Source organism: Carya illinoinensis, chromosome 7 (assembly GCF_018687715.1).
Source record: "Carya illinoinensis cultivar Pawnee chromosome 7, C.illinoinensisPawnee_v1, whole genome shotgun sequence".
Lineage (NCBI taxonomy): Eukaryota > Viridiplantae > Streptophyta > Magnoliopsida > Fagales > Juglandaceae > Carya > Carya illinoinensis.
The window spans coordinates 12330992-12403080 of NC_056758.1; the positions used below are offsets into that span (position 1 = coordinate 12330992).

Below are 72089 nucleotides of genomic sequence, written 5' to 3' on the forward strand. Positions count from 1 at the left end.
GAAGTCGAATGTCGATATGTTTAGACCTTTCGTGATATACTGAATTCTTGGCAAGATGTATAGTGCTTTGGTTATCACACCTTTAAATATGCCTAACTCATGTGAAAAACCATTTAACCACATAGCCTCTTTTATTGCTTCTGTCATAGCAATATATTCAGCTTCAGTTGTTGATAAAGCAACTATAGATTGTAAATTAGCTTTCCAACTAATAGCCCCTCCAAATGCTATAAATACATACCCAGATAAAGACTTTCTGGTATCCAAATTAGCAGTATAGTCAGAATCCACAAATCCCTCTAACTCACTCCCCTGCTGCACATCCCCTCCAAACCTCAAACCTAGACACTGTGTTCCAATTAAGTACTGTAATACCCACTTTATAGCATGCCAATGTGGCTTCCCAGGGTTACTCATAAACCTACTTACCATGCTAACAACATAGGTTAAGTCAGGTCTAGAGCACACCATAGCATACATGATGCTTCCCACCATTCTTGCATAGGGTATACCTTGCATAAGTCTAATGTCTTCCTCAGTTTTAGGGGCTTGATTATGGACAGTTTTGAATGCTATCCTATTGGTGTGCTAACAGGTTTTAAATTAGACATATCAAACCTGTTGAGGATCTTGGTGATATAGTTTTTCTGAGATAGATAGAGAAGTCTTCTTTTCCTATCTCTAACTATTTCCATACCTAATATCATCTTAGCTAGCCCAAGTTCCTTCATCTCAAATTTTGTTTTCAATATACACTTGACTTCTTCAATTAGATCAGCATCCCTACATGCTATAAGCATGTCATCTACATACAAGAGTAGGTAGATAATGTGGTTCCCGGAATGCCTAAAATACACACAGCAATCATAATGACTCATTTTAAACCCATTGTCCAACATATGAGAGTCAAATCTTTTGTACCATTGCCTTGGGGACTGTTTAAGTCCATACAATGATTTTTTGAGTAAACATACACAATCAGTGTTGGACTTATTTACATAACCCTCAGGGGGTTGCATGTAAATAGTATTATCTAGTTCACCGTGCAAGAAAGCCGTTTTTACATCTAATTGCTCCAAGTGTAAATCTTCATAAACAGTATAGGATAGAATTAATCTTATTGAACTATGTTTAACAACATGTGAAAAAATTTCATTAAAATCTATCCATTCCCTTTGAGTGAATCCCTTTGCTACCAACCTAGCCTTATACCTAGGACCATCAACTCCAGGTATGCCCTCTTTCCTTTTGTAGATCCATTTAGACCCTACCAGCTTAGCCTTTTCAGGTTTAACAACCATTTCCCAAGTATGATTCTTTTTCAAAGAATCCATTTCCTCATCCATGGCCTGTACCCATTTCTGAGACTCAATACTTTCCATGGCTTCCTTGTAGGATCTAGGATCCATTTCTACAACTTCATCTGCTACGGTCAAAGCAAAAGCAGTCAGCTTAGCTTGACCATACCTGATGGGAGGTTTTATAACCCTCCTCTTTCTATCCCTGACCAAGTTGTATGAACTAACTCCACCTTGGTCCTCATCACCTAAAGTGGAAGTTTGAGTCTCAACATCCTGGCCTTCTAATTTCTTCAAATTATTCTCAGGTTGCACCATCTCAAGATGTATCTTCTCCGGGTTAGTATCCTGAGTGGGTTCAAGTCTTTTAGTTTTAACCCGAGACATTTCATGTTCATTAAAGACCACATCTCTACTAATGATACATTTTTGTATTCCTGGCTCATCAGTCCATAATTTGTACCCTTTTACTCTCTCAGGGTACCCTACAAAGATACATTTCATAGCTCTTGGTTCCAGTTTGTCAGTTCGGGTATGAGCATATGCAACACACCCAAACATCCTCAAGTAGTCATAGTTAGAAGGTTTTCCAGTCCACATTTCTTGGGGAGTCTTAAACTCTATGGCTGATGAAGGACTCCTATTAATTAAATGGACTGCAGTTGTCGCTGCTTCAGCCCAAAAAGACCTAGGGAGTCTCGAGTTTGACAGAAAGCATCTAACTCTCTCCAATATGGTCCTATTCATCCTTTTGGCTAGACCATTCTGTTGAGGGGTTTCCCTTACTGTTTTATGCCTAGCCATACCCTCCTTCTTACAGAACTGATCGAATTCACTTGAGAGATACTCAAGCCCATTATCAGTTCTTAATTTCTTAACCTTCCTTCCTACTTGAGTTTCTACCAATTTCTTCCATTCCTTGAATTTCTTAAAAGTGTCACTCTTATTTTTAAGAATGTACAGCCACATTTTTCTAGAATAGTCATCAATTATAGAGAGGATATAACTTCCCCCTCCATGTGAATTGACCCGTGCTGGACCCCAAAGGTCCGAGTGCACATAGTCCAGGGTTTGTTTTGTAGTGTGAGTGGCTGTTTTAAAGCTTACCCTTTTAACTTTCCCAAGGATGCAATCCTCACAAAAAGGTAAATTTTCCAGTTTTTTCTCACCTAACAACCCCTGTTTATGGAGTTCTAACAATCCCTTGTGACTCACGTGACCTAACCTTTTGTGCCATAGAATTACCCTATCCTCACCCTTCTCTAGGATAGAAGAAACCTCACCTATAACAGTTTTCCCAATGAGGGTATACAAGCCATTTTTAATGACTCTTTTCATCACAATAAGTGAACCCTTAGTAACCCTCAAAGATCCAAATTCAGATCTAAAAGTGTATCTAGATAGGTCTAACTCACCTAGTGAGATTAGGTTCCTTTTTAATTCAGGTATGTATCTAACCTCAGTTAAGAGTCTTTCAATACCATCATGAAGCTTTAGTCTCACCGACCCTATACCCTGGATTTTACAAGACTTATTGTTACCAAGCATCACAAACCCCCCATCTAAACTAGTGAAGGTTTCAAACCATGTTTTATTAGGACACATATGAAAAGAACATCCTGAATCAAGGATCCATTCTTTTCCTGAATCAACATCTGACACATTTAGAACCTCGGCACTCTCATACCCATCACTCACAACCGAGGCATCCCCCTCCTCCTTAGACCCATTTCCTTTGTTAGATCTCTCATCAGGGCAATCTCTTTTGAAATGCCCCTCTTTGTGACACAGGAAGCATTTTAATTGCTTCCCTTTAGACTTGGACCTACCCCTTACATTGTTTTTATTATTTTTTCCCTTTTGACCTCTTTTTTCAGCTCTCCCCCTCACAGTCAAGCCCTCCCCAGGTTCAGATTTTATTTCAGACATGGCTTGTAATTCTCTGGAGTGTAATACGACCTGAACCTCATCTAAGGTTAGTGTTTCCCTCCCATACATCATGGTCTCTTTCAAACTAGCATAAGTATTATCCAGAGAACTCAACAATAAAATTGCTTGATCTTCACCATTAATTTTAATATCAATATTAGTCAAATCTAAAATAATTTAATTAAAAGAATATAGATGGTCAGAAATCGATATACCTGCAGACATCTTGAATGTGTAGAGCTTTATTTTCTTATACAGTCAGTTGGCCAGAGATTTTGTCATGTAGAGGCTCTCTAATTTCAACCAAATTCTAGCAGCGGTGTCTTCGTTCGCTACCTCCCTCAGAACTTTGTCTCCGAGAAAAAGAATGAATGCGCTGTGAGCCTTTTTCAAGATTTCTTTCTTATCCTTCTCTTCAACAGTTTCCATTTTCTTTTCTCCAAGAAGAGCTTCTTGGAGACCCTGTTGAGTGAGAAGGGCTTTCATCTTGATCCTCCACAGCCCAAAGTCATTCTTTCCATCAAATTTTTCAATATCGAACCTTGCAGTCCCCATCGAACCAAGCTCTTGATACCACTTGTTATATTTTTAGCCCTCTCACAACAAATAACCAAATTAATGTAACTGGTTGTAATATGCAATCAATTTGAACAAAGGACAACCAAAATTCCAAGTAAATTAAATGATGAACGTGATCAGTTTAGTTTTCTATTTTAAACAAATTAGAAATCTGAAATCACAATATATATTCATGCAAGATCAAAAATAAATGCAAGAATAATAAAAGAAATGCAAAATCAACACAAGAAATTACGTGGTTCGACCCTAATGGTCTACATCCACGGCAGGAACAATCTAGGAGTCTTTATTATTAAAGAATGCTTCAAAATAGAGTTTACAATCACTTAACCATTTCTCATCACACAAAAATAGGAAGTGGCTTCCTCGTATTATTCTCTAACGAAACCACACCTTTCTTGCACTTGATCTTCACCTCAAGTGCTTATTTGATCTTGATGAAAAACTAGGGTTTCACACTCTGTTTCTCTCAGACGGTGGCTTCACGAAGAAGAAGAAAAGAAAAATTTGACTCTGCTTCTCCCGTAAGGCTCACATGCCTTTATATATAAAACTAAGTAATTACATAATTGCCATTTACCCAATATTACAAAGAATGCCATTAATGAAATACAAGGAAATGAGCAAACGGCAAGTCGTTGGAACCAAAAGCTTGGCATATCTTCAACACTATTAAAAAGGTTTTGTGATTAAGGAGTATGAAATTTAGTTAGGTATGATTGATGTAGAAGCTGGATTGCTTATTTTAAAGACGATTTGGATGTTGAATTTTATGGTTGGCCAGAGAAGAGAAGTAGTAGCAACCCTAGAATCTTCCTCATTCCCATCTTTCTCTCTTAACACATTTCTCAACGCAAAAAAGTTCAGCGAGAACTTTTGGTTAGTGCACATAGGTTTTTGGTATCTAGAGCCTCCATATCTTCTTTCAATGACTTTTCCCCTTATTTTTCCCCATTTTTCTCCTTGGAATGAACTATTTTTAAATGGTCCACATCAAACAATGGCTGCTTTTAGAGCATTTCCAACCGGTACCGCATACGATACTTTTCTCTATAATTTGATGGAAATTTTAGGGACATGCTTAAAATTATCTCTACATCCGAATTCCCATTTTGGGAAAAGTGTTTGTGAAATATACAGTGATTTTCCATATTTGGAAAACTACTGTACATTCCTAAATTATTTTTTATTAATATTTTATTCTAATCATTTACACTTTCTATTATATTTATTTACTTCCAATCATCTACAATTTTTTATCATATTCATATTTATTATAGTTTTAAATAATAATTTTAATAATTACGAAAATATAAAAAAATTAATTATAAAAATATTATCATACCCACAAAAAATAATTTAAATTTTTGTTTAAAATATTCACTAGAGTAATAATTCAAAACATAAGAAAAAATATTGAGTAATTAAATTTGTAAATAGAAGTGAAAGAAAAAAATAATAAAAAAGGAATAGAGAAATATTATTTTAATATAATAGAGAAATGATAGGGAATGAGACGTAGGAGATTTTTGAAAGAAGGGTAAAATTTAGAAAAAAATTTTAGGGAATGTCATTTTTAGCTAAATTATAGGAAATTTTATGGGGAATCTAATGTGAATGCTCTTAAATACGTCATCTTTTCTCCATAACATTTTGTCATGAAGAAAGGAAATTAAGTGAGATTATACGGCAAAACCAATTAGAAAAATAAAAAATAAAAATACCAATTATACAACAGATCTTATTATATTAGTGTCTATTATAAATTTCTTCTATGTAATACTAATCGATAGGGCCTCATTGGTGAGTGCTATAATATCTTGTTCATTGGAATCTATGGCTATAGATCCAAATCCATTAGTATGGAACATTTTCTTTTCCAAGTGAAATCTCCTAATATATAAAAGAATTAAAAGTGCTTTCGTTGTTGTGGAATAAGAAGCCTTCCTATCTTAATACATGTATTTAATTTATATTTACTTTATTCGGAGCTAGTAGAGTAGGATATGCTTTTTGGAGAATATGAGTCTAAGTAATAACAAGAATATTTCTAGTAAAACGTCTTTCACAATCCCACAATCTCCGGAGAGGTAGTTCAAAAATAGAACTTGCTCATTTGGTTTTTGGGGAAATCAAAGACCGCCTCTCCTTTACATGTGTCGACTCAGATGCAATCAACAAAACAAAAGAAAGTAAAATTCGAACGAAACATGATGGGTTGAACTGGATTGAAGAGTGCCACGGGTGCAATAGGCATTCTCTAATGGAAGTAGGTGGCGAGATTGGCAATGGAGGATCAATAGGGAGAATAAGTGAGGCCTTTGCTCTTCGATTTAACACAGATGAGTGGCACATATTGTTTTTATCCTCAACATCAGCCTCCTATTCGGTGGTGTATAGAACACTGTAGGCACTCTCTTCTGCTACCTACACACTATACCGTGTGACCACGTCAGTCGTAAAAAACCTTTCCCAACACAAGTATCGTTTATACCAACTAATGTGGTTGGCTTTCACATCAATACTGCATTAGGTGTGTCAGTAAATAAGCATGCAAATAGATTTTTTACAAAGCCAATCAATTTCAATGTGGTAGAGGAGGCTTATTCGAGATGATATGGACCGTGGATCATGGGTTTCCAAGGGCCTATTGGTTTTCCCACAATTGTAGACTGTAGTACCAAATGCTGTAAGTTGTCCTGGGTTGTCTTAGACGGGCTTGGCAGGCTGTTGATTTCACGAGCCTTTTAATTCATTATTGTCGGAGCCTTTTGATTCGGTTGGACTCTAACCAGTTAAAGAAGTCTTACAGTAAGGTTTTTGATGTTAAAGAACTGGCTGAAAAAATTGTGATTCTCAACCAAAACAGTGAACAATTCTCATTGATAAACTATTACAGCTGTTGTTTTTTCAGGATACAGTTTCCATATATGTCCGGTATGACCCCTACAGGTATTTATCCACACAAAACTCCAGTTTCTCTTTCCTGATTGGTACCATGAAACTTCCTCCCAGCTTCAACAGCTTCCCTGTGGACGTGGCAGGTACTCAGAGGATGTATTTGATTGATGAAATAAATTTTGCAGTCCCTCTTAAAGAGTAAGATGTCCCAAGTAAACGAAACTCTTCAACAATTAGCTCATTTCATGGATTTTACAATCAATAAAGAAAACAATAAACAATTTTTTTCTTTTTTTTCATTTCGTAATGTAGTCATCGGCATGCCAAAACCAAGGCCTAAGTAAATCCAGAGATGGTGGACGTGATTATTACCTGAAGGCAAGCACAAGTTCCTTATTTTCGGGGTCAAGCTGCACTCCCTCATAAAAAGAGTTGGCTGCTTCATCAAACCTCTGCAATAAGAGAAACAAATAACATCAGACCACAAAGACCAATTTGTTGTTTCAAATACCATGGACCAGAAGCGAACATGAAAACATGCCTGCAACAAGCGTAAAGCTGCACCTTCCCGGTAGCAAGCTTTCGGCCAATCTGGCCGTAATGCTCGGCAGGTCTTCGCATCATCTAAGGCATGCTCAGCTTGACCCAAGCGTATCCAACAAAGGCTCCGATTGGAAAACAAAGTACCATCAGTGGGGTCTAAATCGATTGCCTGAATATGCATCCCAAACAATTACAATCGAAGTGCTGAAAGCTCACATGTTCTAGATATGCATCTGTGAATAAGGAAACTAATTTTGCCACTGATATCTATAACACATAATTTTTCAAAGTAAAAGCTTCTTTGTTTCTATAAGGCCACGTCATTAATTCTTGTAGTAAATATAAATTGATTATTTAAATTTCAAATAATAGAATAGCCTACAGAAGATGGTGTATCTACTACCAATGGAGCACTAAAAATATCAATCGCCAGCTAGATTCTGTCAGAAGAATAGTCATGAGAAGTTTAATTAATTAAGTCTTATTCACCTATTTGGTAAGAAGAGGTTAATTAGTTTCTTTGAAAATGCATTAATATTTTTTTATTTTATTTTTTTGCACCGGATGTCCAAGAACAAAGTCTCGACTAATGCCGAAGGTGCGCATGCTTTCGGCAAGGAGTTTCCTGCAAGTGCACTTCAAGTAATTCAAGGAGAAGTTGCCTCCAGTCAAATGGCCCCTAGAAATTGTTTGTACCCAAGAAGATTTGAACCTTAGACATGGAAGGAGTATACCACCAAGACCAAGGCTCTTACCAGTTGAGCCACACCCCTAATGCACTAAATTATATTGGTGGCTGACCATGAAATATGCTTTCTAGTCAAACAATAAATTGATAAGTTACCCCAATAATGTTCTATACAGAGATGTGTTCTCTGCCATCAGCTGAAAATTAGCAGCATCAACGAAGAGCACGACCAAATACAGAGACATAGGGTTGCAGCCGAAAAGGAAAATTTTCAACAGTAAAAGGGAGAGAATATTGAATTAGTCAAAGGAGAGAAGTATGAACTTGTGTATAAGCATCTACAGCAGTATGATAATCTTTTCTTTTGAAAGCATCATCTGCTCTACATTTTGCTTCTGCAGCTTTCTTCTTTGCTTCTGGTGCCACCTGAAATGTTGAACATTCATCACATCGGCAAACACAACAGTAAAAGTATTCCAACAGAATACTTCAACTCAGAAAGTTTAATATTTATGACTTCAGACAAAAAGTTTAATATCTCCATAATTCAAAAGAAAAAAAAAAATACACAAAATAAATCCAAAGGAGAAAATTTGTAAAGCCCTAATGGAAGGCCTAAACCACATGGCCCAAACTCCACAAGGACTAGTCAATGATACACTTGGAGCCCCATTTAAACCTTATAAAGAGCAAGAACTTTTCTTTACCAAGCAATGTGAGATCCCATTCACCACCTACCCTTATCAAAAGGTGAAAGTAAGTCCAATCCCTTGTCAGTGGTAGGGGGAGAACCGTTTCCTTGCTCACAATGATTCCAATAATCACAAAGTGGCATCTTAAATTTCTTTTCATTAGCATTTCAATGCTTCTCCCACTGGAAGAAGTTTTCAATAAGAATTCCACTTCTTATAGAAAACTTTGTGCAGCATTATAAGAAATAAAACCAGGAATTGATTCACAGACGTCTTTGATTCAGTCTTTTGGTTGAACTGACATTATTTTTTATAGGTAATGGTTGAACTGGCGATCAGAGAGTAAAAACTAGAATATCGAATTTGAATTGAATTTATGATAGTAACTAGATTTGAATTAGATATATAATAGTCTCATCTACAGAACATCCAGTGTAATCTTACCAAGATCTTTTTCTTTTCTTTTTTATTTGGCACCGGGTGTCCGAGAATAGCATCCCGACTAATCCCAGGGAAGCCCTCAGCAAAGAGTTTCCTGCAAGTGCACCTTGGAAAATTTAAGGGAAAAATTCCCCAACCCGATGGACCCTAGAGATTGTTTGCACCCAAGAGGATTTGAATCTTAGACCCTAGTGGGAGATTACTACCAAGACCAAAGCCTTTACCACTTGAGCCAACCCATAGGGTATTATCAAGAAAAATTAAAAGCTAGAAAGCATCCAATTTCAGACAACAGACAATCCAGAAAAGAATCTGAGCCACGGTAAGTATAACAAACAGAAAATTACATTAGAGAGTAAAAAACTGATACCTCAGGGGGATCTTGCTTTAGTAGATTGGTTTCCTTCGGCATATTAACATTGCTTTGGTCCCCTGTTTCTTCCTGAAAATTTTCCCTTGAATGTTAATACAAGAATCTAAACTAGAACTGGGTTGGCATACAAAATGGAAAAATTGAGCTGTAACTTGGTTAGATTTGGTACCAAATAGAAACTGATAGAGACTGTATTTTCTAGTGACACCAGGTGTCTCTTCGTTATTTGTTGCAAGTAATTATGGAATTTTTGTTGTTGTCGGGGTTAGTCTTTTATTCTCATATTTCCTTCCATTCTTCAGTGGATTTTTTTTATTGGCACCTGGTGTCTAGGACAAAGTCTCTACTAATCCTGGAGGTTCACAACATCCTCTTTGATTGGCATCGGGAATCCAGAACGAAGTCTCGACTGATTCTGGGGGTGCACAGCATTCTTAAGTGGAAAAGTTTCCTCCTTTCACCCAGTAATACAATCTCCTTTCCAGGGAAAATTTGAGGTTCTTCTCATTATGTACCCAGAACTCCTTTCACAATGGCTTAAGAGCTCCAAATTCCTTTGAATGGAGGAAGAAACTCTTTTTTTTTTTTTCAAATGAAAAAGAGTAGACATCTAGTCACTGGCACACTGCTATGCTGCTCATCAGGCCAAGAAACAATTCTTTGTTTTTTGGTCAGAAAGCTAAGGAAACATAGAGGTATTTTAAAATATTTATTTCAAAATCAAAATGTCCCCACGAAGAGATTGCACAGTTAGTCTTTAGTTTAAGCAGATATGATGTTTTGAATACACACTATAGAGCCTATATAAATATGGGCTCATAGAAAAATTGGAAAGCTTCCTTTCTTTCTCACATATCCAAAATTTAGTGCCTCGATATTAATACCTGTTGTTTGCTAGTTTCAGACTGCATATGCTCAAGTATTTCATCAACAGTCCAATTTGAAATGGTCTGAACTTTTGAAGTCAAAGGAAAAAGAATCTCAACGGCTCCTTGATTGCCTCGTGCAGCTGCAACCTGGATCGGCTTCAGACCATCCTGGTATGGCAAGAACATTTCTTTTTAACAAGTACCAAGAACATCCAATATCTATACTCACGAAAGAAAACATCAAATATGGGTATGATTTCAATTAATATTACTGTGAAGGAAACAACCTAAAATGGACTCATACAAGCAATCAAACCAATTGGTCAATTGGTAATTATAAGGAGTCAAGGAGAGATGGTTAATAGGCTGTGTCATAGAACTTTACTAATGTTTTGGTAACCAGGTAGTCCACTTAGTACAGAATATAATCTGGATGATTTGGCTCTAGCTATGAATGGACTCAACCAAAACATTTTTCCTATAAGAGACCATTTACAACTTAACAAGATTAATTTGAAAAGGTCCAACTTGGAAAATTTTCCCATATTTGAAATACCTCCAAGTTGGAAGTGTTAGGAAAGAAGACCAACGTCATGCAGAAGATTGCAGCACTTTGTTTTATAGCATGTATTTGGAAGGAAAAGAAAAATATTTATTTTTTTCTTTGGTACTGAAGTGTTGCCTATTGAAATATGGGTTTCCCAACCTACACTGAAAAAAAAAAAAAAAAAAGCACCTGTTATAAATTCTTAATGCACACTGGAGTATTGAAACAAATAAAAATCGTTTATTAAAATAACCACAGGCAGACCAACCAAAGCATGCGAAAGTAAGATGGATCCCCTCCCTTCCCCCCTTCCCCCCAAAAAATATCAATGAATATTTAAATTAAGTATGGGTCCTAAAATTAAAGTGTAAATTAATAACAAGTTTAGTACACTGCACTTACATTTTTTGGTCATGGGAACAATTTAGCACACTGCACTAATGTTTTTGCGCATGGAAACAAAAGATTTACCCACTCTTAATCAAGGATTGTTCATCATATAAATGTCATTTTTTTCTCTCTTTCAAATTTTTTTTGAGATCATATATGTGTAATCTGTTTTAATGAATAAAATAGAATTGACTATAATTACCAATGCAATAGGAGCGGGTTGGACCCCAACAAACAACCCCAAATACATTTTACAGTGCAGGAAAAGGGAAACAATTGGGTAACGGAACCTACAATCCTGGTCCTATATTTTCCTGACATGTGATCGTGAGAAAGGCTGTTGTGAAGGTGATTTCATGGGCTGCAGAACCCAACGCATTCAGATGCACATTGGATCTGTTCGGGTTGTGGTGCTCGATCAGAATATTTTCTCCTACGTACTTGGATAGGGGAACTTTCAAAGGTAGCTCCCAACAAAAGCAGTTTCAGGAGGAGAATGAAACTCGCAAAATGAAACAGAAGATGATCAGCAGCAGAGGAGAGAGGTGGCACATGGTGGCCAGATCTGGTTAAAAGGCAGGGTTGTTGGTGGAGGTGGTGGAACAGACACTTGGAGGCCTTCGATGGAGCATGTAAGGTGAGGACTAGTGGAATAGCACATATCTAAGCTTGAAAATATACCTAAGCTTGAAAATCCTAAAGGAAAAGAAACACAAGAAAATATACGAAAGAAAAACCGAGAAAATAGGAGACCAAGGCCAGAAAGCCATTGGGCAGCTAAGCGCGCCGATGACAGCCCGTTACCAACCATTGATCCAAAAGCCCTATAACTGTTGGATACTAATTTGGTTAAATCTTTAACCCTTAGTATCATAACATTCCACCATGCTTCTGAATCCGACGTCCACAGCAGCCCACTCTATCGATACTGACTCGGTGGTAGGCCTTTCCCTTTTGGCGGCTGTACTCATCTATTAGTATTCAATGACTTAATACTATGTCCATATATAGTATCAAGGCATTTTAATCCAACTTATAGGTCGCCCCCTTCGTGACTTGAACTAATGATGTGATCCCTGCTCTGGTACCAATTGTTAAAGACCCAACCATTGATCCAAAAGCCCTAGAACTGCTAGATACCGTGGCAGCCACGTAGTGGAGAGATCTGATGTTCAGTGTGAGGCAATGGTCAAAGTTGAGGCGGTGCTTCCATCAGTGGTGGAGGTGTTGCGAGAAGATGGACCAAATGCCCTAGATCTAGCCTCTAATGAGTTGATGACATAAAAGGAAACAAAAAAGGAAAACTAGGAAAAATAAGGAGAAAAAAACAAGGGATAAGTGGGAGAGAGAAATTGGGAGGCTGGTTTGATGAGGGAAGCGGTTAAGGGGATAGAGAGGCTGTTGGGAGAGAGCCACTGTCATATAAATGTAATCACAAACAAAAAAAAGGGTAAACTGCATATGCACAGCACAAGCATATAATGTGAGAAAAGGAAAGCACATACTTTCGAGTTTTTATTACTTACAGAACTCTAAAAAGAAATAAAGATAGGGATGGTATTAGGAAGCGTGGCACATTCCAGCAATGTCTAGTATGCCTAAATTCCTTAACCTAAGACAATTTAAAAGGTTAGGAAAGCATTATGTCTGAGTTACTTAGAAAGGAAGATCAAATTGGAAGTATCATTTTCTTGCTAATGAGGACTATAGACACCAATAAAAAAAATGAATAAAAAGTGTTGAAAGGTATCATCTTTATTTTGTGGGGATCTCATTTTCGTACGAGTAATTTTCATAAGTAGAGGTTCAAATATTCACAAATCTTTTTATTTGGATTTTATTCTATTAAGTGTTTCAAAAATCAATTGAATTCTTGACCATATTATTTTCTTTTTTGGGTGAATGTTGTTGGTATATCAAATGCCCCTAGCGTTAATTCTATTAGTAGTACTTGTCAAAAACAAAAAATCTATTAGTAGCCTTCAACCCACACAATGCGCAGGAATAATTCAGGTAGAATAATTAAGAGGTAAGGAAGCCAAGTGGGTAACTAATGATGAGTCAATAGTCACAATATGATGAATAGTCTTTTTTATTGAAAAAGTAAAGAGTTAAGTGTGGGAAAGTCAAATGACTAGAAATGGAAAATCAATAGAGAAGTGTTAGGTCTATACATAAATGATAGGAGACCTTTCATCTCTTTATATATATATATATATATATTAATGTCAAAAAACCGAGTGGGTTATACTGGTAATAAAGAAAATACAATGAAATGTGTTTTTAGCTTGTGAAGCGTTAGGATAGGTCAAAGTAAAATGAAACATAGATTAAAATGATGAGATAGCTCAATATAATACAAAGATGATGCTTATCAAAAACAATTTTGATAAGCCTTTGTATCAAAGAGGATGCTTCAGGGATTATATAGGTAATATATTTCATAAATTCCAACGGTAATGTAAAGACACTAGCATGCAAAAAAAATGAGCATGCTGACTCAAGATATAACGGGTCAATTCGTGACTATATATTAACTAATGAACTTATAGAAAGATGACTGTCTGATAATAAGTATAGCTTCACCTCGTCAGTGACATTTGGATCAGCTCCAGCTTTCAGCAGACAGTTTATGATTTCTAAGCTCCCATTATCAGCAGCAATATGCAAAGGGGTTGCTCCACCAGCGCTAATATTTACTTTAGCACCTGCCTATACATAAGAAAATGCAAAAATTAGGGTTGCTGAAGAAAATAATGCATAAAATGGCACAGAATCTAATTATCAGATTTCTTTTGCGGATGCACATAAACAGAGTAGTAGTTATCAGAACATTGCAATGAAATCAAATAGGTTCAAACATCAAACAAATGCCCTTTCAAATAAGCCCGAGCTCTACTCTTTTATATATATATATATATATATATATAAGTAATACAAAATTCTGTAATTAAAAACTAAAAGGCATAGTCTGCTGGCACCCCTGCTGGCATAGGCAAAAGATAAAGGACATAAGTGGGAAGATTAGACAACATACTCTTTGTCAAAGTAATTCCTACCCCTTTGGACAAATAGATTTCTTGTATAAAAAGGGAGGATTTCTTGTAATAGATTTCAATGGCATGAACATCCACGAATTTCTTGGATCTAAACTTATTAGGATTGGGTCTTGGAATGATATTTTACCATTAAAAAAAAAACAATTAATAAAAGCACGCTTTTTTGCGCTTTAAGCTCACACAAAAAACCCTAAAAAGTGCACTTTTGTAAATGAGCTTTGCTTTTGATAAGCAAAGCGCTTTGGCCTTGGAGCTTTGTGCTTAAGCGAGCTTTTAACAACACTAGGACACACTAGTGGAACGGAAATAGAGGCAAGAAACATAGGCAAATTGTAAAGAGTATTCTTGATCAAGGTTATCCCACCACTTTAGACAAATACATCCTCTTCCAACCAGCCAAACTATGCTTAATCTTCTCGATCACACCAGTCCAAATAGAAATTGCCTTGAAAGAGGCACCCAAAAGGAGGCCAAGATATTTCATAGGCAAAAAGGATATCGTACACCATTATGCAGTCCAACCTCCCACTAGAAACATTATCCAAAGAGCATGCTCTGACCTGGCGCAATCCACTTTCAAGAAATAGCTTCAAAGCTTAAAAATGGCCCTCAGGGAGCATATGTGGCTTGGGCTTGCCCAACAAAATATTAAAGTATCATTTACAAACAACAGATTGATAATGTTCAGAACATCAAGATTTCCCGTCCTTCAGAAAAGAAAGGGCATGTTTGATTAGGAGAAATTTTGAGAATGAGAATTTATAATGAGTTCTTTTGAGATGTATTGCTTGTTGGGTTTTGTAAAAATAGACATGAAAATGAATAATTTTTTCTATATATGTTTTGTACTGGAGTTTGTAAAAGTAGGTAGAGTTGAAAAGTTGCACGAATATAATTTTTTTTATGGTAGTTTGTGAAAAAGTTGTCATTGTTTTTTAACTGACAAATCTAGGCAAATGATTAGTTAAAGAGTTGAAATAGAAAGTTTTTTAGAATTGAAAGATGTTTGGAATGAAGTTGAAAAAAAAAATTGAAAACTTTTAAAAACTTCAAAAAAAAAAAATGTTAACCAAACATGACCAGAACCTCCATCAACGGTAATGAAGACAACATTCTATTTTTTTTTTATATAGGTATGAAGATAACATTCTATTAAGAGCCTCCACGACAATAATGAGAAGTTACGAAGATGAAAGATCATCTATCTTCAACCACAAGCTACTAAAGAAACCAGCAGGAAAAGCCATTCACTAGAAGAGAGAAGAATGCCAAAAAATGGAATGCACTATCTATGGCCGCTATTTCTCCTCAAAGCCACATCTCCCAAGCAAATAATAGAAAAATTCCCAATTAACATGATTGTAGGCCTTTTCAATATCTAATTTACAAAGCACTCTTGACTCACCTAAATTAAACCTACGATTTAGACCTTCGTTGGCAATAAGCACCAAGTCTAAATTGTGTACCACTTACAAACACTTTATGTGGATTTGAAATAATATTCTCAACAACCCTACTTAACTGATAAGCAAAGACACTGACTACAAGTGTTAGTGAAAGTGCTAGGCATCTTAAGTACAAAAGCCACCTAGAGCCTAGATGAAAAGTTTTAAAATATAACGTATAAAATCACCGATCAAAAAAAAAAAATAATGTATAAAAAAATATGCATAAAATATCATAAAAAGTTTAAAAACGCATGATAGTAACACTTTCATCCTATTAAGTCAATTGTCTAATATTATTGAGCAACATTGCAATCAAGTGATCAACTAATTACATAAATTTAAACTAGGCATTGAATATAGTTCTCTTGTGCTTAATAAAATATGTACAATCCAGATATTTTTCAGCCACAATCAAAGTAAAGTGCGTGGCTAAATCAAAATACACCCAAAAGGAAATAACCAAATATGCAAAAGAATTGTAGGTATGACTTGTATGCGAAAATAAGGAATACAATGCCATCCTAAAGTATGTTATCATCCTCATCATTAATCATACAACCATCAACATAGTCATCCACACATTTGTAGCCCTCATCATCTTCCTCATTTAATTTATCTAAATTAAATTACTATAGATAAATCTGATATTTTACATTCTTTTCAAAAACTACAAAAGCATGCTTTTCACACTATAATCTGACTAAGAAAAGTACCAAAAAGTGCTTAAGGTAAATGTGCTTTGATTTCAGTAAGCAAAGGGCTCCAGGCTTTGGTGTTTTAAGCTTGAGTGTGCTTTTACCAATACTGTCCATAGCCCTGGCATTTTTAGGAGTGAGGGTTGTGAAGTGCAATTAAGGCTTTTCTCAAACTTCTTGTTGGCATGAGACCTTCATACCATCATCTTGAATTTCATCCCAACAAGCTTAAAGAAACTATGGTGAAACCACACAGACCCTGTGCTATGTCACTAACCTACTTTTACCACCTTGAAGATCTCTCTCTTCAACAGCCTCTCAAACCACGTTTCCATCCCTTCCTCAATGGACTTAGGTCCCGAAGCAAATCACTGAAAATATATGTATATAATACTGTACAAAATGGGTCACAATCAGTCTCATCAGAGAAGACTAATCATCAACCAAAAGCATCTCAATAGTGTTGCTTCTCCAATGTGAGTTAGCCACTTGACAGAAAAACATCCTTCTTTCTACTTAAATATAATATACATTATCCAATGATAAAGTCCAATTAAGGTATATAATATCATAGTTTAGCAATGAATGTAAGATGTCATTTATGAAAGTATAAAACTGTATGAAATAAATATAGGTCCATTTGATTACATACACGGCAAACTATTGGAAAATTCCTAACAAAACATCCAAACATTGGAACTGTGCACATTTTCTTTCCTTTAAAATATTAAATAAAGTCAATTTCTAAGTCAAATTGGTTCTTTTTTTTTTTTTTTGGGGGGGGGGGGGGGGGGGGGGTATTATACGACAGATTCTCTCACTCTTGAAGATTTGTTTCTTATTGAAACAGACCCCTGTTAAAGAGACAAAAGAGCATCTTGGGAGTTAGTCTACAGAAAACAGGCATCCAACATCCTCCTTTTCCCAATATCGCATCATATTTCTCGTTTTTTTCCCCCTTTGCAGATTAAAGAGTATGCTATATAAAAGAGGAAGAAGAATATGGTAATACTCTCCCTAATTCCAAATATGTATTATATCCATCTCAAGTCTTTGTATTTTCTTGAGATTTGTGTTAGATCTTTGTTAGATAAGTGGTGGAAATTGCGTGGCACTTCTTTTATAAGTAACCTTGTTACTTGTATGGTACTGTTGTTCAGAGTTTTTTGGTGGTTTGGAGGTTCACAAATGATTCTATTCCATCAAATGAATATCTTTCGTGTTTTTTGCACCCTACTGCCACAAAGAATGGCTACACCGTTGAAGGCCTTGAATCTCTGTTCTCTTTGAATTCTCTTACGAGTTACATTAGATACAAAATCTGGGTCACTAAATACCTCGGATGGCTAAAGTTGATAGTTTGGTGCACAGTCTCGTGTTGGATTGATCATTATGGATTTAGTCAGTACTCTTCTAAGTTGATTCCGCTGCTGCTGAGTTGATCCAGTAGGTAGCTGCTGATCTGGAGCTGGGAACTTGCTGTTTAAGTAATGATCTAAGTTTTGTTTTGTGTTGGTCAATCTGTCATTGTATTACCGTGCTGCAGATTGGTGCGTACAGATTCTATTTAGTATAATACTAATCAGTTACCCAAAGCAAAAGCCACAGAGCTATCTTCATAATGAAGACATAACAATGCTCATAATCAAATAACTTGAGTAAACAAGAACAGAATGCAATTGAAATAAACCATCAAAGCCTCCAAAAAGGAACTGAGTAATATTGACGGCATTTATATATCTCCAACTTGTAAAATAGATATGCAGAAAGCTCTGGCACAAAGTCCATTTGATATATTTGAGGATAAAGAAACACAGAAACCTGAATCAACAACTCTAAAGATGCCAGTGAACCAGCTGCCACCGATGACAATAGTGGAGTAATATCATCATCTGTTTCAATATTAGGCTGCACAACAATAGCAGGAAAATGAATCAAAATATAGAAAAGAATCTCACCTCACATAACAAAATATTTGGTTATAATATTACCACCAACAAAAATCTTAAGCAAATGACATAAGGAAAACTTAAAAAATGGTGTCTACAATTGCTAATAAAACATCCGTGTCATGCAAATGATATTAGCATTTTTAAAATGATTGAGTAGATCAGCACCCATTACTCATATTCCAATGCCATAATGTTTGTAGCTAATCATGCTTACACTTGAGAAGTAGTTATGTTTTTGGATTTCGAAAACCATTTTCAACCACTGGCAAAACAATATCTTTCTATCACTTAGATGATGAGATGTGGACCATGTGGTTGGATAATAACAGTTTAAAAAAGTCAGTTTCAATACATTTTTTAGGCCCGACTCAATTTGCATGCCACATGCAACATACTTTTTACCAATGTAAAGAGTTAGAAGAAAGGGAATTGTTGGGAGACACTCGGAGGAGGCCGTATTGAGGAAGAGTTCAATTGTGACTGAATTGGAGAGGGTGTTGTTGATGGGAGAGACGTCATGGCGACAAACATCCAAGGCCCTTTGGTTAAAAGAAGGCAATAAATGTACGAAGTTCTTCCATAAAGTGGCCAATTCACATAGATGCAACAAAGCTATCGAGACACTTTAGTCAAGTACTCAAGTGCTATCTTCCCATACTGATTTAGAAAATCATATAATGCATTATTATGAGAACCTCCTCACGGAATCGATCGGCTAGAGGCTGAAGCTTGATGGTTTGTTGTTTGAGACTATTGACTCGCATAGTGCGAGTTGGTTGGAACGACCGTTTGCTGAAGATGAGATTTATAAGGTAATTTGCAGCATGGCCAAGGATAAAGCTCCGGCTCCAAATGACTTTTCAATGGGATTCTTTCAAACTAGTTGGGATATTGTGAAAGGTGATGTTATGCAAGTTTTCTTGGAATTCCACTCATTCATGAAGTTCAAGAAAAGCCTCCATGCGACTTTCATTGCACTTATACCGAAGAAACATGAGGCTATAGCCGTTGAGAATTTTTGCCCCATAAGTCTTGTGAGCGGAGTATAGAAGATCATCGCGAAGGTTCTTGCTAACCGGCTTAGCCTAATTCTGGAACATATTATTTCTAAGCCAAAAAATGCATTTATTTGGGGGAGACAAATTCTTGACTCGGATTTTATTGCCAATGAATGCGTAGATCATCGGTTGCGGGAAGGAGTGCCAAGTATTCTTTGCAAGCTTGACATAGAAAAGGTTTATGACCATGTAAACTAAGATTTTCTCTTATACTTGCTTAGGAGGCATGGCTTTGAGTAGGGATGTCAAATCGTGTTGACGGGTCATGTTCGTGTCGTGTCAAAGCATGTATATTATACTATATAGCTCAACCCTAACCCGACCCATTAAGTTTATCGTGTCAAAATCTCAAACCCTGACACGACCCATTAACATAATGAGTCATGTCATGTCAACCCATTTTGACCCATTAGTGAATATTACAAAATAGGTAAACACGACCCAATACAACCCGTTTCAAACTTTTTATGTAAATGTGTTGAATAAGCCGGAAATTAACCATTTTGACCTGATTAAATTTACTATAATTTTATATAAATTTTAAAATCACAATATTTATAAAAATTATAAAGCTAACTACAAGTCCAAAATTACAATCCAAATAATAAAAATCTCAAAATTGAAATTTTAACACTTTTACTTTTAGGTATAAGGGTATAATTGTAACTTTAACTTTCTTAACGTGTCATAACGAGTTCTAACGTGTCATAACGGGTTGACCAGTCATCAATCCATTAAGCAATCGTATCTTAACGAGTCAACCCGTTTTTACCCAAACCCGTTAAAACTAAACCCTAACCCGCTATTATCGTGTCGTGTTCATGTTGGGTTAACGGGTCGTGTAAGATATTGTCACCCCTAGCTTTGAGAATAGGTGGATTTCCTAAATTCAACATTGTGTCTCTACCAACTGCTTTTCGGTGTTAGTAAATGGTACTCCTGCTAGTTTTTTTAATAGCACACGTGGTTCGAGACAAGGTGACCCTTTGTCTCCGCTTCTCTTTATTATTGTTATGGAAGCATTTGGGCAGTTGGTGAAGGCGGCTATTGGAGAAGGGTTCCTGTCTGGTTTCTCGGTGGGTAATGACACTAATGGATCTATCATGCTCTCACATCTCTTATTTGCATATGACACTCTCCTCTTCTACAAAGCAGACCATGGGCAAATTCAAGTGTTGCGAGCAATGTTGTTATGTTTTGAAGCGGTGCCGAGGCTTAAGGTGAACTTTGAAAAATATGAGATGGTGGCGGTGGGTGTGGTGCCTAATATTACTAGCTTGGCACGCCAACTGAATTGTAAAGTGTCTTCTTTGCCTATGAAATATTTGGGACTTCCTTTGGGGCTGACTTTTAAGGCTCGAGCTATTTGGGACGAGGTTGTGGAGAAAGTAGAGAAAAGGCTTACTGGTTGGAAACGGTTGTATTTATCAAGGGGGGGGGGGGGGGGGGGGGAGACTCACTTTGATTAAGAGCACATTTAACAAATCTTCCCACCTATTTTCTTTCTCCATTTCCATTGTCTGCAGGGGTGACGAATAGGATTAAAAAATTATATTGGGCTTTCTTGTGGGGAGGAAACAACAATTTCACCTTGTTAATTGGAGCAAAGTTTGTTCCCCAATTCCACATGGGGGCTTGGGTGTTTGCAATTTGAGGACTGTCAATAAAGTTTTGTTGGAAAAATGGTTATGGAGGTATCATTTAGAGGGAGACTCGCTTTGGAAGGAGATTATTAATGCTAGACATGGAAGTGCATGGGGTGGTTAATGTTCCAATGTAGTGAGGGGGGGATATGGTATGGGTTTATGGAAATTTAATCGGAGGGGATGGCAGAGTTTTGAAGATCAAATCCGGTTTGTGGTTGGAGAGGGGACACTAGTCAAGTTTTGGCATGATGTTTGGTGCGGTGATTGTGCTCTTCACATGGCATCTCCAGCATTGTATCATATTGCAACTAACCGTGAGGATTCAATGTCAAAGATGCGGGTTTTTTCGCATGGCTCTTACTAGTGGAATGTTCTCTTCAACAGGGACATTCACGACTGGGAACTACACATTGTATCAGAATTTCAGGTTGTTATACTCCCTGGGAAACATTACGCCGCAGGAGGATAAGATACAGTGGAGGGCCAATGGTAGAAGAAATTTATAGTTAGAGGATACTATAAGATCTTGACAGCACAAGACCATGTTTCATTCCCTTGGAAGAGGATCTGGAGGTCTCGTGTGCCCTCTAAGGTAGCTTTCTTTGTATGGACTGCTGCTCTTGGGAAGATTCTGATCACGGACAATCTGAGAAAAAAGGGACTCATCGTGATGGATTGGTGCTATTTGTGTAAAAAGCATGGAGAATCTGTGGATCATCTACTCTTGCATTGTGAGGTGACAAGGGGGCTATGGAATGAGATTTTTAGAAGGGTGGATGTTGCTTGGGTGATGCCATTGAGAGTAGTGGATTTATTGGCCTGTTGGAAGGAAATTCAAGGCTGTCCTCAAGTGGCGAAAGTGTGGAAGATGATCTCGTTTTCATGTGGTGTACGTGGTCGGAAAGAAATGAGCGATGCTTCGAAGATAGGGAACACACAATGGCAAAGCTTCAGAGTTTTTTTATGCACACTTTAATGCTTTGGTTTTCAGCCATTGTACTTGATGGAAACAATGCTCATGACTTTTTGTCTTAATTTAGAATGTATTTAAGTGTTCTTTTGTATACTTCCTGTGTACATGAAAACTATATGAAATACCAAAACATTTTTTTGATAAGTAAATGAAATAACAAAACATATTCACCAATCTATTACATTACCAACAAATCATATCCAATAAACTAATATTTATGATAGATCAAACAACTAAGACATGGCAAGAAGTCTACACGTATAAGGGCACCAAGCTCAAGGACCAGGATAAACCAAAACTTCACTTGAAACACCAGCAATCCCCACAAAAGAAACAAGATTAAACATGTCCTGATGACCTAAAAAGTGGGCAAAATCAATTCATGCAAAGTTCTACTACCCTTTGGACCAATGAGGCTTCGACAAAGCCAGAGGAATGACAATGGCAAGGAAACTCAAGAGGCCTCATAGGCAACTCAACAAGGTCTACCAACAAAAAGATGTATATATCCTAAGCCAATGTAATCATTCAGACATATCACATGACACAAGGGAAAACTTTAACCTTTGGAACCTCTTCACAAGCATAAGATGGTTGTAGAAGCAAGTTTTAATCATTAAAGTTTCACTCAAACACGTGAAAAGAGTCTTGGGAGAGGCTTTATCTCCCTAGGTCTTGAAACCACACAGGCACCACAAGAGGACAAGGGTCAAAAACTTCAACATATTAACCAAAAGATAACAATATAAGAAGAAATCAATCCAAGCATACATTAGCATGATGTTCCAATAGAACTTTGACAGCATCTTTTTGTCCATGACCAGCAGCCCAAATTAGAGGAGTACCAGCATCACTTTGTGAGTTAACATCAACACCCTTGGAAAGTAAAATCCTCATCAGCTCAATTTCTCCTGTGTGCAAGCACAAAATCTATTGAAAGTGGGATTTATTGGGAAAAACATGATGTTAAGAATATTAAATTCTATACATCTATCCACATCGTGGACATATACGATTTTCGCCATATAACCGTATGCCTATGGCAATAAGGGGAAGTATAGATGATCATCTAATTTTACAGCCTTCAAACAGTAATTTTTAGATGTAGTTTCTGGACTAAAATCGCGGTCAGATCAATAAAGAAAGAAAAGAACATAAATTATGAAACTACCAAAACATCTCTAGGATTAAGATAACAGAAACATATAATTCAATCATCCTTAAACGAGATCAATTAAAACAAAACAGAGCGATTATGTAAAACAGTAAATTTAGGAACTAGCTCTCCATGCACTAAAGATCCAAACAGGAAGAGAAGGGCTAAAAATTTAAGAACACACCTATTCCAGCAGAATGATGCAGGGCTGTGGCCCCTAAGTCACTAGGTATAGCAGGATTGGCACCGCACTCGAGAAGGTATTTGGCTGTACTGGTGTGCCCTTGCCGAACAGCATGAATAAGAGGAGTCTCACCTGTAGATAAATAACGAAAATCCATACCATGAAAAATCATAAAACCTTTAAAAATAATTTTTCTCTCTTCTGTTTCAGCTAATATTTTGAACGTTATACATTTTACAATCATGGAGTACAAAAACCATAGAATTATTTTGGATAGTATATGACTCCAAGGAGATTTTTGGTTAAAGGACAAGAAAGAATCTTAGTTAAAGGGATGCTTGGGGATTAAGATAAGATAAGATGATAATTTTGTGAATAGTAGTACAATGATTTGTAAATAGTAGTGAGATAGTTTGATTTAAGTATTTATTGAGTTTTCGGAAATGAGAGAAAAATTTGAAAAAAAATTATTATAAACTTAAAATATTGTTTAAATATTATTTTTTAATATTATTTTGTTTTTGGCTTTGAAAAGGTTGAATTGTCTTTTGATTTTAGTTTGAAATTTTACAAAAGTTGTAACGATTCGTTTGAAAAAGTTGTAATGATTAGTTTGAAAGTGTTTGAATTTGAATGATATTTGGGAAGAAGATAATATTAGATGCGATGAGATGGAAATTGTTTCCAAACATCTCCTAAATGTCACTTTTACAACATGCATGCTCCAGCCCAACTAATCACTCTCAACCAAATGGCAGAAACCGTCCCTACACATGTAGTTTCCTAACTTTTCATTTTGTTTCCTTGCACATAAATTACAAAGATAACTACTTCCTAATCTAGATTGCTCCATCAACATATTACTAAGCATTTATTGAGAGGGCATGTGATACCCCATATGATAAAGATAAGGGTAGATGGTGCATGGGATCCCACATTGCTTGGGAAATAAAAGTTTTTACTCTTTATATTAATGTTCCAATGGGGCTCTTATTGTATCATTGACTTGTCCTCTTGGAGTATAAGTCATGTGACTTGGGCCTTCTATTCGGACGTTATAAATGATATCAGAATCTATCCCAATCAAAAATGTGAGATTTGAGCCTTGTCACCTACGATGGACTGTCTCGATGAGGACATTGGGAGTCTAAGGAGTAGATTGTGATACCCCATATAAGAAGAATAAGTGTAGATGATGTATAGTATTTCACATTGCTTAAAAATGAAAGTTCTTGCTCATCATATTAATGTTCCAATTATTGACCAATCTTTTTGGAATATAGGCCATGTGACTCAGACCTTCCATTAATGCGTTGGACACAAAGAAAATAACATAAACCAACAATGTAAGAAATTTTATTTTTTTATGGACGCCCGATTTTTTTATTGACACCGGGCGTCCAGCATAAGAAATTAGGTGCATACCATCTTCATCTTTTGTATCAACATCGAGCTTCAATTCCTCTAACAAGTACTTGCAAACTTCTGTCTTCCCCTCCCTGGCCGCAAAGTGAAGTGCCCCTCGTTTGTTCGCATCCTTAATATCAGCCACCGTTCCAGTCAACCCCTTACCGTCGTCAAGCTGCCTCGCCAACTCTATCCCAACAAAATACCAGCCAAATAAATCATCAATATAAAGGCACACGAACACACACACGTATAAAACGTGAGCTTACTCTTCAAGAGATCAACATTGCCAGTACAGGCTGCATTCAGAAATTGTTGAACTTTCTGTCTCACTGCATTTGGCAACGGAGTGAGAGAATGAGAGAGATATAAAGTAATTATCGAACACTATGCTTCGATATGAATCAAATTGTACAAGCATCCACGCAGAGCGATGGAGAAAGAAAATCATTACACACTTCAAACGTTATCGGAAACTGTAACCCAAGTAATGAATCAAATTGCAAAAATGATCCATGTCATTATTGATTGTGTTGTATGCCGTTGGCTACACCAGAGAGAGAGAGAGAGAGAGAGCAGAGAGAACCTGCAAGGGCAGTAGAAGCATCGGCGGCCATAATAATTACACAACAAAACTGAAGTAGAAGCAGGACAAGGATCCTCGCTAAAACCCTAAGAGCGTTGTTTTTGGGTTTTAACTCTCAGAGTGAGAGAGCACAGGGAAGCTTAACACGGACACTTTCGTCTGTTTGGTTATGAAAATTTTGAAAATGATAAAACTTTTTAAAAATCATTAAGGACCAAGGCATGGAGCAATCACACTGGTTTTTTTTATCCTATTTTTTAAAATAGATGATCAAAATTTACTTTTTTTTATTTTATGTATTAACTTAATTAATTTATCATATATTAATTTATCTATTTTTTATATCATTTAAATAATATTTTTTTATTTTTTTTAAACATTTCCTTTCTACCAATAAATTTGTAATATTCATATATATTTTTTAATATTTACAATATATTATTATAGACAATGTAATATAATTTAGTTATATACACACAAAATAAAATTAAATAAGCTAAATAAAAATAAAAATTAAATCAAATATGAAAAAATTGGATAAATAATATTTCCAATGTATTTTTCAGAAAAAATAAAATAGAGGTGTTTTAAAGGATGAATAATAAAATGAATTTGTATTAAAATGTAAAAAAAAAAAAAAAGTAAAAGGAAATGAGGGAATGAATGAAGTATTAGTATTTAAAAAAAAAATCATTTGAATGATGAACAGTACTCGCTACATGCAGTGGGTTATTGTAGTAATTTATATTTTACAAATTCTTTTACATAATCGGATGGAATTCATTTTATGAACAATTCTTCAAATATTTTACATGTTTTGTATTATATATAAACCATTGAGAATGCTCTTAGTATGGATATAGCAATGGTTCATCTCATATCATTCATTGGTAAAATAAAAAATCTATAAATTTAATAAGTGTCTATCCCACATGAATAGTAATTTTATTATTTTTATTGTGTAGTTACATTTTTACCCCTTAATTATTTTACTTTTAAACCAATAAAAAAACTCTGCTTTATTATTTCTCTAATGAAAAATGCTATTGAGCCGCTCAACTTTACCACCTAACATGGATATACGTGTTAAGGTGTTTAAAAAAAAAAGAGACAAAAGACTACGACAAACCCTCTCTCCCTCTTCACCTCTTATTCTCATTTCCCAAATCATTCTCTCTCCAACAGACCCCTCCCCCTTGCCCAAATTGTCAGAGCTTTCACTCTCCCTGTCTCCCTCTCCAAATCAACAGAACTCCATGTGAAAGGAATTTGTTACAATTTAAGAATCTCATTAATTTAGTCAATCATGGACTAGCTAGGATGTAAGAGAAGAAGATTTTTTCTCTTCTTTTTTTTTTTTTCACAAATAATTTTTCCTGACTGAGTTTTTTTGTTTTCTATACCAAGTTTTTAATGGGCAAGGGGAAATATATCTGAGAAAAGAATATAGAAAAAAGTCTCCTTTGTTTAAAGGTTGAAAGGGGGGGGGGGGGGGGGAAACCATTTGTAAACCAACTTGGTTGCAATAGTATGGAGGTGGAGTGGTGGACGATATTCGACAGCTTTTTTGATTTTGGAAGGAGTTGGTTGGATAATGAGAGACGAAGGTTGAATAATGAGAAACGGAGGTTGGGTACTGTTATGGTACTGTTAGGGAGTGGCAAACATATGGTCGATTTTTTGCTTGGATTCAAAAGGAGTAGTGTATAGGGATCTAAGAAGTTCTCCGATTTCACAAGTTTGATTGCTTTTCATTATTAGGAAGTTTGATTGATTTCCTTGTAGGTACTGACATGATTACTTTTTATGATTTTTTGCTAGGATTTAGAAGGGGTAGTGCAAATGGATCTCAAAAGTAGTGCTTGAATTTGGAAGGGGTAGTGCGAAGGGATCTTAGAAGTAGTTTGGTTGCTTTCTCCTTGGATTGCTTTTCACTTTGCCAATGTGGCAGGCACGTCCCATGTCCACATTGAGCAGTACACTTCAGGGGTAATATCCAGGCAGCTCAGTAGCATTACTCATAAAAAGGATTTGCTAGCTAATGATATTACTAAAATAATTCTCATATCTCAAAAGAAAATTAAAAAGAGAAAAGAAAGGAAAAAGGAAAAAGCTACTCACATTAATAAACAATTTTCCTATTTTATAACATTTCATCTCTATATAATATCCATTTATATTTATAAAAAGAAAAAGAAAAAAGCAAACAATTGGGCCACAAAAAGAAGACGAGAAGAAAAAAAATAATCTAAGCGTACAGAATGCCTGCAGGTATATATATAACATTGAATATTTAATTTTCAACTAAAATATAATTTAATTACAGGCATAGATTTGCCATTGTGACATCCTATTAAAATATACTAATTGGAAGATATTATATTTCACTAGCTTATCATTATCTAAATATATTTCTTAAAATTTACTTTTTTTATGCATTAAATTATACATTAATTAATTTTTTTATTAAAAACCTTATCTCACCTAACTAGACAATTGTGTTTTGCATCCAACCTAATTTATTTTAAAGGGGCCAAGTTAAGCTAAACATATAACAAGATGTTTATTATTTTTTCTATACAATTTTTTCTAAGCTATAGAACAATCAGCTAGTAAGATCTAAAATAAAAATAAAATACGTTTAATACTACCTATGTATTAAAAAAGTATATCCTATGTCTAGAACAATATATCATTGAAATAACATAAAAACACTCATACAAATATATCAAACAAAAGAAACACAGCGTCTAAAACCAAAATTATCAAATATTGAATCTAAATCAAAATTCTTAGTTATTTCTCTTTAAATATAGAAAATTAAATTATTTGCTTGAAACTTATCTTCAATTTCATTGCCAAGTCTTATTTTAACAATCTTCATAGATGAAAATGCTTGTTCACTGCTCGCGATAGATACTGGAAGAGTTAAAACAAGACGAGTTAATCTATCAATAAGATAGTACGTTTTTTATTTTTCTATCTCTACCAAACTTTGACATAAACCTTCTGTCAAGCTCTTGCATTTGAAAGTCTGTAGTAATATTAAATATTTCAAAATGATAATGATGCTCCATCGTAATGTGATCTCGTTGATGAGGAACGAGACTTTGGATATAACGAGAGCTCAATTCTGAAATGTTAATATCAAATTTCTTAGAGAAAGAAACAACATTCTCAAGTAAATTTTTCCAACCTTCATTTCGCAACTCTTGGATGAGTCATTTTGTAGTAAAAATCATATTTATAGCATTCAAGATATCTTGAGATTTCTGCTGCAAAATTCAACAAAGAACATCAGTAATTCTCATGATTTTCTTCATTAAATACAAAATAAATATAAATTAGAATGATGTAATCATTTTATAAGCAGTATTTGCATCCTGACATTGAGAGTAAGTAGATCCTTCTTTTATTATGTTTTTTAAGCACCAAGCAAATAACTCCAAATATTTATAGTAGATTGCAAATAGAATAAAAATGAGAACACCAATGAGAATCACTGGCTTGTTTGATAGTGCCAATTTGATTAGTTCTTTTTCTACTTTCAAGTTCATCAATAGTTATCATATGTGCAATTTGTGTTGCCTAAGCAGCTTATAGTTCATCATGATGTTTACATGAAGCGTTTACCACATTGATAATGAAATTCAAATTTAAAAAGAACTCATGAACAGAAACTATATCTCTAGATGCAGCAACTAATGTTAATTATAATCAATGAGCAAAACAATGAACATAGTATGCATATAGGCAATATTTAAGAAATAATGTTTGCATTTCTTTCCATTCACCATGCATATTACTAGTACCATCATATCCTTACCCACGAATATTTTGAATATCAAGACAATGATGAGAAAGAACTGTAGATGTTTCATTCTTTAAAGTCAATGCCGATATATCTTTAACATGTACAAGATCAAAAAAAATTCTTGTATAAGACCATCATCGTCAACAAATCTCAAAATTATAGCCATTTGATTTCTCTTAGACTTATCTTATGCCTCATCAACAATAATGCAAAATTTAGATTTTCCAACATCTTTACAAATTTTATTTTGTAATTTCTTTGCAAGAACTTCCAAAATCTCTTTTAAAATTTGGGATAAAGTAAACTTTGAAGATTTAGGAGCATTTTTCATAACAAGTTTTCCAACATTATCATTATACGAAGCTAATAGTTTAAGCATCTTAAGGAAATTACCTCGATTTTTTGACTCAGTGATCTCATCATGGCCTCTAAAGGCACATCCTTGAAATGTAAGCTAACGAACAATATCAATAGATGTTTTTACTCAGAGACGATTTTTGAGAATTTGTTCAGAACTTTGTGCATTCATTACTTTATCAATATGCTGTGATTGTTTTAATAGATCCTCACAAGATTTCATAGCATTATTATGATAAGATCAAGGATCCTCCCTAATATGATTCAAAAAGGCACAATATTTTTTATTATTAATCTTCTTCCAACTTCTAAATCTCGTGACAATAAATACATCACATCCAAAATGTTTAGATGCTTTCATTGTAAAAAGATAATAAGGTAAGCAATATGCAGCATCCTTTGATGAAGAATATTCTAGCCAAGATGCAAATTGTACAAACTAAGAAGTTTGAAAGTGACGATGATGCTTTTCAGAACCAGAAAATAGATATTTCGAGAGACGTCTTTGATATAGACCTATTTTTAAATAAACTCTTCTTATTTCATCTCATTGATTGACTGGATAGTTTCACATAAGAGAACGTAATCCTAGATCTCATTGTAGAGAAGATATATCAACCTCTTTAGAATCAAGTGTTGAAAATGTAAAATGAATCTTTTTAGACTCTACAATTAGAGAGTTAAGATTAGAATTTTCCTCAAGTTCAACCCTTGAAATTTTAGAAGAATTTTCTGGAATAAACTTCTTTTCTTTTAAAGAATGAGTCGATAGTTTTTAATTTAGACATAATTCATTAACCTAAATTTAAAATCAAATTGAAACATATAAAATAAAGTTAGATATATATAAATTCAACTACTCATGAAACACGAATTTATAGTTAATTTTTAAGCACAAATAAATAGACATAATTATATATAAGCCAAACCAATTAGCAATCAATCTATTTCAGAAATAAAAAGAAAAATTCTAAAAAAATAACAACTGCATGATCAATATATGAAAGAAGGGGAAATGTAAGTAAAAAAAAAAAAAATCCAAATAACACTGTATCAATAGTTCAATACAATTATATATATATATATATATGAAAGAAGAAGAAAATTGATTAAAAAAAGAAAGAATGAAAAAAAAGAAAAGAAAAGTCAAACCTGGGCCTATGTAACTATTGGCCCGTAGTTTGTAGAAGAGCTGCATAATAGCAAACTATATAGACGACAGTTTTAAAATGTCTTTTAGGCCTTTTGGCAAATTGTAAGGAAAAGACTTTTCTTTTATCAGTAAAACTGCATGCAGATGGCAAATGAGAAGAAAAGAGGTGCCGTGCCTATTCGTAAAAACCATTCAACTTCTTTTTCTATTTTTATTAATAGTGAAAACGTGTCATCATGTTATTAGATAATTTTATTTTATATATAATGTATTTTATTTATTTTATTTTTAAATTAGATTAAAATTTTTTAAATTGGACTTATAAGTAATTAATCTATAAGATCAAAATAATTTTGTAAACGGGGCCAAGATAATTTTTTAGAGAGGAGGCCAACACAAGATGAGATTAATATCATCCCATTAAATCATAAAAAACTAATATAAATTATTTTTTTCAAACTTTTGGGGGGCCATGGCCCCCAGACCCTTCATAGTTCCGCCATTGATCTCATCATTATAATTTTTCTAAATTTTCATACAAAATATAATAAATAATTCAATTTTTACAAATCCAAAAACAATAATAATATTAACAAATAATGTTCTAACAATATTTTATTCAATTTTTAACTTTAATTTAAAATCATCTCATCTTATCTCACTATCCAAACCATACCTAAAATTTCAAATAGGTGATGTGTTTTTTCCCCCTTTACACCGGTCAATAGAATTTCAACATATATGAAATTTATGTGTGTTATGGTGTGTACAAGTTGAGTAAATTTTCACTTTCTCCATTTTTCCTATCTCCTCTTCCCTTTTCCATTTATCTCTCCTCTCCTCTCCTCTCCACAACGCAACTCTCCTCTCTTCTTTCTCCTCCCTTTCTCCTTTTTCTTCCATTTCCTTTTCCCTTTCTCTTTTCGTCCCATGTCTGTCAAAAGATTCCATAGAAAGTGATTTGGAATGAACCCATCTCCCTCCCTCAACTTGATCTGAAATTCACTCAATTTTAGCAAGTACCTGTAAGTTTTTTATTTGTCTATTCTATATATTAAGTTGGGTTGTGGTTTTTTTGCTTTGGGTTATGTTGGGTAGGATTTTTTTTTCCTTCCTTTTTTTGCAATTGGGTGTCATGATTTTGGATTCCAACTGTTTTGTAAAAAGCTTGTCAAGCTTTTTGGCATAAGAAAATTTGTGGTTCTACTCTTCCAGAAAGAGAATATTTGCATTGTGAATGATGGTTATCCTCAAGGCACTTCAAAACACACATATAGTCTTCTTGTTGTACCTATGGGAAACTTTTGGAAGATGAACTCAAGAAGGATGCTGTAAAGGATGAATTTGGGAGGTGCAACATGGATTTTTGGTTGTAAACTTTATGTTATTAATTTCATAAAATTGTGAATGATAGATTTTTCAAAAAATTGTAGATTTTTTGTTGTAAATTTTCTATTATTAAATTTTTTAGCACTGTTGTAAATTTTTGGAGATGCAATATTGCATTATGAATGATAGATTTTTGAGAGGGGGGAAGCAGACCGATGGGGGTGGGAGGAGGGGAGAGAGAGAGAGAGAGAGAGAGAGAGAGAGAGAGAGAGAGAGAGAGGGCTCGGACGTATCCCTTTCAAAAAAATAAAATAAAATGATTCATTGCATGCGAGTGTATTGTTTAGCTTGCTACAACTCATATGTGTCAGCCCCTCATTCATGAGTATAAAACAAAGTATCTCACCTGTCTGGCTGGTAGTGCCTCCCTAAGGAAAATTATAGTATGTCGCAAGAGTTTATCCACTTATTTTAATCTTTCATATATTTATTTATGTATTTGCTTAATGGTTAAGGAAGTGACTTTTAGTGTATTGGTGTATTTTTTATGTTTTAAAAATGTTTAAAGATGTTTTAAAAATGTGAAAAAGAAAAGAAAAGAAAATTAAAATGTGCAATTTGTACTAGTGGAGATGCCCAGTAGTCAAAGCTGAGTGACACACTAGTAGCACCCAATCATTAAATATGGTTTTATCAAGTTTTACGAAGATAGGTGAAATTTTTTTTATAAATTGGTTTAAAGAGTTAAATCCTAAGGGGATGTCTAGGGAATAAGATGATATAGAAATTTTGTGAATAGTAGTAAAATGGTTTATGAATTATAGTGAAATAGTTTATATGCAGTTTGGATAGTGAGTTGATATGAAAGTTAAAAGTTGAATAAAATATTATTAGAGTATTATTTTTTAATATTATTATTGTTTTAATATTTAAAAAAATTAAATTGTTTATTATTTTGTATAGGAATTTGAAAAATGTGTAATGATAAGATGAAATACTTATTGTATCCAAACAGGACCTGTTAAGTATTTTGGCTGATGTGGAAGATTTTGAAAAACTGGATATGGGTATGTAACAAATTTATTTTCTTTTATATCTTGTTATGATTTATTCATGTTGTAAATTTATATAATTTATTTTGTTTTATTTATATTTATATAACTTGTGGGGGAGGTTGAAAATTCCATGAAGGTCTCGAATACAATCTCTAAACCTATTGGAGATGATTGATGTGAGAATAATATGCTACTACATTAGTCATTTTGAATCTTTGGTTACATATTTAAGAAATAGAAATTTGAAACTAAGATATTTTTTGTTTGATTTTTATGTTTTTATAGTAAAATCGTTTGATTATGTATTGTGAATTGTGAAGAGTTAGAGACTTCGAGTTGTGACTTATTGACCCGTAAAAGAGTTGTACTTGTGGACTTGTTGAGACTTGTGGAGGATTGATGATTGTGGTCATGTAACGTTGTGTTGATTTCTTTTTGCTTATTTAGGTGGTGGTTAAATGCATTTTATCTCATTATAGTTGTGAAGTAATTTATAATATTGTTTTATAAGTACTAAGGAGGTTGTTTATGGCTAGATGGATTGTAATAATTTTTAAGTATATTTTATCCTTTTCTTTCTTGGTTTTCTTCTTTTATTTGGAATCTTGGTGTTTGGACATCATATTGCATTTTTTTTTTAAAAAATTATTTTGTTTTTGTTTGTAATTTTATTATGATGATTACTAACCTTCATGGATAGATATTGATAATTTATATATATATATATATATATATATTCATTTCCTTTTCAATTTGATTTTCTTATTATTTTTTTAAGTTTTTAACTTTATTGTGGAGAATGGATGGATATGTATAATTTTGATCATTTGAACAAGCTTTTTAGGCTATTTTTAAGTCAGAAATGTTTAAATAAAGTTAAATAGTTATATTATTCAAAATTATAAATATTGTAGTTTTTTTTTTCTTTTAATACTAATGGGCCAAAAATACACATTATGGGCTTTTTTGTATACTTCAGGAGAGATGGGCTTATATGTATGATTTGACCCCCATTTGAAACTAGCTCAAACTCGTATAGACCGACAGGACCAATCGCTAACGGTTTGGTCTAGTCCACTAGGGGTGATCGATCCGGTCTGATCTAGAAAAATGATGGACTAAATATTTTGATCCATCATCCCCACTAGACCGGACCAGACCATTTACACCCCTAACAATATTACACCTACTACATAGGCTCTATTCCTCATCGAGATGGAGAGCACTATCACTCCCTACATTGCTCATCGAGTAGTGAGTAATTGAACTTCATAATACTTGCTTACCACCCCAGCATTATCACTCTTATGTTTTCTCACATAATTGACAAGCATTATCCTTCCTTATGTTGCTCGTCAATTAGCGAGCACTTATATTCCGTATTGCATACCCAGTGGTGAGGATGTTGCATGAGTGGCTAATGGTTAAGAAAATTGTGTCTAATCAATAGGATGTACTAAACATAAAAAATGGTTGTTTCATACATGACAAAATAACCGAAAAAACAAAACAATACATTTTTAGACATAAGAGGGTTACATAGCAAAATTTTCCATTCTGGATGGTAGTTGAAACACACTTACCCTTCTTATGGATAAATTCCACTAAGATCCCTCACATTATGGGACAAATCCTCCATTGGAAAGTTTGGATACTCATTTCATGATAGAGGGGTGGCAATCACTATAGTGGGGCTACTCGGGGCTAACATTTGAGAACCTCGACAAGCACCCTAAAAGAACATAGTAGTTAGTGGCAATTTTAATCTTTAACTTATCTGGTAGACCTTTTACATTTAGAGTAGGGATGGTTGGGGCACATTTAAGTTAAAAACTTTCTATTTGGTATTAGGAGAGCATGATGTCTGGTATTAGATGAGCATTTTGTTCGTAACTTTCTGAGGAGATTTGTTACAATTGAGGGGTGGATGATCGAAACTCATTTAGGATAACACCATTCAAAGTATTGGGCCAATAAGGAGTAGAACAAGAGAAAGAGTGCCTCACAAGCGAGGTACCTAGTAAATGGAGAGTTGAATTGAGAAAAAGTACTAGATCGGGTGAGGAGTAAAATATTGGGCAACCAAGCATCAAGTGATTAATGTTCTAGCTGAATGAGAAGTTAGGCAACAATTTTCTCATGCAAGCAAAGTGTTAGCAGGCAAAACATGAGGCGAGCAATAGTCTTAGCTAGCAGGTATCAAAAGAGCAAGTATTGTGTGGGTAAAACAGTAGGCTGGCTGAGCAAGTAATGGGCGAGCAAGTGTTATATAGGTAAGCAACAAAGCAAGCAACTACGAGGTGAACAAAATATTAGACGGACATGAGGCAAGCAAGTATTGGATGAGCTAGATACTAGGCAGAAGAATCTAGGAAGCGAGCAAGGAAATAAACAAGGCAAACAAAGTTAGAGCAATTGAGTACAGGATGAATGAGTGAACAAGAGAAGAGTAAACCCAGCAAGCAAGCACCAAGTGAATAATGAGTTAGGTAAGAGTTTTGGATGAGCAAGGTAATAAGCGGGCAAGATGTTGGACGAGTAATGACCTTGATGAATAGAGTATTAGGCAAGCAAGGGGTTAGTAAGTGAATCTACATATCAGTATACTTTTTGGAAAATAAAATGATAAACGAGTAAACCATTTGGCGAGTAAGGCTTTAGGCAAACATAACATTGGGTGAGCAACATATTGGGTGAGAAAACATCGGGCGTGTAAAGGACTAGGTGAATAACGTACTGGATAAGTTTAACAACACCGGGTGAGTAGAGGACTAGGTGAGTAATGTACTTGACAAGTATGGTGTTAAACGGGTGATGTATTAGGGGAGCAAGGTGACAAGTGAATGAGTGTTAGTGAGTAAATTATTGGGTGAATAAAGTGTAGCTCTAGCAAATAGGGAATAAGTGAACAAATTACTAGGTGAATAGGGGTTACATGAGCAAAATCCAGGTGAGTATAGTAGTTTAGCTAAAAGATATTGCAACTCAAGGAATCTAGGCATCCAAAAATACACTCAAGACTAGCACATGACACACTTACCTTTGTGCTTCGAGTTTGGTTGGTGCCTAGTGTAAAGGACGTGTCCCACCACTGGGCATTATCGTTAACCTTCAAATCTTTAAATAGGTGGCACAGTGTGCCTGTGACATCTCCAATGCCTAAGTCAACAATAAGTGAAGGATAAAAACTCAAGAATGCTCAATCAAATTATTCAAATGTTACCTCTACATATAGGCATGGGGAATATTAGATGAGTACCATAAACTAATCAACTTTGCACAATGCTTAGCCATAGACACATTATCCCTGATGTATCAAAATTATCTAATCACCATGTCATCCATATTTATAAGCTGAAGGTTTATCCCTCCCAATAATCAGGGTGGCTAGGACCTATGTTAGACCACACAACTTCTTTGAGTAGTTATCATTTATGGATGATAGGCGTTGGGCCCTAGTTTGTGCCATACCAATATTAACTCCTCTAGTTACCCAGCCAATTCCTCTCTCATGTAAGCATGGGGAATTCACTAATGAAGGATTTGTAAATATCATGCTTTACTCAACAAAGGACATTTGTGACCCTAGACTACCCCGTTGGGGGTTTTAGACCTATGGACTACCCCACTAGCTGATTTATTACTTTGCTCATCGTTTCCACTTACCAAGAAGCAGGAACTTTAAACTTTGAGAAATGTGCATACGTTAACCAGTAATCATTGCCACGTTCTCTTTTAATCATGTCATTTAGTCCACTAATGATGATCTCCTGTTATCACCTACTCTTCATTTTCCTACTCATTCCCATTTTCCATTTTCTTCCCGATTTCTTCTTTACGTTCTTGAGACCCCACTATCTGGACTTCTTTATTTGCAACCCTAATCTCCCTTATCCTTTGCTTTTTCACTCTCTCATTTCCCCTTTCCCTCTGCTTCTTCATCGTCCTCATGACCCAACAAAACACACCACAAACCCCTACTGCCCCAGAGTCTTCTTTTGTTAAATACGTCCCATGCTTTTACGGTATTGGGTGATGTTCCACCTTCACTACCAGGGACTTGGCTAATCTACTCAATGCCTACCAAATCCCAAATTCAATACTCCTGGAACTCCCTCACCGTGGCTGTGTTGATGAATAAGGGTTTGCCGAAAAGGTTGCTCTTCCTATTTGCACCCTAACTCACAGTTTGCAATTTCCTTTATGTCGCCTAGTACGCAACATTCTTGATCTTCTTCAGCTAGCCCCTGCGCAACTTCATTCTCATGCATAATGGGTTCTTTTTTGTTCTTGTATCGTGCTTTGTATGGTTTTGTAATCGGCTAGGGAAGAATACCCAGATTTAACCGCCTGAGACTTCTTAATGTTTTATTCTTTAAAGAGCTTTCCAGGCAACATTTGTAGTTTTTGAATTAAGAATTATTGGCCTGTGCATTTAAATGCCAAGCAGTGGACGATGAGGTTTTTCTTGGTCTCTAGTGTAGGTTGGGAATTTCCCAATTCAAAGGTTATGCATCAGGAATTCCCTATTAGAGCCTCTTAGAGTAAAGTTCTCGACAAGAAAGGCCTGGTGGCCGCTTTGGAAGCTTTTTTTGAATGGGAGAATCCCGTGTCAACATGGTCGCCGCTTGGGCAGCTGATCATGAAGATGCCATATGGACTAAGGCCCTTTTGCCACCCACCAATATTGACTGTTTCTTGGTAATGCCTAATCACTCGAAGGTCAAGGTTCACCTTTTCTTAACCAAGTCTATGATGTAATCTTCCCCAATGAAACCTTTCTCTAGGTCTACTTCAAAGGCATCACAAAAGTGCTCTTACCATACTAGCATGTATACGCCTTCTCCTACGGTGAAGAGGGGTGCTTTGGGCATAGGTGTTGGTTCCTCCCCCATGGCTAATCAACCTCAGGGTACCTTGCTTTCTACCCCAAATCATTCGCCAATGCGAGTGCCTTCTCTAGGTCTTGAAAATGTCGAGGGCTTAATGGGTCAAGCTCTTTCTGACCTGGTGACTCCTTTGATTTTGATCTTCATTCTCAATAGCTTGATTCAGCATCTAGCTTGACCTTCGAATTCCCACCATTAGAAGATTCTGATTTGCCCAGGGAAAATGGTGAGTTCAAGGTGGATGTCGATGTTGCCTTTTCATTGAGTATCGCTGACTGGGCAGCCCATAAGGGAACTCCGGACAGTGAAGATGGTGCCCTAGGCGACCATGGTGTCCAAGGTGGAGAGAAGGGTGGCAAAACTCATATTATAGAAAAAGTTAAAGAAGAGAGTGAGGGAAAAAGTTCCACTCTCCACTTTTTGCCCTAGGGGTGGGCAGCGGGGCCCTTGAACCCGCTACTCCACCCTGTTCGCCCCGCCCCCGCATATGCGGGGCGGGGCATCCGCACCGCAAGGGCGGGATACGGGGGCCCCCACCCGTATGGGACGCCCCCAGCAGAGGTGGGGGATGGATACGCCGCGACCCCGGTCCGATTTTCTCCCGCCCCGCCCCGATTTACGTATATATGTATATAATATATTATATTATATATTTATATATAATAAATACAGTTTATAGATGAAACGACGTTGTTTTGTACATGACAAAACGGCGTTGTTTCATCCATAAACTGGTTTCATTGATTAACCCACTAAATGAAATGGCATCGTTTTGTCCATTATAAAATGGCGCCGTTTCATTTAGTTTTAACCCTAAAGGGTTAAACCCCCCCCCCCCCCCCCCAACGTCGCCCCCTCCCTTCTACAGTGACTTCTCAAAATCTCTCTCTCTCTCCTACCCCAGTACCCCATTCTCTCCTCCCTCTCGCAGTCTCGGTTGGAGAGTCCTTGGAGTCACTCTTGTTCTCTCCTCTCTCTCGCATGATGCACGACGCCGGACGCATGCCGCACGGTACACAGTAAGTTAGCTCGTTCTCTCCTCTCTCTCCTTTCTCCGTTGTTTTTTATTTATTTTATTTTTTAATAGTTTTGATCAGAGATTGGAGGAATGATGGATTGAATCGGAGATGGAGGATGGGATTTGTGACTTGTGCTGTGGATTTGTGATCATTGTGCATGTGTGTTCAGTGTTAGGGTTTTCTTGCTGTGATTGTTTCAGATTCCGTCTAAATTGATTGTTTCTTTTGTAAATTTCATTGTATTGAAAACCCCTAAATCAATTTAGGGGTTTCAATCAATGAAACCCCTGAATTGATTTAGGGTTCGGATTGGAACCCTAAATTAAATTAGGGTTCCAACCCTAATTTTTTTTGGGGTTTGATAATACAATTTATTGCCCAAACCCTAAATTAATTGAGAACAAAAAAATTAGATTCTTTTGTTAAAGTAAATTAGAGGAACATTTATTATAATCTAACGTATCTTATAAATTTATTTAAGTTTGTAAATTTTGTTAAAATACTTTTCTATATATAAACCATACTTAATTTCATTTGGATTGCATATGAACCTTTTCATATAATATACAATCACCTGTGTGCGTGTCTATAAGATGAAATGGTTACTATCAACCCTAATTTATTTATTTATTATTTTATATTTTATACTCTTTTATACATGATATTAAATACTTGAATGACATTATACATGATTTTTAATAATTTTATGCATGCATGTTAATTGAGGGGTTTCATTGATTGAAACCCCAAAAGCCCTTTTGATTGAAACCCCTAAAACAAAAAAATTAAAAAGATGTGTGGGTCTACTATTTGTATGCAGTTTTTGATGATTGTGTTGGATGGCACTTTGAATTTATTTTAGTTTATTTTATTTTATTTTATTTTTTATTTTTATTTTTGTGTTAGAGAATCAGGAATGGCTTCGGATTTCAGTGATAGCTCACCTGCCCCAGCCAATACTCCTATCCCTGAACCTAACCCTACTCCTACCTCTATAAGGAGTACACCTTGCCCTGCCCCAAAGCCCACACAGGGCAAGAAACCTGTATCCATAGTTTGGCAATACTTTACCAAACTAGAAGGTGGTGACCCCAACAACCCACAAGCTAAATGTAATCACTGTGGGAAAATGTATGGATATCACTATAGGAAACATGGTACATCCTAGCTGAAGGTCCATTTAGAGGAACAATGCAAGAAGAGTCCAATTTTAAAATTCTTAGTAGAGAAGGGTCAATCTAGACTAGATATTAAAATGACAAATGAGAGTAGTAGGGCCAGGGGGCCAACATTGAAGAGGTATACGAAGTATAATCCCGATGAGTATAGAAGGAAGTTAACTCGTATGATTGTCATGAACTAGCTGCCTTTTCAGTTTATGGAGGGTAAAGGGTTCCAAGAATTTGTCCAAGAGTTGGAACCGAGATTTGTATTTCCTTCTCATCACACTATGGCAAAGGATATTAAGAAGATGTACTTTCGTGATAAAGATGTTTTGAGGGGTCAATTGGCGGGTTTGGTAGTTTGTCTCACTACCGATACTTGGACTTCTATCCAAAATATGAATTACATGTCGTTGACTGTGTATTTTATTGATTCTGATTGGGTTTAGCACAAAAAGATTATTAAATTTTGTCAAATAACTGATCATAAGAATGAGACGATTGGGAAGGCCTTGGAGACCGCAATAAAGGAGTGGAGGTTGAAAAAGATTTTGTCTGTTTTAGTTGATAATGTGTCGTCTAATGATGTTGCCTTGGGATATCTAAAGAATTATCTTAAATATGCAAATAAGACATTCTTAAGTGGTGAATATTTGCATGTTAGATATATTGCACATATTTTGAATTTAATTGTGACTGAAGGGTTGAAAGATGTTGATGACACGATTGCACGAGTTAGAATGGCTGTGAAATTTGTGAGGTCTCCTCCTTCTATATTGGAGAAATTCAAAGTTGCTGCAAAGGCTGTGGGCATAATATCGAAGAAGGGTCTTTGTACTGATGTTCCTACTAGATGGAACTCAACCTTCTTGATGTTAGAGACGGCCCAAGAATATAAGGCAGCCTTTCATTTATTGGGTGATGAAGACATCCAATATGTCAAATACTTTGATGAGCACGGGGGATTACGAAAGCCTAATGATGATGATTGGGCGGTAGTTTTTACTTTCGTTGATTTTCTCGGATTATTTTGTGATGTCACATTGAATATATCTGGTTCTCTGTACCCTACATCCTATAAGTTTTCTCAACAAATATATAGGGTAAAAGAAGAATTAGAAGATATGCGTAGGGGTTCCAATAAAAGGATGAGGGGGATGACAGTGACCATGATGCTAAACTATAACAAGTATTGGAGAGATTTGACTAGAATGAATATTTTGTTATATGTGGTTGTTATTCTTGATCCCCGTCTGAAAGTTTCAGGTGTTATATGGGTTGGAACTTGTTGACTATCAGGTATGGACTGAACCTATTGGTGAATTGGCCCGAGATACCCTGAAAAAATTGTATGATGAGTTTAATGCAATTAAGGGTGGTACTACATCCAAGACACATACACCTACCCCAACGCCTTCTACAGACACCGTGACCGGGCCTCCTATAAAGAAGCCCAGAATGCCATAGACTAAGACCCTTGCACAGAATTCCACACTAGTCCATCAATCTATGGAGGTGGTTTTCGAGTTAGACAACTATTTATCAGCGGATATGGTCCAAGATGATGATAATAATTTCGATATATTAGGATGGTGGAAGAATGCCTCAAAGAAATATCCCATCATTTCTGAGATTGCCCGCTGTATTTTGGCCATCCCTATTAGTATTGTTGCCTCAGAGTCAGCTTTTAGTACCGGAGGTCGTATATTGGATCCTTTCCGTAGTTCATTGTCTCATACAACTGTAAAAGCATTGATATACACACATAGTTGGATAATAGGAAAGGATATTCATGTTTAAGATATTTTAGATTTTAAGGAGACCGATGAGGGTGGTGATCAGTTTTGATTTGGACCACCTGGTAATTGTTTTTTATTTTATTATTTTAATTTATTTATATTCATTTCGATTTCATCGTTATTAATTTTAATATTAATTTTTGTAGTAACACATGAGATGTCTAGCACGTTTGTAACATAAAAATGTGCTCAAACCCGGGCCGCCCCAAGTGTCACAGACTCATAGTCAAACACAAGCCATAGCTGACAAGCCTCTTTAGAATATTCAATTTTTAATTATTTGTTCATATTTTGTATTACATGATTTGTAATGTTGATACAATGTCCGTTGGATACTTTTATCTTTGTAATTGTTTAGCCTTTCAATTTTGTAATAGCTTAGTTATTATTATTAGTTTATTAGGTATTAGACTCTTAGACTAGTAACTTTTATTAGCCATAAAATCAATTACCATCCATAACACTTTTTTTTTTTTTTATTCTGGTTTTTAAATTTTTTTTTTCTTTTTACTTATAATTTTATGGGTTGAAAATGACCTACAAGCTTTTTTTGGGCAAAAAATACAAGCTTGTGGGTCATTCATTTTTGACCCAAAATTGCTTCTAAACCCAAGGCCCAGAAGGGGTGCGGGGGGCAAACGGATTGCCCCCCTAATCCGTACCCCGTCATGCGGGACGGGGTACCCCACCCTTGCACACCGAGGGCAGGGGACGGGGAAAAATTTCCCCATCCTCCCCATATGGGGGTGGGGGCGGGGGGGGGGGGGGGGTCCTACCCCGCACAGTATGGTGCGGGTAGCACCCCTACTTTGCCCACTACCATCTCAGGGGGAGAGACTCCTCCACTTGACCTGAGCATTGGTGGCAATCAGGTTTCTATCCCCTCTCCTTTTCCCTCCTCCTTTAGGGATGACGTTGAGTCATCTCCCCTAGAGGAGGGAGTTCCTCTAGATGGTCTCGCGAGTGAGGACATCGGTCTGAGGGATGTTGAACTTGCTCATAATGATGTTGTTCACCAGGTGGGAGATTTGGGTAAGGCCCTTGGGATTGGGGTGGGTTCAATGACGGCGTTTCCTGAGGCTTTCACCCTTGGTCCCCGCTATGGTCCTGAGGCAAGGGATGATGGGGAGGTACTTCTACCCCCTCTGGTCTTGCTAGGGATGAAGCCATGGGCATCATGGTTAATCGGCTAAGGAATTTCCTTTCTAAGGTACCTTTGACTCTTCTTCTCTTTTTATTTTTTATTTTTTTAACTTTCTTTGCTTTTTTGTTTGTAGGGTGTTGACGATTTGGCGGCTTAGATCCTGACAGATCGCATTGACTTGGAGGATGAAGTTCGCTATAGGTGTGTCTTTTCTTTCTACGCCAAGCGGGAATTTGAGAAATAGAAGGTTGAGAGGGTAGAGCTGGAGATCCTACGCAAGCAAGCGGATGGCTATGGGCACTCTCTAGTAGGTGACTTGGACATTCTTCATGACGAGGTTTTCCACCTTCGTGATGAACTTCATCGCATCAAGGAGGCAAAGGCATTGGAAAACGTTGCATTGGGATTCCTAGAATCAAAGGGTGACTCTGCTAGAGCTCAACTTTCCCTTGTTTGGGAGGAGTTAGAGTTAGAGCAGAGTCGTGCTCATTCTAAACTCTCTACCCTCCAAAAGGAGCTGAATTTCGTCGGCCAGGAGTTGTCTAGTTCCCAATGGCATTACTTTGAACTCAAGAAGGTGTTAGCGGCCTTAGAGGAAAACAAGCGGCAAGTTAACCTTGATCTCACTGAGGCACGTGACGCTCTAGAGGAGCTAACCAAATGGCACGATAATTACAAGAAAAGTCATGCCGATGTGGACGAACAGTAGAGGAAGATTCATTAATCACTTCTTCACAAGGATACCGACTGAAGGAAAAGACCCAGTAGGTTAAGACGTTGGAGTCTTACTTGGCGGCTGCAAGGGAGAAACTTTTTCAACTTCACCCTTATCTAGCGTCGATGCTTGGCATTAGGGATTGTGCTTTTGGTTATGGGAATGGGGCTAGCGTACTGTGGCTTAGATCGCACTTGTTGGCCAATCACTATATTAATTTGAGGCACTTAGATTTGGAGATGTTTAAACCTGACCTCACGTCAGTTTGTTGACGCCTTTGGTCAAGACACGACGCCTGATGCCTTTGACAGTCCTCGTCCACCTCCACATTATAATTGCTTTAGCATTTAGTCTTTTGTAATAGTTGTCTTCCACTGTTATGTTTGTAATAGCTTTCTGTAAATAATATGAACACTTTTGAAGTTGCCTATGGTACCTGTGCATGTTGGGAATATTTAGCCGATTTTGGCTTTTATAATGTTACACTTGCTTTGATTTCCCGAGGCTTTTTATTTTTACCCTACAAATGTCTTGTTTTTGTTCTTGTCATTGTTTTCTTCTGTGGCCTAGCCCTTTCCTTTGAACCGCAAGTCTTTGTACTTGACATTGGTGTTGAAAGGTTGCATGCTCTGTTGACCTCCGCGCCCTTTTTTCATGGTAACACGAGTCTTTGTACTCATCATTGGTGTTTAAGGGTCACTTGGTTTGTTAACATCTGTGCTCTTTTTCCTTGACACTGCCAGTCTTTGTAGCCTTTTTCCACCGCCAGTCTTTGCACTCATCATTGGTGTTTAAGGGTCATATGGTCTGTTAACCTAAGCATCATTTTTCCTTTGCACCACGAGTCTTTGGACTCGTCATTAGTGTTTAAGGATTGTATGATTTGTTGAGTTCCGCACCCTTTCTCCTTGGCACTGTGAGTCTTTGTACTCTTCATTGGTGTTTTAGGGTTGTGTGGCCCATTGACCTCCACACCCTTTTTCCTTGGTACTTTGTCATATGTGTTTAAGGGTCGTGTGGTTGTTAACCTCTATGCCCTTTTTCCTTGGCACTGCAAGTCTTTGGACTCGTCAATGGTGTTTAAGCGTCGCATGGTTTGTTGACTTCCACTCCCTTTTTCCTTGGCATCATGATTCTTTGTACTCGTCATTAGTGTTTAAGGGTCGTGTGGTCCATTGACCTTTGTGTCCTTTTTCCTTGGCAGTGTGAGTCTTTGGACTTGTCATTGGTATTTAAGGGTCGCGTGGTTTGTTGACCTTCGCACCATTTTTCCTTGGGGGAGTTGGCAGTTGCCTAGAACAAACACTTTTTTTTACTATGAAACATAACCAAGAATTCAATAGTGAAGTTCTAACAAATCAAGAAATTAACATATTCTAGGGTAGAATTTTTTTCAAGTGTTTCGCATTTTAGGGGTGTTGTAGCTCTTTGCCTTGGCTATCCTTCAAGTGGTACGACCCTAGCCTGTGGTTGGCCACTACCACGTAGGGTCCTTCCCATCGGGGTCCAAGTTTGCCCTTTTCTTTGGTGGTGACCCCGCTTTCTCTTTGCACCAGGTCTCCCCTCTTGAATATCCTGCGTTTGACTCTCTTGCTGAAATAATGTTCTGCCCTTTTCTTGTTGTGTATCATCCTGACTTCAACTGCCTCTCTCTCTTCCTCTAGAAGGTTGAAGTGTTCTTCCATAGCTTCAGTATTCTTGGGCATTGAAAAATGGCAAATTTGGAAACTTGGCAGATCGACCTCCTTCAGGGGTACTGCTACACTCCTGCATGCCAAGGTGAATGGGATCTACTCTGTGGGGGACTTTATTCAGGTCATGTAGGCCCACAAATACTCTTGGTAGTTCTTTTGTCCATTCCCCTTTCTTGTCCGTGAGTTTCTTCTTCAGAATTTCCAACAATGCTTTGTTCGTAGCCTTTGCCTGTCCATTCACTTGTGGATGTCCTAGAGATGAATATTTGACCTGTATCTTTAACTTGACACACCATTCCCGATAATGCTCTGAATCAAATTGCTGCCCATTGTTTGAGACTATGCTTTGTGAAATTCTATACCGACAGATGACATTTTTCCACAATAACTTCATCGCAGCTCTGGTTGTGATGGTCGTCGAAGGTTCTACTTCCGCCCACTTCATAAAGTAGTCCTCTGCTACCATCATGAACTTGACTCCACCTTTCTAATGCGGGAAGGGCCTAACTAGGTCAACTCCCCCTCCCCCCCCCCCCCCCCACCCCAATTGGGTGAATGGCCAAGGTGTGGTCATGGAAGTCAGCTCTTCTGGGGGGTCGTGTGATATCGGTACATGCATCTCACACTTGAGACACTTTTTTGCAAATTTTTTAACATCATTGTGTGTATTAGGCCAGTAGTATCTTGCCCTCACTGCTTTTATGGCCAATGCCTTTCCCCCAGAGTTGTTTCTGTATATCCCTTCATGTATTTTAGCTAGAATGTATTGTGCTTCTTGCAATAAGATGCATTGTAGTAGGGGGCGGCGAAACCCCTCTTGTAGAGGACCCCATTCACCTTTACAAATCTCGCCACCCTTCTTCTTATCTTTCTTGCCTCCTCTTTCCCCTCAGGGTGTTAGCTTGCATCAAGGTACTTGATGATGTCACCGGCCCACTCAAGGTCATTGCCGCCTACGATACAAACTTCTGGTCGTATCATCAGGACTTCTATTATTCTCTTCTCGATGTCCCAAGGGAGAAGGAAGTCCTCTATCCTTGAAGCTGTACGTGATAGCCTATCTGTCACTGCATTGTTTTCTCTAGGCACTTGAACTATGCTAAAATATGAAAATCGGTTACGCGCCTCCCAGACTTGAGTCAAGTATTTTTTTCTATTTTTCTCCCTTGGTGGCTTATGGTCCCAACACTTGTTTGACTATTGCCTATAAGTCCAACTTCACCTCTATCTCGGTCTCCCCCAATGCTTCAACCACCGAGAACCCTACTACAAGTGCTTCATATTCTGCTTCATTGTTGGTGGTTTTGAACATGAGCGTTGCCATGTAGCAATGCTCCTACCCTTTGTTGCTAATTATATGGATTCCTATCCCTCCACCAATATGACAAGAGGAATCATCTGCATAAAGGGTCCACAGTTTTGTTGTTGGGGTGGTGACCACTTCTAGTGGGAAACCTGACAACTCAGCAACAAAGTCTGCCAATGCCTATCCTTTCATGGCCTTTCTTGGCAAGTATGCAATGTCGAACTCGTTGAGTTCAACTAACCACCCAACTAATCTCCCCAAATTGTTTGGTTTCTACAACACCTTAGCCAGTGGGCATTCCTGTGAGTACTTTGATTTGGTAGGCCTATAAGTACGGGTGCAACCTCCTGGCTGCTGTCACCAAGGCAAACGCCAACATCTCCACTCATGGATATCTGACTTTTGCTCCTCTTAAGGCATAACTTATGTACTATACGGGCAGTTGTGCTGCCCATTCTTCCTTGATAAGGACAGTTGAAACGGCATGGGAGGATACCGCTAAATTTGTGTAAAGTATGTCTTCTTTTATAAGTTGCCTCAAGAGTAGTGGATTGGTAAAATGTTGCTTCAGCTTTTGGAAAGATTCATCACACTCCTCTTTTCAAGGGTGTACCTTTCGTAATACCCTAAAGAAGGGGAGGTATTTGTCTGTGGATGTAGATATGAACCTGTTCAAGGCTACTACTCTTCTCACCAGCCGTTGCATGTCGTTTAGGTTCCTTGGCGGCTTCTTGTTCAAGATTGCTTCAATTTATGGTGAGGCTTCAATTTCTCTTTTTGACATAATAAACCCCAGGAACTTACCTGAGCCTACTCCAAACGTACACGTTGATGGGTTCAGCTTCATCTTATACTGTCGTAGTATTGTGAAAGCCTCTTAAAGGTCGGGCAGATGTTGGGTGGGCTCTTTTTTTTTTTAACTAATAGATCATCCATGTAAACTTCCATGGTCAATCTTATTTTATTTTTAAACATCCAGTTGATTAGCCGTTGGTAGGTTACCCTTGCATTCTTCTGGCCAAACAACATGACTTGGTAGTAATACAACCCACGGTCTGTAATAAATGAGGTCTTCTCTTCGTTTGCTAGGTGCATTCGGATTTGGTTATAGCCTAAATAAGCGTCCATAAGACTCAACATCTTGTGCTTCGCAATGGCGTCCATGATGACATCAATTCGTGGATGCAACTACGAGGTACAAGATGTCATTTGGTTCAACATCTTAGAGCAATGTCATTTGCTTGAACATATAGCTTGCTATAGAGATATGGTTAAAGCAACATAATTTGTAAGTGCACTTTAATGAGTGATGAAAAAGGACAAAAGTTTGTCAATTTTAAACATTTTCAGTTATTAGAATAATTAGTAAACATATGTCATAATGAAAATAATTAAGCATCACAAAAAGAAATATTATTTCAACTATTAGTCATTAATCTAAAGTAAAATCAATAAGCAAATAGTCAGTCAGTTTCATAATATAATAATTAATAATAAATAAATAATTCACAAGCTTATTCATAGAACTGACAGAATTTCCAATTACGTCGATAAATCAATTTTAATAATTGTCGGAGTGTTTTTCCTCTTTTTTCTTTATTCTTTTTTCTTTCCCTTTGCCTCGCCTACTCTCACTGGTTCTTTCTACCTCTGCCTTTTGCTCGCTTCACACCTCGGCTTCTACTCTCTCACTAAAATACTCATAAGTTACCACCGTTCCCCCTATTTATATTGGGAAAAATATAGTTGCAAGCATAACTGTGCACTAATCTGTGTACCAATGTGATGTGATTGGTCAAAAAGTAGATTTTATTGAAAACAGTATTAATTTAAATTTTAAGTATGAATAAATCAGTATTGGTATACAGATTAGTGCGCGACTGCGCTTGTATGTAGCAAAACTCTTTATATTGGTATGAGTCTTACTGCAAGAGTAAGAGTAAAGTTAGAAAGCCTTATCTACTGTTACTCTAGTGCCTAGTCTGACAACCAAGGTTTAGGCAACATCTCGGTGCCACTTTTTCTATTATTCTCTCGGGACTCCCTCTGTCTTCATGTGGCCCACCATTCCTAACATGAGTTCAGCTCTCGAATTTAGCTTCTTCTTTTCTTCTTCTTTTTTTAACCGAATCCATTATTATTTTTTTAATTAATTTAATGATTCAGTGAATTGTTTTTAGTGAAATTGTGAATTTTTTATTTTTAAAAAATTATTTAAAAATATAAAAAAATGTATGGAAAAATTATTTAGCTTGATTCGGTGACAATTCAGGACAGATGTTTCAGTGACTGTAGCATCTAGAGTCCCTCTACACAACAACAATTTTCGTGTCGCTAATAACCTTCAGTTTCTAACTAAATTGTTCGATATTTCCAAGGAACCACACAAGTATACTTAGTATTTTTGAGCAAGTATGCTTGATAGTTTCAAGTGGTTATGCTTCATATTCCCGAGACAGAATGCTCGATATTTCTAGTAAGTATACTCAATGTTTTCCAGCAAATATGCTCGATATTTTTGGGCTTGGCATCTTTGAGCAAGTATGCTCAGCATTTTCACTCCAGAATGCTTGGTCTTTCCGTGCCAGTATACTCAGTATATATTTTTGAGCTTGGCATCCTTCGAGCAAGTATGCTCAAGCTATTATGTAGAACTAGTATGTTTGGCATTTTTGAGCCATTATGCTAAGAATTTCTAACCACATCCCAAGTCCGAGAATTTGTCTAGAAGGAGTGTTGCAAACTTTTCTCAAGCCCTGGTTATCAAGTAATTAATTTTTTTTTTGGAAAATCATTTAAATTATGTGATGATTTCATAAGGTATATATAACTTGACTATGTTAATTTTTCATGTAGCACTTGAGTTCTATCAATGCATAGATCAGATTAATTTGACGATCTACCATCGGGTGGGTTAAAGGTTATCCCAACTTCTTGCATTGAAAATAGAAATTAGTTATTATATCTTTTTGTGGGTTAGTTTATGAATTAAGTGCTAATATGTTTTTACAAAGATGGTTTAATTAGAAGCATGAGGATTCATACAATTTCTCCCCCATTTAGGTATATGCTATGACCCATTCTGATGCCAACAACAAGTGGATTGATCTTGTAGCCAAAGAAAATTAAATAATTCAAATTCAATTTTTGAAATATCAGACTCATTATTAATCACTTTGTTTTTTTTTTCTCTTACTAATTACTCCGGACATTCTTGTAGAAGGAAATGATTGAGTTGCAGTCTACTTTTGAAGAATCCTCTCCTAGTGACATTAACATATTTACCTAGGTTCTCAAGACCAAGTCTGGTTATGTGAGAGGAATGGAATGTTCTTTCAAGCATCTCGGTTCAACATCCACGACCTCAAGTTCAAGTGCGAATAATCTTATAAAAGATTTGAACGCTACATGCCTAGAGATTAAGCAAATGAAGGCAAGAAAACAAGAGTTTGAGGATAAACTGTTAGAGCTGTAAATGAGTTTGCAGAAGCAGGATGAAAGAAGACGTATGTAATTGTAAGAACAAATTTAGAGAGAGATGATGATGCAGATGAAATGCGTAATGTCCCTACAGCAGAATTGCAAAGCTTGAAAGAATAAGAAAAAATGATGTTGAGTATTTTTATTTTCTACCATAAGCTTTTAAAACAATTTTATGTTTTGTCTATGTGTTTAAGCATGATACAATTTGGATAATTTTGAATATATAATATATTTTACATATTTCTTATATATTTTATGTTTGAATGTAAACATGCAATGTTCAAACTTAACCTTAACGTTCGAAATGAACTTCGAACAGAATTCAGTTAGAATATACAATTGCAAATGTTCAAACGCATAAACCTTCGAACAAAAGAAACCACGCTCGAAGATATTGCATACAAGGTGCAAACGTAGGCTTGTACATGATTGTTACTAACTCAATGTTCAAACGAGTTATAAACTGATGTTGAAACTAACCACATTGTAGCATTCTAATGTCACATAACCAATGTTCGAACGACAATTATGTTTGAACATGTTTTACTTACCGTTCAAATGTTAGAAGAACACATTCAAATGTGAGTTTGCAATGACAGTTGACTAAAATGTATGAACGTTTCATCATATGTTTGTAGTATATTTGAATGATAGAAATGAACCATCACAAGTTGGGTATCAGATTTGAACAATAGAAATAATCTGTCACAAAAAATATATTTTGTGATGGTTAAAAAGTAAAAAGACACAACATCTATTTGGTGATGCAATTCTTTTGTTAATTGGGTGGCAGTTGTTTTTTGTCATGTAAAAGGTTTAGTGTCGGTATTTTTTTTTCGAGTGATAGTTTCATCCATCACAAAAGCTATGATATGTTGTTGTGAGATTTTACTCCTTATTGATATTAAAAAAAATTTAAAAAGTTAATGTGCAGAAAAAAAATTAGTAAACTATATTTGTAATGGCTTAGAAAAAATAGCTTGTCACATTGGTAATGTAACCCTAAAAAAATCAATCAATTTGAAGCTTTTAGAGAATCATTTGAAGTCCAATTTTACTAAGAATCATTTAAAGTTCAATTTCTCTAACTTATCCCTCTAGTTGAGTTATTCCTTCTCTTGTGGTGACATTGGGATGTTACAAACATCCTATCACTACAACATAATTTTTTTAGTGTTGGAAAATTGTGATAGTCCTCAAACCGTCACTAAAATCACTAAAAAGCATTTTCTGTAACGGTTTCTTAGAACTGTCACTAAAGAAAAATGAGATTTTTTTGACGTTCAAATAGATGAAAAAAATTTACATTTGAACAGAGATATTTGAACATTGAGGCTATTTAAGTATGAACGTGAAATGTTTTGATGCCAACGTTTGAATGTTAGTCATTATGTTCAAATGTTAATTATAAATTTAAATGTTGTAAATATGACTCTAATTGAAAAATTATGTCATTTTTAAATTTTATGGTACATGATTTGTGAAAAGTCTAAAAAATTGTAATATATATTTATATATACACAATTTGTAAAATATAAATAATATATATTTATGTTTATATATATTTGAAGTGCAGTGATTTAACATTAAAGTTGAAAAATCTAACATTAAAGAAAATTAAGAATTGAAATTAGAAAAGAATAAGATATATTAAATAATATTGTTCATTACATATATTAAAAGCAAAATACAAAATATGATAGAATTTCATAAACAACAGTCAGATCAACGCGTTGCTCACGAAATTTGTACTCAGTATCTCCTTAGACAAGGTCTCAGCCTTCTCATTGAGGATATGATATCTACACGATGGACTATCTCGGTGATAGACTTCTCTAAAATCGAGATTTGTAGATCAATATGCGTAGTCAGTTGTGAGATTACTAAATCAACCCAAGTAGGGCACACATCTCCTGCAGATGTACTTGTTGGCTACTGACTACTGCTCACCACACTTGGCTCAGACTGGTTCAAAGGAACTAGATCCACTAAAGGGGGTGGCTGACGTCGAGCATGCCCCCTCCCCTGTCTAATGCTATGTCGATGTGTGCTCATGTCGAGGGGGCTTATATGATCTGTGACCCTCTCAGCCGGCTATTACTCTCTAAACAAGTAATAGCTAGCTGATGATGACATCATAGGGGAGGTTGTTCGCGAAGATTATGCTCGCTTCATAACGGATCCTCTCAAAGATGCACCAAGGCAAACCAATGGGATCTTCACATCCCACTCATATAAAATGCTGTGCCCAAATTTGACTGAATGTGGTCTTATGTGCCACAGGATCTAGGTTTGTTGTAACAATAAGTTGCAACATGCAAAAGAAAGGTAGTAGATGTATTTGGTTGAAGGCGTTCTTTCTCTCGATCTACATACGGTCAGTACCCTCGACCTCCAATCGGTTTGCATCTCTGGCTGATGATGGCTCAATTGGGCCAGTAGATAATACAAAAGTGCCTACATATGCATCCGGTGTGCTGTATGCAGATGTGGATGTGTGAACCACGGCCGCATCACCAGTCTGAGAGTCAACTGTAGTCAATGTCTCAAGTACTCGACCGATCCTAAGGAGCTCGACGATGACATCCACTAAAATCTTGAATGAAACACCGTGTACAGTCACGATGTGAGAGGATGCGTCTTGAGGCATGGATCACATCCCCATAGAACTCCCGAACCATTAAAGGGTATACCTTCTTCCTCAATGTACAGATATTTCCTCGCCTCTATTGATGAAGAGCTCTCTAAGGCTTTTCTACTCCCATCTTAGCCTGCCGAACTCGTTTATCAAGACCTCTCACTCTGCCATAATTGTATGCGCCATGATCTGAGCAGTGTCTTGAGTGGCTTATTCCCTCCCCCACTTCCTGGTATGCAAAGGATGAGCCATATTTGGAAAATAGAAAAAAAAATATTAGTATTGTAATTTATGCATCTTTCGTATTAATTTTAAAATATTTTGCACTAATGTTCGAACATAATATAGCATGTGTGTTTAATGTTCAAACATAACAATTAATGTTTGAATGTACAATGTACACGTTCGAATGTAAAAGGCATAACGGCTAAGAGATTGAAGTGTAGTACGTTCAAATGTTTGAATGTAAGTGTTTAATGTTCAGACATAAAAATTAACGTTTGAACATACAATATCGATGTTCGAATGTGAAAGGCATAACGACGAAGAAATTGAAAAGTAATACATTCGAACTTTCATGAAAAACGTTTGAACATATATGTTTAACATTCAACATAAAAATTAATGTTCAAGCATACAATATAAGCGCTCAAACATGGAAGACATAACGGCTAAGTATTTGAAATGTTGTATGTTTGAATGTTCAAATAGAATGTTCAAACAAAATGTTCAAACGTTAAGGCACAGAATGGCTAAGTCATTCTCGAAATTGCAAATCACAACCTAAGTGGCCAAATGCTATCATAGAAATGAATAAACACTTCAAGAAGCTTTTCTATGGTGGCCATTTGGCCAATGGCAACCTGTGGTGGCCGAAAAATGTAGTTGAAAATCCGGCCACATCTTGGTTTCTGTTTATACACATTTTGAACTAAAATTTGTAAAAAAACATGGAAAATGACAAATGAGGGATGCCTACCTTCTTGTGACAATTGTGGCTAGGTTTGATAGTGGTGGCATGCGACAATTAATTTTTATGAGTAACAATAAAACACGTGAAAATGACGTTTTCAATTTCAGTTTTGGGCTTCTATACATGAAATGTTTGAACGTTAGTATGAGTAATGTTCAAACATGAGCAAAATTGCATTCGAACGTTTCTAATTGAATTTCCACAAATACATTATATTATATTATTAATATATGTAATATATTATAATATAATTGACGTGGCAAGCTGGAAGACTAAAGTATTGTCCCAAGTTGGGAAAAAAATTCTATTGAAATCTGTATTGCAGTCAATTCCCACTTATAGTATGGGCATCTTTAAACTCCCTAAATCAGTCCTCAGGAGTCTCAACAAGTTTCTGCAATCATTTTCGTGGGGTCAAATAGAAAACAAGTCTAAAATTCATTGGCTGAGTTGGCAGACAATGGGACAACCCAAGGACCCAAGGGGTTTGGGGTTTAGAGACTTTGAGTTCTTTAACTTAGCCTTGCTAGCTAAACAAGGATGGACGATCTGTAAGAGTTTTATTTAAACTCTATGTCCCACACACCCATCCTAATAGAATTTGAAATAGTTCAAATCTATCGATTAAAGATGAGTGATAACGGGATAAGAGAAATCCTAAGAGATAAGATTAAAACTCTATCTCTAGTTATAGTCAGATACAAACTCTTAGATTTCTTGATGGTCAGAAATCTATAAATAGCACTGAGGGATTAAAGGGTTCTCACCTACAACATTAGAGTGCCTTTTGCCATCGTGAGACACTTGTGAGGCGAAGTTGCTAGGGTGATCCTTCTCTCATAGCCAGATTTAATTCTTCATCAAACTGATGGAGAAAGGTACACATTTATTTATTACTGTTTATTATTGTGGATCATATGAAATCGAAGATCCGTTTATTAATGTTCATGTTAAAATATTTAACATGTGGTATCAGAGCATTAGGTTATAGATTTTTTATGATCTCGATATAATATTACAGATGCCGTATATCTCTTTAATATTTCTTTCGGTCGTGAAAGATAAAAATATATACTGCTTGTACCGATATTATGCATCAACGCAACACATGCATGAATTTATAATTTTGATTCTGTGTAATATTATCACAGTGATATTCATAATCTGTATATGAAATATATATATAGATATATATGTGAAATTGCATATGTGAATTTCTGTATATTTATGCATATGAAATTGTTTCAATTTTAGAAATTCTAAACTGTTCTGTGATTAAACCGAATGATATTGTTTTCGGGTTTAATTAATATATATATATATATATAGAACACAAATCTGGCCGCTGGGTCTAGTTTTACCACCGTGTGTGTGGTGGCCATGGCTCCATAGCCCACTGCCGAGGTGTTTTCATGCTTATATATAAAAAAAAAAAAAAAAAAAAAAAAAAAGGAGAGAAGGATGGTGCGGCGAGGAGGCTGAGAAACTCCTCGCCGGCGTTCCTGTAACGGCGGTAGAGGGCTCAAAAGCCCACTGCCGCAGAGGTTCTAGATTTAAAAAAAAAAAAAAAAATTTGAAATTGGAGAGGAGGTGGACCTCGACGGCGGATGGAGGCTGGGGATGCCTTGCCGTTCTCCTCCTCGCCGGTGAAGACCACCATGAGTTGCCGTGACCCTTGAAGTGCCGCGTGCTTGTTAAGGGAAGATCGGTTGAAGTGCTGTGTGCTTGTTGAAGTGCGGCGCTGGTTCTTTCCTGAGGAAGAAGAACAGTTTTATTACTTAGGTTTTCATTTAGTGTGTAAACGGGTTTGGGCTGTGGTCCGTGGGCCTTGGCTCAGTCCAATTGTTTTAATTTGTTATGAATCCAGAAGGGTAAAGTGCTTGAGCTGGAATTCTGGTCCAGCCCGATAGCATAGTAACGGGCCTATGGGCCACTGATGTGGCCCAGCCCAAGAAAAGAACAAAAAAAAAAAATGGAGAGCAATCGGGCCTGTACAGTAGGTCCGGCCGAGTCAACACATCCAGTTGACTTGGTTGCGGTCCAGTTTGCTGAACCGGTCCGGTTCAGACCCGGACCGGACCGGTCAGATTAAAATATTAAAATATTATTATTTTAATATTAAAAAAAAATTTTCCGAATTTTATTTATTTATTTATACATGTTATTATTGTTATTTACATGTATGAAAAGTTTGATTAAATGTTATATGCATGTTATTATTGTTACATACATGCATTAAATTTTATTAAATGTTATATGCATGTTATTATTGTTAAGTACATGTATTAATTTTTTTTTTTTAAATGTCATGTGCATGTTATTATTACATACATAAAATACATGTATGAATTGGCTCTTTTTTATCATGCTATATAATTATTTATCCAATATGGATAAGTGATTTTCATCAAAATTAAAGAAAAACTTGGTTGCCCAAAGGTACAAGATTTTCTTCAATTTAGGTGAACAATCATTAAATTCCATAGTAAGGTGGATATGATAGAGTGAACAATCTTGTGTGTCAAGATCTACTCCCAAAGGAGAATCTTGATGATACTACTAGTTCATCTATCAAATTAAGGTTGGAGTGAACACTTTGTGTGTCAAGATCTACTCCCAAAGGAGGGTTTTGATGACACTACTAGTTCATCCATCAAAACAAAAGTTGGAGGGAACAATTTGTATGTCAGCGTTTACTCCCAAAGGAGAATTCTGATGATACACTTAGTTCATCCACATAATTTAATATTGGTGAGAACACTTTGTGTATTAAGATCTACTCCCAAAGGAGGGTTTTGATGACACTACTAGTTCATCCATAATTATTTAAATTCTGATTATTATTTATAAGTGTCTAACTCAAAGCATTATGTGACGAATATTTTCTTGCAGTAAATGTACCGACTTCATTACATTCACAAACTTCATCAGTTCCTGTTTTGAATGGCTCTAATTTTTCTGAGTGGGTTGAGCGAGTCAGATTCACCTTAGGGGTCCTTGACCTAGACTCATCCCTTACAAGTCCAAAACCACCACCCATCACTGAAGAGAGTAACAGGGATGAGAAAGAGTCATTTAAACAGTGGGAGAGATCAAACAGGTTGAGTCTAATGTTCATGAAAATGACCATATTTGAAAATATTAAAAGTTCACTCCCTAGTGTTGAGGATGCCCAAAGTTTTTTGAAAAATACTGAGAAGAGATTTAAGTCTGCAGATAAGTCTTTAGCAGGAACACTGATGGCTAGACTTACCACCATGAAATATGATGGAGCCAAAGGAATGCAAGAGCATATCCTTGAAATGACAAATATTGCTGCTAGATTACAAACCCTGGGAATGAAGGTAGAGGACTCCTTTATTGTTCAGTTTGTTCTAAACTCATTGCCACCTCAGTATGGTCCATTCCAGATGCATTATAATTCTATTAAGGATAAATGGAATGTGAATGAGTTGGCAAGTATGGTAGTTCAGGAGGAAGTACGACTGAAACAACAAGGACATTACTCTGCTAATTTTGTGACCAAAGAAGCTAGAAAGAAAAAGCACCGTTATAGTAAAAAGAAACGAATTGGACCACCAAGAGGAAAGGAGCTTGGAAATGTTAATCAGGTTCAACATAGTAGTACCAAATGCTACTGGTGTGGGAAAAATAGACACATGAAATCTGAGTGTCAGAAACGTAAGGCTTGGTTTGAAAAGAAGGGTAAGCCTCTTGCCCTTGTATGTTTTGAATCAAACCTTGTAAATGTTCATACTAATTCTTGGTGGCTAGATTCAGGTGCTAATGTTCATGTTTCTATAACCATGCAGGGATACCTTACAAGCCAAACACCAAGCCCCAGTGAGCGATTCATTTTTATGGGAAATGAGAATAAGGCTGAAGTTTTGGCCATAAGGACTTTTCGTTTAGTTTTGAGTACTGGTCATTGTTTAGACCTTTATAACACAGTTTTTGTGCCTTCTGTGAGGCGTAATTTAATTTCCCTTTCTAGATTGGACTCTGATGGTTATTCTTTTTCATTTCACAATGGTAGTTTCAATTTGTTCAGAGACTCTTTATCTATTGGTTCTGGGTTTCTTTCTGATGGTCTTTATCGACTTTGTCTCGATAATACATTTATTCATAATACCTATACCCATAACCATGAAATGTGTATTGGAACTAAAAGAAACATGATGAATGAACATTCTTATGACTTGTGGCATAAGAGATTGGGGCACATCTCCAAAGAAAGGTTAGAGAGATTAGTAAAAGAATGGATACTTCCGCATTTAGATTTTACTAATCTTGAAGTATGTGTGGATTGCATTAAAGGAAAGCAAACCAAACATACTAAGAAAGGTGCCACAAGAAGTAAAGAGCTTCTTGAAATAATTCACACAGATATATGTGGACCATTCTCCACTGAATGTTTTGGTGGAGAAAAGTATTTTATCACCTTTATAGATGATTTTTCACGGTTTGGATATATCTATCTGCTACATGAGAAATCTCAAGCTGTTTCAGTACTTGAGGTATTTCTCATGGAGGTGGAAAGACAGTTAGATAGAAAGGTGAAAATCATCAGGTTGGATCGAGGTGGAGAATACTATGGAAAGTATGACGAATCGGGTCGTAACCCTGGCCCATTCGCCAAACTTCTAGAACAATGTGGCATTGTTGCACAGTACACGATGCTAGGGATGCCACAGCAGAACGGTGTTGCTGAAAGGCGTAATCGGACTTTATTAGATATGGTCAGAAGTATGGTAAGCAATTCTACCTTACCCAAATCATTGTGGGGTGAAGCCATTAAGACGGCAACTTATATCTTAAACCGGGTTCCTAGTAAGTCAGTTCCAAAAACTCCTTTCGAGCTATGGACTGGTAGGACACTAAGTTTAAGACACATGCACGTTTGGGGTTGCCCAGCAGAAGCGAGACTTTACAACCCACATGAAAAGAAATTGGATCCCAGAACAGTAAGTGGGTACTTTATTGGCTACCCAGAGAGATCCAAAGGGTATAGGTTTTACTGTCCTAATCACAGTCCGAGAATAGTGGAAACAGGGAATGCCAAATTCATTGAACTTGGCGAAATTAGTGGGAAAATAGAACCTAGAGATGTGATCATTGAGGAAGTACGAGTAGATGTCCCCATACCTACATCCTCAGAAAAGATAATGGTTCCTCTAATTGATCATCACAATGATACATTGGAACAAGAAAATGATCACCCATCTCAGAATGATAATATCACTGATGAACCAAGTTCGGAGTTACCAGAACAGATAGTCTTACGCAGATCTCAGAGAGATCGGAGACCTGCTATTTCAGCAGACTATGTGGTATATCTCCAAGAATCTGAATTTGACATTGGGACAAGTGAAGATCCACTAACGTTTTCACAAGCTATAGAGAGATGTGATTCTAGTAAATGGATCGATGCCATGAAAGAAGAGTTGAAATCCATGGATCAAAATCAAGTTTAGGATCTCGTTGAGTTGCCTAAAGGGTGTAAAAGAGTCGGGTGTAAATGGGTCTTTAAGACCAAACGCGACTCTAAAGGCAACGTCGAACGACATAAGGCCAGACTTGTTGCTAAGGGTTTCACCCAGAAAGAAGGCATTGATTACAAAGAGACTTTTTCTCCAGTATCTAAAAAGGACTCATTTAGAATCATTATGGCATTGGTGTCTCATTTTGATTTAGAGTTACACCAGATGGATGTGAAAACAGCTTTTCTAAATGAAAGTTTGGATGAAGTGGTCTACATGGAACAGCCAGAGGGCTACTCAGAAAAGGGCAAAGATCACCTAGTATGTAAGCTTAAGAAATCAATATACGGGCTTAAACAAGCTTCCCGACAGTGGTACTTAAAGTTCAATGATACCATTACTGCCTTTGGATTTAGAAAAAACATCGTTGATCGATGTATATACCTAAAGGTCAGTGGGAGCAAGTTTATATTTTTGATCCTGTATGTTGATGATATCTTGTTGGCTAGTAGTGATCTTGGCTTACTTTATGAAACCAAGGGTTTTCTATCTAAGAACTTTGAAATGAAAGATATGGGTGAGGCATCCTTTGTGATCGGAATTGAAATTCTCCGGGATCGAAAACAAGGACTGTTGGGATTGTCTCAGAAAAATTACATAGAAAGAGTTCTTGAGAGATTTGGCATGAAAAGTTGCTCATCACTTGATACTCCGATATCAAAAGGTGATAAGTTTAGCCTATCACAATGTCCTAAAACTGAGTGGGAGCGTAAAGAGATGGCAAAAATCCCCTATGCTTCGGTTGTGGGGAGCTTGATATATGCACAGATTTGCACGAGACCAGACATCAGTTTTGCAGTTGGCATGCTTGGGCGTTACCAGAGTAACCCAGGGATGTCTCATTGGAAAGCAGCAAAGAGGGTATTGCGATATCTGCAAGGAACTAAGGATTACTAGCTTACCTTTAGGAGAACTGACAACTTAGAGGTAATTGGATACTCAAACTCTGATTTTGCCGGTTGTTCTGATAGTAGGAAATCTACTTCTGGATATGTTTTCCTACTAGCCGGTGGAGCGATCTCATGGAAAAGTATGAAGCAAACTATCACTGCTTCATCAACAATGGAGGCTGAGTTTGTGGCATGCTTTGAGGCCACAGTGCATGGTTTATGGCTGAGGAACTTTATCTCAGGGCTTGGAGTTGTTGACTCTATAGAAAGGCCGCTGAGAATTTATTGTGATAATTCCTCTGCAGTATTTTTCTCCAAAAATGATAGGTATTCTAAAGGTGCTAAACACATGGAGCTCAAATACTTAAGTGTCAAGGAGGAAGTACAGAAACAGACAGTGTCTATAGAACATATTAGTACTACGCTTATGATAGCAGACCCATTAACAAAGGGTCTAGTAGCGAAACAGTTTAAAGAACATGTTGACAGAATGGGTCTTATGATGTAAACATGTTATTGAGCTCGTAGATCTTTTATTTTGTTTTGGACACTTAATGATATCTATTATGGTTGTTTTGTTTCTGTTTTCTTGTCTTTCCAATTCTTTGTACATTGAATGGTTTGGAAAAATGGTGACAAGATAATGTCTGCAACAGACATGAATTGGAACCCAAGGCATTACGGTATTAGCCTTAATTATCCCAATTAAAGATCATGTAAAATTGGTTGCTGGTGTTGTGGTACATGGAAGGGAATTTGTTGATTATATAACAAAGGACCGCCATGACTCGCATCAGTAGTTGATTTAACATTGATATTACAGAACTCATGTAATGTACTTTGAGCTATAAAAGTTTCAGAAAATGAATTTGCGCAGTATGGTTAATTCCTGTAATAAACCCATGAACGGAAAATATTATTTTATGGGCGTATGGGCCAAGTGGGAGAATGTAAGAGTTTTATTTAAACTCTATGTCCCACACACCCATCTTAATAGAATTTGAAATAGTTCAAGTCTATCAGATTAAAGATGAGTGATAACGGGATAAGAGAAATCCTAAGAGATAAGATTAAAACTCTATCTCTAGTTATAGTCAGATACAAACTCTTAGATTTCTTGATGGTCAGAAATCTATAAATAGCACTAAGGGATTAAAGGGTTCTCACCTACAACATTAGAGTGCCTTTTGCCATCGTGAGACACTTGTGAGGCGAAGTTGCTAGGGTGATCCTTCTCTCATAGCCAGATTTAATTCTTCATCAAACTGATGGAGAAAGGTACACATTTATTTATTACTGTTTATTATTGTGGATCATATGAAATCGAAGATCCGTTTATTAATGTTCATGTTAAAATATTTAACACGATCATCCAAAACCCTCTCTCCCTTACTGCTCAGGTACTCAAGGCCAAGTACTTCTCAGGATCTAGCTTCTTCTCAACCAAATGGAAAGCTAATGACTCTTATGTATGGAGAAGCTTCCTCTCAGCAAGGCCAATTCTTATGGAGGGACTGCTATGGAGAGTTGGTGATGGAAAACAAATCAAGATTTGGCAGGACAAATGGCTTCCAAGCCCTTCCACTTATAGAGTGCAATCACCTATAAACATTCTAAATACTGAGGCAACAATATCAGAACTCATCAATCCAGAAACTATGCAATGGGACTTAAATCTCATCCATGCCATTTTCACAGAGTCTGAGGCCAATGTAATCAGTAGGATGACTATTAGCCCGTGTAGGAGTCATGATGTGTTGACATGGAGGTGCTCAGGCAATGGAAAATTCTCAATGAGAAGTGCCTATCACCTACAAGGCACAATGATGGAAGATAGGAAGGGGCAATCTTCAACTCATAACCAACTATCGAGTTTTTGGAGGAAAATCTGGGGTATACAAGCACCACAAGTTACTAAGTCATTTCTGTGGAGAGCAGCTAGGGAATCCCTTCCTACGAATCTAAATTTATACAAGAGGAAGGTGGTGGAGTCTCCCTTCTGTCCAATCTGCTCCAATTTCCCTAAATCAGTTACTCATGCCATTTGGACATGCTCAGCTGCCCAAGATGTTTGGTCCATGAGTTCAAGAAAGATACAAAAGCTAAGTATTCAAAGTGGCTCCTTTATAGAGGTACTGAAGCCTATTTTAGATCAGCTATCCCCTCTTGAATTCACAAAATTTGCAGTTACTGCAAAGGCAATCCGACACAGAAGGAACTCTTGGTTATTTGAGCAACTCTTTCACTCACCTCATCAGGTATCCAAATAGGTCCATATAGAATTGTTAGCAATTGGCCTATGGGTAGATAATGGGGGAAAATCTACTAAGATACAGATGGATCATAGGACTAAATGGACTGCCCCCCCCCCCACCAGACTTCTACAAGGCTAACTGGGATGCAGCTGTGGACAAAGAGAATTCAAAGATTGGAGTGGGTGTGATTATTAGAGATTCGGGTGGTCTTATCATAGCCTCATTATACTCATCCATTTCTTTAAGTCATGATTCTTTACTTGGGGAAGCAGTAGCAGCACTTAGAGCCACTTCATTGTGCTCTGAACTAGGCTTGCAGCAGATCATGTTAGAAGGAGACTCCATAGCAGTGGGTCAGGCTGTCCAACACAAGGATGAAAGCTGGAGCCCTACTGGATTGGTGATTAGAGATATTAAACTTTTACTATCAAAAGTTCGGACATGGTCTATCCACCATATACCTAGGAAATTCAATGTAATAGTGCATGCTCTAGCTAAATTTGCATTGACAAGTTCAGAGGAACATATATTTATGGAGGACTACCCTCCATGTATCCAGCATCTACTTTAATGAAATGAAACTTTCCTTTCAAAAAAGAAATTGTTTTTTCTTTTTATTATACTTTTTTTGTATTTTTATAGGTTTATTATGTATTTGTTTATCTTTGTCTTTTTATAAGGTCTTTTATATTTTCATTTTTTCTTAGAATAATTCTTATAAATTCTTTTTCCTTTTTTGTTTATTCTAGAAGGAGTCAATAATTGAATATAGCCAAACTATTCATAAAATGTACCTAATTCTGTTTTAGTAATTTTTTATTTATTTTTAATATTGGATTATTACACATAATCAAACTAGTTCTATTAATAGTAGTTATTATAACACCACATCTAAGATTAATAAAATCAATAATACCATCTAGTTTTATCAATGATTCTCGTACCTGAAGTAATATGGAAGTCCGGCAATGAACTTTTCCTTTTAGTACGGATGTTGACAGTTATTTCTGATCATAACTTTAGTTAGAAATACATTTTTATATCAACAAAAATTAGATAATTTAATACATCTTAAATTAATTAATAAAACACTAGTTCTTTCTTTAAATTGAATAGGATCACCAACAAAATGCTTGGTTAATATAAATATTAAAGTATTAACAGCATCTTTCAATGGTTGACTATCTTCTGTTTTAATAATTTGCATATTTTCATCATGTTTATATTGATTAAATATTTTTATTCTTTGTTAATGTGAAAAATAATGATCCCACCAACCTTTTAATTGGCCAATGAAACCTGTAACTAGAATATGAGCTATTTAATGACCTATTTTCCTATTACTTTTATAAACATTATCAACCATAATCATTTCTTGAAAGTGATTTAATATTTCATACTCAAATAATCCATCTATATTCCATTAATATAATATATCTGGTAAAAAAATAGATCCTACTATATGTTCTATTTCTTCGAATTGCATATCTGGAGGAGAAAGCATCGAATACTAATTACGAGTAATAGAAACATGATGTCTAGAATCCCTAGCTGAATATTTGTTAGCTTAATCTCCTCTAATCTTATTTGTTTGTAAATCTAAATTTTTAAATTGATTTTCAATATTACTAATTTCAGAATCAGATAAAAACAGTTGAGTCTGTCTTACTTAATACATTAATATGAGATTGTTTTGAAGTACATGCAGTATTAGTAATACTTAATTTTTCTAATTTATTAGAGATTTATTCTAATAAATCATCTTTGTCTTTAAAAAAATTGGGTTTCAGGTGAGATGGAATTTCTTGAGGAATAAATAAAGGGTTTTCTTTCGTTTATTTAATAGTAGGATTGATAGGATATATTTGGGTTTCAATCATTTCTAATTGTTTACTAATGATTTTTAAATATAGATTGGTATAATTATTTTATTGGATTATATTATCAATGTTTTTATTTTCTAATATAAAATTATATTTCTTTATTGGTGATGCTAATATTTGAGTACTTCTTTGATTGTACTTAATAGTTTCAAAAGAGGGATATTCTTCATAAATGATTTGATTATTATCTTCCTTAATCTATTGATTAGTAATCATATTTATAGTTGATAATTGATTTGATTTATATATTTCAAACCATGTAAAGAAAGGTATATTAATTTGTATATTTTCTAAATATTCATAATATTTTCCTTGAATATAATCTCTTTCTATTATTGTGAAAGTTGAAAAAAATACTAATCTTTTTTGTTTATTTTCTTCTTTTATATAATCTTGTTTGAGATATTCTTTATTAATTTTAAATTCTTCTTTACTGAGCATCATCTCCAACTATTTGTGAATAACTTGGAAAAAAATGTTCTTTTACTTGTTTGGGATTATGAGATGTGGATGCTTTATCTGGATGATTAACAATATATATTGGTGTATAAAAAATAATTCCAGAAGTAACTCTTTAGATCTGAGTATCCAGATTCTGAGATCTGGTGTCAAAATTTTGAGATTTATTCCTAGAAATTGAGGTAAGAATAGATCTGGGTGTATGATAACTAGAGGGTACTTTGAAAAATAATGTGACTATGATAATGATCTTCTAAAAGTTAAAAGGCTATTTGGATTGTTCTGTCCCTTTTTTTATCTATATAATCTAGATCCTTTTTAGAATGATTTTCTATTTTAGGTAATAGAATAATATTTTTTAACTATCATTTATTAGGGAGAGTAATTTGATTCCAATTAATTTGTTTAGGAATTTGTATACTAAAATTTGGTGTGCTAGATTGTAATAATAATTTATAGCCTTTTGGACTGGTAATAAGAGATTGTGGCTCTAATGTTATTTTCATTAGTTTATAATGGATTATATATATTATAGTTAAATGATATGATCCTTTTATCATATGATAACCATTTGTTTTAATATTTAATGTTAAAGCACGCAGGATATTAGCATCAAATAATAAAAGTGAATAATTAGAATTACAATAAACTGGGCCTTAGAACAAGTTATATTCTACTATGCCAAGAAATGAATCATGAAAATTATAGTGTCTTTCGTCTCTTAGACAGAGTAATATTGAAGCATTTAATCAGCTTTTGGTGAGTGGTTTTATAATCACTTATACTAATCCAATATGTATGAAAAATATTTTTATTCTTTATGACGTTTAATAACCTCTTTTGTTAATTATTGTAATGATTCATAATTATTATTTAAACTAATGATTTTTTCTACCGTTTTAATAGTATAATTAGTAATAAATGATAATTTAGAAGAAAAAGTGGATCGTTTGTATATTTGATTTTTTGGGACATCATGAATTGTCTAATCTTGTAAATTTTTTCTATGTCTATTATACTATAGTCTTCTTAGTTAATAGAATCAGGTTCAGATTCTATAGGTATACCAGTAGTGGATACATTTGATTTAAATGAAGAATCCATTAAGATAGGTTTTTAAGGCATATTTCCTATATTTAAAGAGAAATAAGTACATCAAGATCTTGAGAGAACACCACTGGGACCACTCTTAAAGCTCTCCAACATACATGGGCTGACCAACAGATTTTCATGGCTTGGCAATATAAAACTTTCAATATACTTCATTTTCTTTAATACAGGTTATCGTTGTTAAAAATATGTATTAGTATTTTTTTTTTTTTTTAATAAAGCAAGGATACTTAGATGGTTTTTTATACTTTTAATTTTTGCTATTAAGAAGTCGCAATGATCTTCCCATTCCTCTATTGCTACTTGTTTACTTTGAAATACATGAATTCATCATTAATTCATAATCTTGTTTCATTAATTGTTGTTTTCATTTAAGTACCTTTATATTATCCATAAGATGGTATAATTTAAGTCTTGAATTATAATCTAGACATTTTAAATCATAAAGATCACGAAAACCAATACTATGAGCATAATAATAATTTACCATAAAATTTAATATAAAACAATAAAACAACAAGATAGAACAACAAGATAGAACAACAAAACAGAACAATAAAGAACAATAAAATAGCAATATAATATAATAAAATATAATAGCCAATGGTTCTAATACCATAAACGTATCTAAGGTAATATAAAATAGGTATATATGTAATTAATATATTATATTAATGTAGGCAGTATAGTACATATACTATATATAGTATATAGTATACATTATATATATATATATTATAGTATATATACTATTATGTATAGAATATAGTTTATTGAATATGTAACTATATATTTATAATATAGTAAGTGTATATGTATATATATATATATATATTATAGTGGCCTACGTTCGAACGTAAAACCATGTGTTCCAACGAAGCAACCATGCGTTGGAACATGTCAAGGTAACGTTCAAACGTTTCTTGGAAATTGGTGGAATTTTTTCCCTCTTAAATGGAATTTCTTGTGAAAAATTATGTTTGAACGTTGCCATTCTAACATTCTAATGTTAAGATCATATGTGCAAATGTTATGAAATGTGAAAAATTGCATGGCTAAACAAGCGGGATCCCAAAATTTCACGTAATGTTTGAATGTTTCGTGGTTTGAGGCAGCGACTTTTCATTTAAAATGTTGCTACAATAAGTCTAATGATCAAGGAAAACAATGCTGTTATCTTTAAAATGACCTAGTGTAGTGACAATCGTTAAATAAGTCCAAAAAATTTAAAAACAATTAAAACACCCTAGACAAGTCTGGGATGTGCTTAAATCTGAAGGCAAATTCATCCTATGTATAACAAAGAGAGAGAGTGTGAGAGAATTTAGTGAGAGATAGCTAGAGTGAGAGAGAGTTAGAGTGAGAGAGAATTACGTCAGGAAGAGCTTGAGTGAGAGAGATTTTGTCTTTCCTATTGAGTCTATTTTTTTTTGTTCTTGAAGTGGAGTAATGAAAAAGTTATTTTTCCTTGTGTTTTTTTGGTGTATTTTTTAATTATATTTTTGTAAGGATGTTGTTTAGTATTTCTAATGAGTATTGTTTATTTTTTTTAAATTTTTTTAAGGATTATTTGTTGGGGCTTATTGAAACATTTGATTTATAAAGTCATTTGTTGGGCTAGGTATATTTCTAAACTTTCTTATGAATATGTTGTATTTTTTGTGAATTGATTGTGAATATTTCTTGAATATGTTTTGCTTTAGTGAATATGTTATGAATATATTTGTGAAGTTTTATGGAATATGTTGGAAATATGTGAATATTTAATAAATATGTTGTGTTTTTGTGAATATATAGTGAATTTGTGTGTGACAATTTATTGGATATGTTGGAAATATGTGAAAATATTGTTAATATGTGTGACGCCCCCAACTCTCACATATGGAAAGGCGGGAATCGAGGTGTCGAGATGATGACAACATAGGTCACACACCCCAACGACAAGTGCTAAGTCTGTGCACATGCAACACATGTAAAATGAAAGATGCAGCAGATAAGTTAAAGCCAATCAACTAAGTACCAGAATTATTAAATACAAATTCACTTAAATATATACAAGCATATCAAAAAGTAATATAATTATCCGATGAAAACAAAAATAAATCCAAATACAATAACTAAAAGTGGAAAAAAAATCATGATACATGAGAAAGTGATCCCAAATCACTTCTCTAGTAGAGCTGCATTCTTAGGCTCTACCTCATCATCTGCATCCAAATCTACGATACCATAAAGCAGTACCGCATGGTGTTGAATACTATGAGATTACGAGTCTCAGCAAATAATAAACCAAACAACACAATAGATTAAAATACATTCATGCAACAACAATTATGTGTGTATATGATGAAATATGCATAAGACCCAAAAATCATTCTTTCCAAAAATCAATTAGTTCCAACAAAGGCCAAAATCCCATTTTGGCCTAAAAACCATGTACACTAAAAATAACATCAGCCATTTTCTGAAAATGGCCCTATATAAAAATCCAAAATTTTTTTAGAAAATGGTTCACATAAATCCATTTATCAAAATCAAATATCCAATTTTAAACTGTATGCACCATCATCCCTCCAAGGGATCCTTCACACACCCTGGCTCGCTTCGTCGCACCACGGCTAATGACTGTGCGTGTGACTTTGTAACATGTGATACCCAGTTTTGCATATAGCTCGTTTATGGCCAAGCATCCTCTAGCACCCACTAGCAGAGGGGCCACAGAGTAGGCACAAGAGTGTTACCATCCCGTCCAATCTCGTTATCGCCCAATGACAATCCAGGAGATGTCACTCAGTATATTATGCTCCCGAGTGATTAGAGAAGCTTCATCAAGATAATTCTCCATCTCGGCTTGGGTTTGTGATACACATGCACCCAAAAATCATCTTACTCATGATAATCCAATTTTCATTTATTCACATGAAAATGCATGCCATAATGCAATAAATAACATGACACGATGCTCAATAGACAACAACCCAACACAACCTAGTTTCACAACAACTCCATCCTCTAATCTAATCGACCTCCAAACTCCTCAGACTCAAAGTCCAGCAAAACCAACCAGATCACAAAAGATTATTAGTGTAAAATATGTTTAAATCTCAAAATGTTTTTTAGAAAATTACTTACAGTGCTAAAATATAGTTTTCAAAGCATCATGAAGGTGTTAGAGGTGGCGGCATAGCCACATAACAGTGCAAATTGGACAAAGTTTGTGAGTCATAAAATACCCAATTTTGAACTGGGACAAACGAAGACTTGGGATGGATAGAGAATGATTTAGAGGTGTTGGTGAAGCTACTGGTAGTGGTGGTTGGCCGTGGGTAGGGGCGTGGGTGGAGATTGAAGGTTAAAATACCCAAATTGGAAAATGAGATGTAGGGGCTTCAATGGTGGTGGATCGGAGCAGAGGAGGGGTGGATTGGGTGGCTAGAGGGCCGACGGTGGTGTGGTGAAAAGCTAGTGGCCAATGGTTGTGCAATGGTGATGTTGGAATGAAAATGGCCCATGGCTTGCAGTCGTGCATGGGGCTAATGGCAGCATGGGCTAGGCTAAAAATGGGTGGATGAGATTGCCGGCCAGAGGGGAAGAAAATGGGAGAGGTGGTGTCGCTCACGAATGGTGCACGGTGGCGCTATTGGTGTTTGAAGAAATGAACGAGGGAGGGGGTGGGGTTGTTGCCCGGGAGAAGAAAGAAGCAGAGGAAAGAAGGTGAAAAAAGGAAAATGAGGAAAAAAGATAAAAGAGGGAAAAAGAAAAAGTGGAGGAAATATATGAGGTTTAATTCTCACAACTTGGGTCACAAAATTGATCCAATGAAAAGAATTTCAAAACAGTAAGTTAAACAAAATAATTTAAATGAAGTGACTATCTAAAATAAAATAAAAATAAAAATCCAACACAATAATTTAAAGCCCAACAATAAATTAATTTAAAGTAAAGAACAGTTTAATTACAAAACAATAATTAATACTGTGACGCCCCCAAATCCCCACGCACGGACACGGGGAAATCGAGACGTCCGGATGGTGACAACCCGGGTCACCACCCTAACGACGGGTGCCAAGTGTGTGCAAAGGCAACATATGTGCACGAAAAAACACGCAGCGGATAACGAAAGTCATATAACTAAGTACCAGAATTTTTCTTAACGTATTACAAGCTGTTCAAAACATACATAAAATATTACAAAACACTAACATAATTTTAAACCAAAAACAAAGCATAACATCAGCAACCCGGCGGAGCTGCATCCTCGGGCTCAGCCTTCTCTTCCCCATCCTCAAAACCTGCACCAAAAGCTACGGAACCAAAAATGGTACCGCAGGTAAGTAAAACCCCAACACTACTAGATAAAAAGACATAGAATTCAAACAAAATGCATGAAGCATGCCCAATGCACAAATCCCAAAAACATAATTTTCCACACACGCCAAAAATCCCATTTGGCCCAAAAACACATCTTTTCCAAAAACCACGCCAAAAGTCACATTTGGCCTCGATAATCATCTCAAACCAAAAACCATTTTATCCGTATGCACCATGACCTCCCCTAGGGGTCATCCACACACCCTGGCTCCAGTGCCGCACCGCAGAGTACCACTACGCATGTGACACCTAACAAGCGATGCCCAGTTCCACGCCCTTCGTGTTCATAGCCAAGCATCCTCTAGCCCTCACCAGCGAAGGGCCACGGAGTCGGTGCGTAGGGCGATGCCTGGTTCCGCGCCCGGCGCGTTCGTAGCCAAGCAACCCCTAGCCCCCGCTCCCGTCGTCGCCCACTGACGACCCAAGGGACATCACTCAGTTTATTCCGCTCCCGAGTGACCAGAGGAGCTCCACTGAGATAATACCCCATCCCGGCTTGGGGTCGTGATACACACGTACCCGTAAGTCCACTTACGCCAATAAACAGGCTTTTCACAATTACACAAAAACACACGTGCATGCACCATGTAAATGCCATATCAATGCACCAAAATAAACAACCAACATATATCAATTAAACAAGCAACTCCGTCCTCCATCCATCTGACCCCCGAACTCCTCGGACTCAGTCCGGAATCAGCCAACCAACAGATAAAATAATTGAAAGAGTAATATATATTTAAATCTGAAAATAGGGTTTAGAAAATACTTACAGCGCTATACGGTAATTTTAGAAAACACTCGGCGTTGCAAACGGCGGAGAAAAAATAACGTTACAGTGAAAATTTACTGTGGCCGTGGGTTGTGAAATACCCACTTTTGAACGGGGACAAACCAGGGCTTGGGATTGATAGGGAATGGTCTAGGGATGATTGTGAAGCTATTGGAAGTGGTGGTTGGCCGTGGGTGGCGGCGAAAACGCCGGAGAGAGGTCGGATTTCCCAAAAAGGAAAGCTAGCTCGTGGGAGCTGTTTCGGTGGTCGTTGGAGGCCGAAAATAGGTGGGTTAGGATGGCAAGGGACCGGTGATGAAGTGGTGAAGAAATGGTGGCCAGAGGTGGAGCGACGGCGGCTGATCGGAGCAAAACCCGTGCGGGCTTTAAAGGGGTTTTCCGGCCAAATGGCCGGCCGGATGGGGGTGGGAATTGGTGGGGAGGTGCGCCGGAGGGAGGGGAGTCGAACGGTGGCGGCGGTGAGCCGCACGGTGGCCAGACGGCGGCAGGTCGAGGGGTTGAAGCGGCTCCGGCGTAAGGGGAGGAGAGAGAGAGTCGAGACGCACGCGGGAAGAAGAAGAGAAAAGAAAGAAGAAAAGAAAAGAAAAAAAAAAGAAAAAGAAAGAAGAAGAAAAAAGAAAAAAGAAGAAAAAGAGAAAAAGGAAGAAAAAGAGAAAAAGGAAAAAGAAAAAGGAAAAAAGGAAAAGAGGTGTAGGAAAAGAAGATGAGGTCTAATCCTCATTCCGGGAAAACAAAAACTAAACCGCTGCAGCGAGATTAAAAACCGTAAACAACTAAAAGAAATAAAACACAACATCAATTAAATTAAAAACCAATTTTAAAACGCAATAAATTAAAATAAAT

At 36.0% G+C, this 72089-nt stretch overlaps 2 protein-coding genes across 4 annotated transcripts; one reads left to right on the forward strand and one right to left on the reverse strand.

Annotated features, from left to right (window-relative positions):
* Positions 1 to 6659: 6659 nt before the first annotated feature.
* Positions 6660 to 25596, reverse strand: LOC122316718 (ankyrin-1). Of its 3 annotated transcripts, none has more exons than XM_043133459.1 (13): positions 25415 to 25596; positions 25098 to 25160; positions 24850 to 25017; positions 23422 to 23553; positions 22853 to 22992; positions 18274 to 18360; positions 13837 to 13962; positions 10329 to 10481; positions 9442 to 9513; positions 8263 to 8364; positions 7249 to 7419; positions 7080 to 7159; positions 6660 to 6835 (listed from the first exon to the last, which is right to left on the reverse strand). In XM_043133459.1, exons 1-13 carry the CDS (start codon positions 25443 to 25445, stop codon positions 6763 to 6765), a joined length of 1398 nt encoding a protein of 465 aa, XP_042989393.1. In that variant the 5' UTR covers positions 25446 to 25596; the 3' UTR covers positions 6660 to 6762. The 3 variants fall into 3 exon arrangements, with proteins under 3 accessions (XP_042989393.1, XP_042989392.1, XP_042989394.1); XM_043133458.1 differs by having other exon boundaries at positions 24847 to 25017; positions 25415 to 25595; XM_043133460.1 differs by having other exon boundaries at positions 6719 to 6897; positions 24847 to 25017.
* Positions 25597 to 62685: 37089 nt separating this feature from the next.
* LOC122316174 lies at positions 62686 to 63201 on the forward strand. The gene has a single exon (XM_043132707.1). It carries the CDS (start codon positions 62686 to 62688, stop codon positions 63199 to 63201), a length of 516 nt encoding a protein of 171 aa, XP_042988641.1.
* Positions 63202 to 72089: the final 8888 nt, after the last annotated feature.

Coding starts and splice junctions, on each gene's coding strand:
- LOC122316718 (XM_043133458.1), bottom strand. CDS start 25,445: ATGGCCGCCGATGCTTCTACTGCCCTTGCAG. Junction 10,482..13,836: donor ATCCAAATGTCACTGACGAG/GTGAAGCTATAC, acceptor TTGCCATACCAG/GATGGTCTGAAGCCGATCCA. Junction 8,365..9,441: donor TAAAGCAAGATCCCCCTGAG/GTATCAGTTTTT, acceptor TCAACATTTCAG/GTGGCACCAGAAGCAAAGAA.
- LOC122316174 (XM_043132707.1), top strand. CDS start 62,686: ATGGGGGAAAATCTACTAAGATACAGATGGATCATAGGACTAAATGGA.